Consider the following 72,089-nt stretch of genomic DNA (forward strand, 5'->3'; position numbering starts at 1 on the left):
AAGGCTGAATGCCTGGTTTGTGTCAGATGAATGAATGCTGTGGTTTATTTCCCTTTGGAACACATTGGCAATCATCTCGTTTCTCCCCCCCTTAACCCTCCCTACCCCTTTGACCCCTCCTCCTCCCAAGCTGAAACACTCTCATTAAGAAGGCCTTCTGGACAAAAACAGCAGAGGGAATGATTAATTAGGATGTGGCTTGTTAAAATCTCATCGCTCCAGCTCTGTTTTGATGCTGAAAATGTTTGCAAGCCCTGGAGGTGCGGTTCTTCCATTGTGCCTGTGGAGAGATTCAAAGAAAGAAAAGGAGAAAGAGACAGATTGAGAGGGAGAGACAGAGAGGGAGGGAGAGAAATAGAGACAGAGAGAGAAGGAGATAAACAGAGACAGAGATACAGAGAGAGGGAGAGAGGGAGAGAAACAGAGAGCGAAAGAGACAGAGAAAGCGTGAGAGGGGCGTCGCACGTGTCTATTCTCTGCCCTGTCTCATTGTGCCATATGAGGGAAGAGAAGAGGAAGTCCTTATAAAGCTACTTACAGTTAAGTGTTTAGGGCTAAAAATTGCAGAGCAAAGTCTGTAAAGCTGTGAAACACGACTGTTATTGTCACCATTGGCTGATTCACCGGAGCTCTGATGGGAAAATTTTAATAATATTGTGCATTCTTGTGCAGAGAAAGATGTCCCATGTTAAATCATTCCACACGGAAGGCTAGTGGACTCATGCCAGTAAAGAAAATATTCATGGAATAAGAGAGGGCGAATGCGAAAAAGAGAGCGCTGTAGTAATTATAAGCAGTTTGTTGTGCTACTCCCAATCCTGGAGATTGTGATATTCTATTTTAAGATATTGTAATTATTTCAACGTTGCACCTAAACAAAGAGAGAAACACCATATGTTTGATCAGATTCTATAATCCATTGTGAATCCATAGTGTCAAAGGTCAGAAGGGAAAACAACAAGTCAGTTTGTTGCCAAGTGAGGCTTACAAAGCTACGTCATGGATTTGTTATATGACAAAAAAACTGAACTCTGTTGTTTCCAATCTATTATGGCGACACTTTTGTATCTACTGACATGTATACGCATGGTTTGCAGATGCATTATAGAGCTATAGTGCAATAGAATGACAAATAGTCCATAAAATGTACACAGAGGTGACTCACATTTCAAGTCTTTATGAGTCAACTAGTCATACACTAGTGCTTTATTGTGAGAGATCGAAGACTAAATCCAGGAACCTACTTGATTTAGACAAATGGGAGCGTGTAACAATCCTGACAGTATACTCATCCCAGCTGGCAAAGCTGGTTGAAATGACATCATTACAACCTGTTGGTTATTATTTAAGAGAGAATGCCCGAGATGCCGGTGTTAGGAGAATATATTGGCATGGTGTTGTTAGGCCCGAGACAATGTCGAAGGCCGGCAAACCGTGTCAATATATCCTCCAAACACTGGCTTCAAGGGCATTATCACTTTTATACAACAGATTACCAACATATTCAAATAATGATTGACATATTTTCATTAAAAACGTTATTTTCATTAATTTATTTATACAATTTCATCCTTCCACAAGATATAGTCCCGACACAAATCTAGGGTTGCTACCCAAGCCGGCTGGTCGTTCGTTCTATTGGTTTGGTTGCCAGAGACACAACCCAGTCATTCGTTCTAAATGATCCATTGCCATACTGGCTGACAATATTCTTATCCCTTGCTTAGTAGCTAGTCAACTACAATAAGCTTACAGTCACGGCAAACAGTGCAGTCAGAATAACAGCAAACTAACTGCATTTGTATTTTTTCTAAGCTTTTTCTAGTGACATTTATTTGGATACATCTATAACAATGAGCTAATGAGGCATTATTTTGCCTGGCATAGAAAATGCTCACTTGTCAGGACACTGTTGTTCAGAGGATCTAGCCAACAACACAGCTAACACAATCATTTCAAACTGAAGCTGGAAAGATTGCAAACTGGCTACACTTTGTTTAGTTTGACCTTTTTTCAATTTACATGTCTTTGTATATATCCATAAAAATTATGCCAGTTGATTCATGATTTTTGACTGGCTGAGAAACGCTGCCTGTCTGTCCGTCTCGTCCCGACTCTCGACACGTTCATTACTATGTGACAGTTGGAGATCGAATTTCAGTATTGAAACAATGTTGCAAATGTCAGAGAGACAGACAGCAAGGTTTATACAAATCTCTGCTGTTGAAAATGTTAGTCTAAAAGAAATGTGAGAAATGTCAACAAGCTTTTTATGGTGGAGATCAAGTTCATAGATAGCCTGGCTGGGATGATGAGACAGTGGATTGCACAGTCAGATGGAACTGAGTAAATAGACATTTTAATGTCATCAATTTAGCCGGTGGTAAGCTGTAGACCACACTATCTACCTAGAGAGTTTTCATCTATATTCTTTGTAGCTGTCTATTTACCACCACAAACCGATGCTGGCACTAAGACCGCACTCAATGAGCTGTATTCTGCCATAAGCAAACAGGAAAACGCTCATCCAGAGGCGGCGCTCCTAGTGGCCAGGGACTTTAATGCAGGGAAACTTAAATCTGTTTTACCTAATTTCTACCAGCATGTTAAATGTGCAACTAGAGGGAAAAAAACTCTAGACCACCTTTACTCCGCATACATAGACAAATACAAAGCTCTCCCTCACCCTCGCAAATCTGACCATAATTCTATCCTCCTGATTCCTGCTTACAAGCAAAAATTAAAGCAGGACGCAACAGTGACTCGGTCAAAAAAAAAGTGGTCAGATGAAGCAGATGCTAAGCTACAGGACTGTTTTGCTAGCACAGACTGGAATATGTTCTCAGATTCTTCTGATGGCATTGAGGAGTACACCACATCAGTCACTGGTTTCATCAATAAGTGCATCGATAACGTCGTCCCCACAGTGACTGTATGTACATACCCCAACCAGAAGCCATGGATTACAGGCAATATCCGCACTGAGCTAAAGGGTAGAGCTGCAGCTTTCAAGTAGCGGGAATCTAACCCGGAAGCTTATAAGAAATCCTGCTATGCCCTCCAACGAACCATCAAACAGGCAAAGCGCCAATACAGGACGAAGATCGAATCGTACTACACTGGTTCCGACACTCGTCCGATGTGGCAGAGCTTGCAAACTATTAAAGACTACAAAGGGAAGCACAGCCAAGAGCTGCCCAATGACGCGAGCCTACCAGACAAGCTAAATTACTTCTATGCTCGCTTCGAGGCAAGTAACACTGAAACATGCATGAGAGCATCAGCTGTTCTGGACAACTGTGTGATCACGCTCTCCGCAGCCGATGTGAGTAAGACCTTTAAACGGGTCAAAATTAACAAGGCCGCAGGGCCAGACGGATTACCAGGACGTGTACTCCGAGCATGCGTTGACAAACTGGCAAGTGTCTTCACTGATATTTTCAACCTCTCCCTGTCTGAGTCTGTAATACCAACATGTTTCAAGCAGACCACCATAGTCCCTGTGCCCAAGAACACTAAGGTAACCTGCCTAAATGACTACCGACCCATAGCACTCACGTCTGTAGCCATGAAGTGCTTTGAAAGGCTGGTCATGGCTCACATCAACAACATTATCCAAGAAACCCTAGGCCCACTCCAATTTCCATACCGCCCCAACAGATCCACAGATGATGCAATCTCTATTGTACTCCACACTGCACTTTCCCACCTGGACAAAAGGAACTATTCTATGTGAGAATGCTATTCATTGACTACAGCTCAGCGTTCAACACCATAGTGCCCTTAAAGCTCATCACTAAGCTAAGGGCCCTGGAACTAAACACGTCCCTCTGCAACTGGATCCTGGACTTCCTGACGGGCCGCCCCCAGGTGATAAGGGTAGGTAACAACACATCTGCCACGCTGATCCTCAACACAGGGGCCTCTCAGGGGTGCGTGCTCAGTCCCCTCCTGTACTCCCTGTTCACTCATGACTGCACGGCCAAGGACGACTTCAACACCATAATCATCAGCGGTAGGCCTGATCACAGACAACGACGAGACAGCCTATAGGGAGGAGGTCAGAGACCTAACCGTGTGTTGCAAGGACAACAGCCTCTCCCTCAATGTGATCAAATAAAAGGAGATGATTGTGGACTACAGGAAAAGGAGGACCGAGCATGCCCCCATTCTCATCGACAGGGCTGTAGTGGAGCAGGTTGAGAGCGTCAAGTTCCTTGGCGTCCACATCATCAACAACTAACATGGTTCAAGCTCACCAAGGCAGTCGTGAAGAGGGCAAAACCTATTCCCCCTCAGGAGACTGAAAAGATTTGGCATCGGTCCTCAGATCCTTAAAAGGTTCTACAGCTGCACCATCGAGAGCCTGGTATGGTAACAGCTCGGTCTCCGACTGGAAGGCACTACAGACGGTAGTTCGTATGGCTCAGTACATCACTGGGGCCAAGCTTCCTGCCATCCAGGACTTCTATACCAGATGGTGACAGAGGAACGCCCTAAAAATGGTCAAAGACTCTAGCCACCCTAGTCATAGACTGTTCTCTCTACGAAGGCACGGCAAGCGGGACTGGAGCACCAAGTCTAGGTCCAAGAGGCTTCTAAACAGCTTCTACGCCCAAGCCATAAGACTCCTGAACATCTAATCAAATGGCTAAGCATACTATTTGCATAGTCACTTTAATAACTGTACCTACATGTACATATTACCTCAATTACCTCGACTAATCGGTGCACTCGCACATTGACTCTGTACCGGTGCCCCCTGTATATAGCCTCGCTAAAACTGCATTGTTGGTTAAGGGGTTGTATGTAGGCATTTCACTGTAAGGTCTAAACCTGTTGTATTCGGTGCATGTGACAAATAACATTTAATTTGATTTGATTTGGTAACTTGTAGAATAGACACTGGATGGAATGCAGTTTTAACCAATCAGCATTCAGGATTAGACCCACCCGTTGTATAAAAGGTTGTAATGACGTGATTTCTCTAGAGACAGCAGAGACAGCAGGAGCAGTAGAGATACTCTCAATGATCGGCTATGAAAAGCCAACTGACATTTACTCCTGAGGTGCTGACCTGTTGCACCCTCGACAACGACTGATTATTATTATTTGACCATGCTGGTCATTTATGAACATTTGAACATCTTGGCCATGTTCTGTTATAATCTCCACCCCGGCACAGCCAGAAGAGGACTGGCCACCCCTCATAGCCTGGTTCCTCTCTAGGTTTCTTCCTAGGTTTTGGCCTTTCTAGGGAGTTTTTCCTAGCCACCGTGCTTCTACACCTGCATTGCTTGCTGTTTGGGGTTTTAGGCTGTGTTTCTGTACAGCACTTTGAGATATCAGCTGATGTAAGAAGGGCTATATAATTACATTTGATTTGATTTCAACTAGTTATCATTCCATCTACCACCAATGTGTATGACATGGGTAACCAACAACAAACTTTATTAATGTACAGTCTCTATTTTGTATACAGCAGTTTTGTGTGTCTTAGACAATTTTCCCCTCTAGGACATTAAAGTTCATCCTATTTGTCCTATCCTATGTCACTGCCCGCAGAATTAGTTCAGCATCATTGTACCGTTTGTCCAGGTTAGAATATCTGGGTTTTGTGTGGAAGAAATTATAAACCCATTTTGGAATTGTACTAAAACATGTAAATCCCGCTCTACTGGTACATGACATTGCAGGCTTAGAGCTCCATGCATCTGGCATCAGATTGATTCAACTCTCCTGAAGTGAAGTCCTTAGGTAGCGTGAGTGAGAATCATCAAACTTGCACGTCAGTTTCCATGCTACATGGATGTGAGCTTTATCTAGTAAAATGGATTTACTACTGTGACATTGACAAGTCCCCATACATCAGTAGTTATTTCCTATCAGCCTTTTTATGTTTTTGTTTAACCTTTATTTATCTAGGCAAGTCAGTTAAGAACAAATTCTGATTAGGAACAGTAGGTTAACTGCCTTGTTCAGGGGCAGAAAGACAGATTTTTACCTTGTCAGCGCGGGGATTCAATCTTGCAACCTTTCGGTTACTAGTCCAACGCTCTAACCACTAGGCTACCTGCCGCGCCTTGATACATTCATCTGAATTAATGTGCCAGTGAAATAAGTAGGCCTACTATAGTATCATGTTACTACTATATGTCTGCAATTTTCCTATCTTGGTATGGATAATTCCATATGGATTCTGTCAGTGTTTCCCTAAATGGAGGTCCCGCCAGTGAAAGCCTACAATAGCATCTGAAAACATTCACTTGGTTTAACTGGTAGGTCAGAGGAACATTTGACAAGCTATGGGAACGCAAAAATATTTCAGGACTAATGGATGAGGTTAGACTGAACCTTAGAGAGGGTTTCTCAGGTACACTACAAGTCTGTGGACACCTGCGCATCGAACATCTCATTCCAAAACCATGGGCATTAATATGGAGTTGGTCCCTCCCCTTTGCTCTATAACAGCCTCTATAACAAACTGTTGCCACAAAGTTGGAAGCACAGAATCATCTAGAATGTCATTGTATGGTGTAGCATTAAGATTTCCCTTCGCTGGAACTAAGGGGCCAAGCCAGAACCATGAAAAACAGCCCCAGACCATTAATCATTATCCACCAAACTTTACAGTTGGCACTATGCATTAGGGCAGGTAGCATTCTCCTAGCATCTGCCAAACCCATATTCGTCTGTCGGACTACCAGATGGTGAAGCGTGATTCATCACTCCAGAGAACGTGTTTCCACTGCTCCAGACTCCAATGGCGGCGAGCTTTACAACACTCCAGCTGACACTTGGCATTGTCCATGGTGATATTAAGCTTGTGTCTGGTTGCTCACTTCAGCACTCTGCGGTCCCCTTGTGTGGCCTACCACTTTGTGACTGAGTCGTTGTTGCTCCTAAACATTTTCCACTTCTCAATAACAGCACTTACAGTTGACCGGGGCAGCTCTAGCAGAGCAGAAAATTGACAAACTGACTTGTTTGAAAAGTAGCATCCTATGACGGTGGCACGTTGAAAGTCACTGAGCTCTTTAGTAAGGCTATTCTACTGCCAATGTTTGTCTATGGAGATTGCATGGCTGTGTGCTCGATTTTATACACCTGTTAGCAACGGGTGTGGCTGAAATCGCCAAATCCATTCATTTGAAGGGGTGTCCACATACGTTTGTATATATAGTGCATGGTAGGGCTAGCCTGAGAATATGTCTGTCTGTGATGAAGAGATTACCAATACAAGACCATTGAAATATACTTATTTCATATTTTTTATTTTACACAACATAACAACACAGCAGATGTTGTTTCTATGTACAGTTTTTTTTGTGCCTTTAAACAAAGGCAATATCAATGTCATTGAAAAGAAAGCTTGAATTTGTCTTGAAAAAATATCAATTTAATAAGAGGCCAAGTAACAAGTCTTTGATAGTTTTTTTTGTATTGTCTCTATATGCAGGAAATGTTATTTCCTTGTAATAGAAAGGCTTTTTGTGAAATCGCTCTTGTTCCTCTCGATCCCACATCCTGTGTCAGGGACAGCTGAATTCCTGTTGGTGCTCCTGGCAAAAGGACAACTGTTATGCAGAGGTAAGGCACCAATGCTTTTCTCTTGCCAAAACTTTAACAATGGGACTATGTAATGTATAAGTGGACAGGTATGTTGGTTTTCTTTTTCTTTCTTTTTCGTTTCTTTGTTGTATGGGTATGAAAACACTGCATGGACTGCTGAGCTCTGGGCTCCGAGCCCTCCTGGAGATTCTCTCCATCGGAGGAAAGCAGGGATGCAATTCTGATTCCTACAAGGCAAGCATCCGTTTTATTGTTGGTCTTTGAAAAGTAAACTGAAACCCGAGGCGAAAAAAAAGAAAATGGTTCAAAAACAGATTTCCCAACTCTCTCTCTCTCTCTCTCTCACACACACACACACACACACACACACACACACACACACACACACACACACACACACACACACACACACACACACACACACACACACACACACACACACACACACACACACACACACACACACACACACACACACACACACACACACACACACACACACACACACACACGTGCATGAACAGTCACACAGTGCTTTCTAGAATCCACTCTGAACTGGAAAAGGTGGCCTTCACACTGTCTATATCTTCCTGTTGAAGTACAATCCCGTTCATGGACATACTCCGCTTAGACCACATATTCCCAAATTGTGTTGTCCCAACGTAGCAGTGGTGCTTGGATGAGTCCTCGTTTAGAGAGTACCTACGTTTGGCCCTCACCCCTTCCACCGGTAAGGTCAGGTACTTGGAGGAGGGTCTGGGGTGTGCACGTCTCAATATGGGGGTGTCCTTGACACGCGAGAAGGGTAGGGGGGAGTGGAATACTGGAGCGGACGGCTGCTGCAGAGCCGTGGAGTTGTTGCGGTTGGTATTCTGGGTCTCAGCGTTGGGGAGGGCCTCTATATTGGGCTCAGGGGTGGCAGCAGCAGTGTAGGGCTTTGGTGCAGGCTTGCGCTTTGGCTTCAGAGACCCTGAGGACCCAGGTGTGTTCCAGCTTTGGGTCACCTGGGACGTAGCAGTAGAGCAGTCTGGGAGAGAGGTCTCGGACGAGTGCGTTAGCGTGTCCGACGCGTGGCCAACAGCCTTTAGACATCCTCCACCCCCTCCGTCTGACCCTCCCATGGCCTGCTTGGACACAGAGGGTGTGACAGTGCACCCCTGAGACTGCGCCCCGTTGGTCTGTGAGTGGACATTGGTGACAAGGGTGCCTTTGCCCGAGTCACTGGTGTTGCAGACCTTGTAGCGAATCATGAGGATGATGATGAAGACGAGGACAGAGGCCACGATGATGCCGCCGATGATGATGATCATGGTGCCTCCCAGGAACTGGGACTGCATGAAGTGACAGCGCAGGTACTCAGACTCGGTGGTGAACTGGACGCAGCCCACCACACGGGTGGCGGTGAGGGAGGTGATACCGTCGTCGTAGATGGCCAGAACACACAGGTCGTACGACGTCCCAGCAGCCAGGTTGTTGACTAGGAAGTTTTTGCTTGTGGGGGGAATCATTCTGAGAGGAGAGAAGGACAAAGGAAAGATATATCAATGTGGATTTAAATTAAATGTGTTATAAAGACAATTCATGTCATTAATGCATACTCTTTTCTTACCAATTGTTAAAAATGTACTTCTTTTTCTGGCAAGCAATTTCCTATAGTCTTAAAACAATGCTAGTTGCTGCATTTTATAAATATTGTTATATAATATCTCGTTATCCCAAAACTACAAGGCTAATAAAAATGAATATATTTTTGGAGAGCAATGAAACCTAAAATGTTCAAAGACAACATAAACAACCTCAAGATGTTACAGCATTGTGTGTGCAATATTCCTGTATAACATTAGACAGCATACATTGACTAGGTGAATGCTAATATTATTTATATTCCTGAATATCGTTTGACCTCTAATGTTGTCTTTGCCATTGTGTTGTTTATTTATTTGGAAGAAAGTGGCCAAGAAAGCAGCATTTATTGGTGGCTAGCTGTGTTATTATCTCTCTTATTAAAGTTGTCCTCGCTATGTCTGCCTAGGACTGTTCACTCTAAGAACCAGCAAGGACTCATTTAATGAACAACGCTCTCAGGCCTGTCCATTCCTTCCCTCTTTTTTAAACAAATCAAATCAAATTTTCAAATCAAATTAAATCAAATCAAAAATATATCTTCTGACAAATATTTGCCGGAAAATTCTGAACAGTTAACACATTGATAAATTCTAGAAATGGCTGACAATGGAAAGACTTTAAGCCAGTCATGGTAATTTTCGAGTGAAGGGATATCCATTTTTACATTTACATTTTGGTCATTTAGCAGACGCTCTTATCCAGAATGACTTACAGTAAGTAGCGAGTGTATACATATTCATCACTATACAAAAAGGAGTTACAATGACATTACTTGGCAGAGATTGTCATTGTCATTTAAAAATGCTTAGCTATATCGATCTTTCAAACTGTGACAGTCACAGAATAACCAGTAAATACTGTATTTTTTTCCTTTCTTTGTTTATGATTTTGCGATGCTCAACACCACATGGTGTTGACTGCATTGCCAAAGAAAATCAATTAATTGAATCATTTCATGCAGAAAACTTAGCTTATGGCAGGCACGTAACATGGCTCTCTACCAGTGTAGAGTACTGTACATTGTCAAGAAAATTTATGTTCAGCTATTAAAATGTAAAAGATAAAAACAATAGCGCCCAAAAAGTAAACAACACTTCCACTGATTTATTTACGATTAACATTTGCTGAGCCTGAGGTTGTCAAACCAAGATAATGTAGGCTGACTTCACATGCAGGTTGACATCCTTGACATCAACCAACAGTCATCAGGCAATGTGGACAGCACATCTCCATCCAGCCATGTCATCGAAATCTACAGCTGTTTTTTTTCTTTTAGTTTAAACATATTTAAAATCACGTGAGACACAGACAACACATCATTTTAACAAGATTGTTATGTTAGCCTGGGTGTGTTTATTGGACAATAACATGGAAATTGGGACCATTTAATTTGAATGAAGCTGTTTCTTTATTGCCTTAAGCACATCTGAGCCAGGTATTACCTGCCTCACAGGACTTTTTGCTGGCTAAAATGGCCCAAGTTGGAGTGCTTTAAAAGAGGCTCATTCTCCTGATTTGTGTGCACATAAAAGCTTGCTGTACAATTTGCTTGATGCCCACATTTTTTAATCACCCCCCATTAAGTAATAAATATGCTTGAAAGGAAAATGACTGTGTGCAGGTGAAACAATCAGGGGTGCAACTTTGGTTTTAGAAGTGGGGGGGACATAGTATTTTTTTTCATCCAGTCGGTTAAACACTCCAAATAGCCTACCTGACCGCTCGGAGGTGTCCACATGGTCCTAAATCATACCGTTGCCTCATTTTGTATCATATTCCAATTATAAAACTGGGGGGGACAAAAATGCATTTTCAGAACGTGGGAGGGACATGTTCTCCCCGTCCCCAGTGAAAGTTGTGCCCCTGGAAACAACTATAGAGAAAACTATAGTAAAACCGAAATGGCCTGTGCTTGTGGGATATATAGACAGGAGACATGCTATTCAAAAGGTCAATGTAACCCAGAGACAATTGGTGATCCTTCATATAAACACAAGAACACAAACTCAATACTAGTGAGAGGGAATAATGTGATTTTGTAGTTGTGTGAAGCTTTAAATAAGTTATATTTAAGACTATATTAGTGGAAAATGAGTAATACTGTTCAATGTACAACCTGAAGATACGCTAATGTTAGAAACCCTTTCAAAAGAAGCCTGGTGTTCGCCACTCCCAACTCTCTGAGGATAGATGCTGCAGCCAGCCATTACACGCCCTATGCTCAAAAGATATAGGATTGGTTTCCATTCATGCCTCTACAGGCAAAGAGAGCAAAGGGATTGATCCTTCCCTATTAGATCAACATAAAAAAGTGACAGATGTATTCGTTAATGAACCGCAGACGGTTTCTTCCTGCCCATTGGAGTTCTCCAACTACGTGAATCAATGCACTGCATGTGCCCATTGCAATTCCAGTTAGTTGTAGTTGTTGAGACTGAATTAGCCATTTTACTGAGAACCTCTTCGAAATTCAATAATCTCCTATTCACATCACAGAAAACAGGCCAGTTATGTGCTGCTTCACGATGCAGAGTTCAGCTCATCTTAATCTATATGAAATTATGACTGAGAGACTGCTGTCTTTCTTTGATCCCTCTGTTACACAGCCCGCCTGCTCTGAGCCAATGTGGGGATGTGAGTTTTGCTTTGCAGGGGTTTTACTAATAAATTTAAGGATTACAGAGGATCTAAAACAGATGTAATAACATTGGGATTTTGTTTTTGTAATTCCACTCCCATGTATTTTTTGTAAATATTTGTATGTTTACTCAATTCTGTTGTGCAAATACAATCGCTCACTGTACAACAGCCTAACATGAAATGTAATAGATTACAATCCCACAAATCTAGCATGACCTACTAGCTAAACATCTTTAAATCTCAGATTGTGGCTACCGTAATTGCTAAGCAATTGGTTGTTTAGTTTAATGTGTTGCTTAATAAAGATGGCCACCATCATTGATTTTACAAACAAGTGGTTGAAAGCCTATAAAACATCATTTTGGGTTTGCATGGTGTGCGAATGTGATTGAGAAGAAAAAAAATATTATGCACAGATGAATCTCCATAAAAACATTTCTGAACCAATATAAGTGCACTTGATTGAAATTAAATCCATTAGGGCCATTACTAAATTCACCACGAATTTCATACACAAATCCAGTCAATAAAATCACCAAGAGGGGATTGAACGGAACCTACCTGTAAACGAGAGAGTCATCATAACTGCCATTGTACTGAATCTGGAACATGCGGATCCCAGGTATATTCCTCTGGAAGTTGAACTTGATCAGCGCAGTGGAGGACGTGGCCTCGGCGATGACCACCCGTTTATCTGTGCTAGTTTTGGTGTCCCCAGTGTGGTTGCTGCCGTTGGCCCCAGCCCTGGTGGATGTGGAGATGTCCGAGGAGCCAGGATCAGGCTCCTGGATGTTGTTGGTGCTGTTGGAGATGTGTGGGAGTTTGATAATCAGCAGCTCCACAGTCTGATGTGCCTCACCCGCCGGGTTGGACGAGATGCAGGTGAAGGATCCTGTGTCCTTCACTGTGCTGATCAGAATATCCAGGGTGCCGTTGGTGTACACAAGCGTTCGGGAGGAGTTTGCCACCAGCTTCCCCTCTGGGGAGATCCAGTGTATGGCAGGCTCAGGGTCCCCCCGGGCCTTGCACCTCAAGACCACCCTCTGGCCTTCCAGCACCCGCATCTCATGGGAGTGCCGGGTGATGAGAGGAGGTTCACACAGGAACTCCTCCTCAGGTATAGACCAGAAGTAGCGTCCGGAGAGATGCTGCGGTGAGGCGCATGTCTCCAGATCATCCTCTCGGCTCAGGCGCCTCAACCACAGCAGCTCACAGTTGCAGTGCAGTGGGTTCCCACCAAAGCTCAACGCGAACGAGGGAGAGTTCATGATCCCAGACGTGGCCAAAACCTGGGCCCGCTGGAACAGAGGATCAGGAGGGAGCTTCTGTAACTTATTAGAGGTCACGTCCAAGCGGTTGAGCTTTTGGAGAAGAGAGAAGGTCCCCTCAGGAATGTAGTCGATCATGTTGTGGTCCAGGCTGAGGGTGGCAAGGCTGGTCATCCTCTGGATAGCCTCCCAGGGGATGGACTCCAGGTTGTTGTAGGACAGGTCCAGCTCCTCCAGGGCCAGCAGGTCGTTGAAGGCCCCCAGGTGGATCAACGTCAGCTGGTTGTTGTTGAGGATGAGGTGGTGCAGTTTGGACATGCCGCTGAAGGTGTCATTGGCTATCCGGGTCAGACGGTTGCTGTTCAGGTGCAAGGCGCGGAGGTTCTCCAGGTCAGCGAATGCATGCGGCGTGATGAAGCTAATGGTATTCCTGGACAGTGTAAGGTCCTGCAGCCTGGTCATGTTGGCAAAGTCTTTCCTTTTGATGCTGGTGACGAAGTTGTCGGCCAGTCGCAGCTCCACAGTGTGCCTGTCAATGTTCGGGGGGGCAAAGAGGAGCCCTTTTTTGGCACAGAGGGTTGCGAGGTTGGGAGATAGTATTTGACAGACACATCGCTTCGGACAGATCTGTGCCTTCACTGCCATTCCGATAACCAACAGACAGACCAGCAGTTTTTCCATTGTAAATCAGGTTCAAACACCTGCAACATAAGACAGAGAGAGAGAGAGAGAAAAATAGATAATTTATTTATAATTTCAGAACTGGATTATTTCATTCATTTCATGACACCAGCAGTGACACTGACAGCCTGAGTCGAAGATGCTCTGATACTTAGTTATATTTCACCCCAGTCTTGAACATCCATTTGTATAATGTGTCCATTTAGTAGGACAATACCCAGGGGTCAAAACTTGTTGAAATGACACCAGTATAACTAGAAACTGATTGAGGTCAGTACAAATAAAAATGTGTTGAAATGACATCAGTACAACTAGAAACTGGTTGGAATGACATTAGTACATCTATAAACTGGTTGAAATAACGTCAATACAACAACAAAAATTGGTTAAATAACGTCAGTACAACTAGAAACTGGTTAAATAACGTCAGTACAACTAGAAACTGGTTAAATAACGTCAGTACAACTAGAAACTGGTTAAATAACGTCAGTACAACTAGAAACTGGTTAAATAACGTCAGTACAACTAGAAACTGGTTAAATAACGTCAGTACAACTAGAAACTGGTTAAATAACGTCAGTACAACTAGAAACTGGTTACATAACGTCAGTACAACTAGAAACTGGTTACATAACGTCAGTACAACTAGAAACTGGTTAAATAACGTCAGTACAACTAGAAACTGGTTAAATAACGTCAGTACAACTAGAAACTGGTTAAATAACGTCAGTACAACTAGAAACTGGTTAAATAACGTCAGTACAACTAGAAACTGGTTAAATAACGTCAGTACAACTAGAAACTGGTTAAATAACGTCAGTACAACTAGAAACTGGTTACATAACGTCAGTACAACTAGAAACTGGTTACATAACATCAGTACAACTAGAAACTGGTTAAATAACGCCAGTACAACTAGAAACTGGTTAAATAGCGTCAGTACAACTAGAAACTGGTTAAATAACGTCAGTACAACTAGAAACTGGTTAAATAACGTCAGTACAACTAGAAACTGGTTACATAACATCAGTACAACTAGAAACTGGTTAAATAACGCCAGTACAACTAGAAACTGGTTAAATAGCGTCAGTACAACTAGAAACTGGTTAAATAACGTCAGTACAACTAGAAACTGGTTAAATAGCGTCAGTACAACTAGAAACTGGTTAAATAACGTCAGTACAACTAGAAACTGGTTAAATAACGTCAGTACAACTAGAAACTGGTTAAATAACGTCAGTACAACTAGAAACTGGTTAAATAACGTCAGTACAACTAGAAACTGGTTAAATAACGTCAGTACAACTAGAAACTGGTTAAATAATGTCAGTACAACTAGAAACTGGTTAAATAACGTCAGTACAACTAGAACCTGGTTAAATAACGTCAGTACAACTAGAAACTGGTTAAACAACGTCAGTACAACTAGAAACTGGTTAAATAACGTCAGTACAACTAGAAACTGGTTAAATATTCTAACAGAAAGAATAAATGTGTGTTTACATGCATCACTAGCCTGTCCATACACTATAGTCCCGAACAGAGCTTTATACTTTCAAACACATCCCCTCCTGCTCTCCTCTCCTCTACACCCAGAGTGAGTAATGTTATCCCTGTGTTGGGGTCACTCACTCAGCATTAGAAGTGTGTGGGGGTGCCGAACAGAGGAGCTGTTTCATCTTGCTTAAGCCTGATCTGTGGACTGCAGTGGACACATCTAACACATGACCCTGACACGCGGGAAGGTATCACCGCCGTAATTAAGGAAAGTATGGAATGACAAGATAAGTGTCTCGCTACTCTCTCAGCCTGGCTGCCTGCCTGGCTACCTAGCTACCTGGCTGGCTGCCTGGCTACCTGGCAGGCTGCCTGCATGGCTGCCTGACTGGCTGCCTGGTTGCCTGCCTGTCTGGCTGCCTGTCTGCCTAGCTACAAAGGAAGGATGATGTGCAAATTAAATAAAGTCAATGTGATGAGGTGTGAAAAATTCTGACAGGAGAATTTAATTTCGTGCCATAGAGTGAATGGGATCATGTCGACATAACGGTCTATCATCCTAGTCAGCCAGACCATACTTGACACTGACACATGCCAAAACCACAGAGCTGTATGATGAATGAACGTATGATTACCTCACGTTTGGAAAAGGCCTCATTTAGCCAAAAGGATGATCTGGCATGATACAGTATGTCATTTTTATGAAGGAGAAGAGGTATTCGTCACATGACAGGCTACTAAAGGTAGGTAAAGAGACAATATCTGCATCCGAAATAGCACCCTACTGTCCCTATTCCCTAAATAGTGCAATACTTTTAACCAGGGTCCATAGTGCACTGTATAGGAAATATGGTGCTATCTGGGACACAGTGAATCACATGACATGCATGTCCAGTGAACTTGCATGGCATGGCAGCCTGTGTGATTTTGTAATTTTCTAGTCTTGTCTCCAGAGCACACAGGAAGGTCATACCACCACAGGGTAATGAAAGCAACACTGCTGCCCACTCACAGAGCAGACAGCAGGATCATGTTCATTACCACACTGTAATTCTTTACCATCGATTTTCCTTTCCAGGCTATACATACTGCTGTTTGTGTGTGCATGAGGGACTAGAAAGAACGAGGATGAGGGAGGGAAGAGGAGGAGGAGAGAAATAGGAGATCATAATGGAGAGAGTGCGCTCTCTCCCTCTCCCTCTGCAGTCTGTATTGCATATACAGATCTGCAGTGGAACATTAAATATCTGATTCATAGCTAGGTAGATCTGATTCACAAGCCTGGATAAGGGCCTTTACAACAATATACAAGACATGATGCATCATGGTTAACACGTGATGCTTAAGGAAGTGAATTGCCATGGTCAGTGGTGTAAAGTACTTAAGTAAAAATACTTTAAAGTACTACTTAAGTAGTTTTTTGGAGTATCTGTACTTTACTTTAGAATTTATACTTTTGACTACTTTTACTTTTACTTCACTACATTCCTAAAGAAAATTATGTACTTTTTACTCCATACATTTTCCCTGACACCCAAAAGAACTAGTTACAATTTGAATGCTTAGCAGTAAAGGAAAAAGTCCAATTCACATACTTATCAAGAAAATGTCCCTGGTCATCCCTACTGCCTCTGATCTGGTGGACTCACCAAACATGGCTGTCAAAAAAAGGAAATTGTGCCATCTGGTTTGCTAAGGAATTTGATGTGTAGAATGTACTGTTACTTTGTACTTTCACTCAATTATAACAATTTAGTACTTTTTCCACCACTGTACTTAAGTACATTTCAAATCTGATACGTTTAGACTTTTACTCAAGTAGTTTTTTACTGGGTTACTTTCACTTTTACTTGAGTCATTTTATATTTTGGTATCTTTACTTTTACTCAAGTATGACAATTTAATACTTATTTCACCTCTAGCCATGCTGGAATGCCAGGACAAACGGAATGTGCCAGGGAAGGTTTAGCTTGCATTCATAATTCAAAATCCATGAACAAGAACCTACAATATCAATACAATATCATCTAAATCCTCTAGCTAAATCACAAGTCTAAGAAAAACAGAGAATATGTACAGTAGGGGAATGGCCCATCAATCAACACATTTTCTACATGCTTTAGATTGAAAACAAAGAATGTCACAACTATGCAAATATACCCATGCATATAAATTAGTAGCTGTTTTTACTGAGGCTAAAACCTCAATGCAATCTCTCAGTGACAGCCACGAGTGGTGGTTTAAAAATAGCATTTATACACAGAGAGACTGCAGAGAACCTTAAAAAAAGCACTGTTTGATGATTCCTCATAAAATCAGATATGAGAATAGCAGTTAAAGTAGGCACTTTGAGACTAATGGCCTGACTCCCTGCAGAGACACAGTACATACACTCCTGTCTGCTCTGTAAGTCCCAAATAGCATCCTTTTCCCTATTTAGACACTACCTTTGACCATGGCCTGTAGGGCTCTGGCCAAAAATAGTGCACAATATAAGGAATAGAGTTCCATTTAGGACACAGCCTCGTAACTGTGTCACTGGAAACCAACCAGGACTATTTTCAAACTGAGGAGACTGTGTGGCATATAGCCAGCGATACAGCCAGGAATGATTGCTAGTATAGCAGTTGTAATGAGGTAGTTGAGCTGAGCACACTATGACTCCCTGATCAACATTGAGGAGTATGCCAAGATCATTCTTGGACACACAAACAGTATTGGAACATGTTCATGACATCTACTAGATACAGCGCCTTGCAAAAGTATTCACCCCCTTTGCCGTTTTTCCTATTTTGTTGCATTAGAACCTGCAATTTAAATAGATTTTTTGGGGGGGATTTCATGTAATGGACATGAAAATAGTCCAAATTGGTGAAATTAAATGAAAATTTCAAAAAATAAAATAAAAGATTCTATGGAAAAGTGGTGCGTGCATATGTATTCACCCCCTTTGCTATGAAGCCCCTAAATAAGATCTGGTGCAACCAATTACCTTCAGAAGTCACATAATTAGTTAAAGTCCACCTGTGTGCAATCTAAGTGTCACATGATCTGTCACATGATCTCAGTATATATACAACTGTTCTGAAAGGCCCCTGAGTCTGCAACACCACTAAGCAAGGGTCACCACCAAGCAAGAGGCACCATGAAGACCAAGGAGCTCTCCATACAGGTCAGGGACAAAGTTGTGGAGAAATACAGATCAGGGTTGCGTTATAAAAAAATATCCGAAACTTTGAACTCCCACAGAGCACCATTAAATCCATTATTAAAAAATGGAAAGAATTTGGCACCACAACAAACCTGCCAAGAGAGGGCCGCCTACCAAAACTCACGGACCAGGCAAGGAGGGCATTAATCAGAGAGGCAACAAAGAGACCAACGATAACACTGAAGGAGCTGCAAAGCTCCACTGCGTAGATTGGAGTATCTGTCCATAGGACCACTTTAAGTAGTACACTCCACGGAACTGGGCTTTACAGAAGAGTGGCCAGAAAAAAAACATTGCTTAATGAAAAAAATAAGCAAACATGTTTGGTGTTTGCCAAAAAGCATTTGGGAGACTCCCCAAACACATGGAAGAAGGTACTCTGGTCAGATGAAACAAAAATTGAGCTTTTTGGCCATCAAGGAAAAAACTATGTCTGGCACAAACCCAACACCTCTCATCACCCCGAGAACACCATCCCCAGAGTGAAGCATGGTGGTGGCAGCATCATGCTGTGGGGATGATTTTCCATCAGCAGGGACTGGGACACTGGTCAGAATTGAAGGAATGGTGGATGGCGCTAAATACAAGGATATTCTTGAGGGAAACCTGTTTCATTCTTCCAGATATTTGACTTTGAGGAGGTGAATAGTTATGCACGCTCAAGTTTTCTGTTTATTTGTCTTATTTCTTGTTTGTTTCACACAAAAAAATATTTTGCATCTTCAAAGTGGTAGGCATGTTGTGTAAATCAAATGATACAAACCCCCCAAAAATCTACTTTAATTCCAGGTTGTAAGGCAACAAAATAGGAAAAATGCCAAGGGGGTGAATACTTTCGCAAGGCACTGTATTGATGAGAGAGAGAGGGAGATATGAGAGAGAGACGGGAGTATGACATTGTAGGATTTGTCCTTGAGGCAAGTGGAGGCAGGATTATTCAACGTAGATGGGTATTCTTTATGGGTGCAAGTCACATAGTCAAATGCAATGCTCTGCTAGCAGGATGTTTGTTGTTTGTTTACGTATAAGCAAATTATAGGGTGTTACAGAATCCAGAATAGGAAATACTAGAGCATTGAAAACATAACATTATCGCCTTCCTTTCATGATGGAACATTATGTGTTTGTCCCGAATGTGCAATTAACCACAAGAGTGTCAATGCAATTACTGCATTATTATTACATTCAACCAAAGTTCAGGAAGTCCATGCTAATTTATAGTCTGAAAGGGTCCTTTATTTAACACAGATGGAGGCAAATTTGAAAGGCATGTTTTACCTACTTTCAATGACTTCCATCTCCTATTAAACTAGGGAAACATCTTAACAAAAGTAGTATTCAGAATGGTAAAGTCCCAATTTATTACACAGCCAGACAATAACCCTTCATAACTGTGTCAAATAAAAATGCTCTTCTGTTTTACAGCATGCCTGCCTTCAGCCTTCTAACTAAACTACAGTGTTCATATTAAGAGCATTATACATTGCAAGAGCACAATAACAATGGCTTATGAAATTAACTCTAGCACAGCACAGCACTCAAAGACAAGCAACAATGGCTAGTTACTAATAATCATATTCGCCAACACAGTCACACTCGATGTTAAGGACAAGGTGGAGTTGTGCAAGAGGTACCGTTCTGTTTCTGTATCCTGTTCAACAATAAAAAATGGCTGACTGACTGTGCAGTGGAGTGCAAACAAAACTTCAGGGGGAGCATTAGGGGAGCGATGTGTGGAAGACACTCCACCCGATGAATTATGCATATAGCCAAAACATGAACACTCCTCTATAATTCACACTGATCAAATTTAACACACAACGCAAACATGAATATTTTAAGTGCTCTAAAAGGGGATGTTTCCATCCCATTCAAAATCTGATCCTAAATGTTTAAGATATGTCAACACACGTGCAGGTGGTCTGGTGTACACAGAAAAGGGGGACGAGGAGAAGGATGAACGAGCCCTGTGGCTTGGCAGCTGGCCCTCAGGACAGTGAGAGCATTGACATGAATGTCAACTGGAATTAGGCTGGTATTGTGTCACGGTCCCTAAAATAACCACAGTCGAATCACATGTTGAAGTTTAACCTGGAATAACCTGGCCCCACATTGTTTTCATCACACGCCAATTGCTCAATACATTTATTTTCGAAGTGTTATGGATCATATTTACCTCTAACCTCAATATAACCGAAGCATAACCTTAAACCCCTAACTCCTTAACCACTAACCCCTAACTACTAACTGTAAACCTTATCATAATCTCTAACCACTAACCCCTAACTGTAAACCTTATCATAACCCCTAACCACTAAATGTAAACCTTATCATAACCCCGAACCACTAACCACTAACCATTAACTGTAAACCTTATCCTAACCCCTAACCCATAACCACTAACCACTAAGCCCTAATTCCTAAACACTAACTGTAAACATTATCATAACCCATAACCACTAACTGTAAACCTTATCATAACCCATAACTCCTAACCCTTAACCCCTAACTGCTAATCACTAACTGTAAACCTTATCATAACCCATAACTCCTAACCACTAACTGTAAACCTTATCATAACCCATAACCACTAACCCCTAACTGTAAACCTTATCATAACCCCTAACCACTAACCCCTAACTGTAAACCTTATCATAACCCATAACCCCTAACTGTGAATCGAATCACTAACCCTTAGCCCCTAACTGTAAACCTTATCATAACCCCTAACTGTAAACCGTATCATAACCCATAACCCATAAACCCTAACCCCTAACTTTTAACCACTAACCCCTAACCCCTAACTGTAAACCTTATAACCACTAACCCCTAACTGTAAACCTTATCATAACCCATATAACCCCTAACTGTGAACCGTATCATAACCCCTAACCCCTAACTGTAAACCGTATCATAACCCATAACCCCTAACTGTAAACCGTATCATAACCCATAACCCCTAACTGTAAAACGTATCATAACCCATAACCCAAACCCTAATATAATCCTGAGCAAAAGATTATAGAAAATTTGACAACATCGTCAATATGAAAAATACTGAAATGACAATTTGGCACAAGTGACAAAACAGGCATGAGACTGTACTGTATGTTAATAAATATAGAAGCCAATGCAAATATTAGTCACCTTTCTGATAAATGCTCTTGGAAACCTTGGAGCAGTAGAGATACCTCAAAGGGAAGCACATGGTGAAGGGGTGCTAAAGGGTTCTTACAGTATCTCAGCTTGGCAGTCCTGCTGTATACAGACTAGAGTCTCTGAGTGCAGGCCAGCATATACAGGCTCTACTCTACTCTGACATTGGCATGGTAGCTTCTGTTAAACTGCAGTCATACTATTAACCCTCAGTGAGTGCTACCCAGAAAGGAGAGCAAGAGGAAAAAGAGAGGGAGAGATAGAGAGACAGAGCAAGACAGACAGACACAAAGAGACAGAAAGAGGGGGGGGGGTGCTGGAGAGAGGTGTTTATTTTCCCAGAGAGAGAGAGTGATAGAGGAGGGTGTTACAAGGATCAGGGCAACATGGTGGCTTCATACTGTACTAACAGCCCACTTACATATTGCTGTGTCTAGTCTATGTCTGTCTGTCTGTCTGTCTGTCTATCTGTCTCTGTGTCAGTCTGTCTGTCTCTGTGTCAGTCTCTCTCTGTCTTTCTCGGTTTCCCTCTCTCTCTCTCACTCTCTCTCTTTCCCTCTATTCAGAGAGAGAGAAAGAGAGAGAGAGTGGGGTGGACAGTGTACGGATGCTTTCTTTATCGTAATAAAAGTGGTCGGCCTCAAAACAGAACATGTGCATGTGCGCATATACATATGCACACACAGTGACATACACAAAAACACACATGCACATTGAGATAGGTATATTCATATTGGAGACATGGCTACTATCAAAACAATATATTCTATGCGATTTGTATGCATGCCCTGTGGTGGTATGTTTTCTCACCAATATGCACTGTTCCTGGCTTTGGCTTTTGTTGTAGTCATAGCAAGACATAATGAAGCTGCTGAGCAAGACTAGAAAAGTCTGATTCATTCTTTCCCCGAACAAATTACATAGTCATTTCTTTCAGTTTCGTTTGGAGATACATTTGCATTTGCGATTTTTGATTGTCTCTCTGCATGGCTTTGACATCTTCTTGCATTGCAAAGTAGAATAGTATGAGGTGCTAAGAAAATATTTCCAAAGTGAACATAGCTTCAAGCTGCATCTACACTGCTAATGGCTTCTAAAGCGCTACAGTATACACTGTGTACAAAACATTAGGAACACCTGCTCTTTCCTGGACAGGTTGAAACTATGATCCCTTATTGATGTCACCTGTTAATTACATTTCAATCAGTATAGATGAAGGGGAGGAGACAGCTTACAGAGACAATTGAGACATGGATTGTGTATGTGTGCCAATCAGAGCATGAATGGGAAAGACAAAAGTAGGTGTCAGGTGAACCGGGTTTGAGTGTGACAAGAACTGCAACATTGCTGGGTTTTTCATGATCAACATTTTCCCATTTGTATTTTAAAAAGAAAATCATAATTAAATAGGCAAGCCAGTTAAGAACAATTTCTTATTTACAATGACGGCCTACACCGGCCAAACCCTGACAACGCTGGGCCAATTGTGCGCCACCCTATGGGACTCCAAATCACAGCCGGATGTGATACAGCCTGGATTTGAACCAGGGACTGTAGTGACGCTTCTTACACTGAGATGCAGTGCCTTAGACCACTGCGCCACTCGGGAGCAAAGAATGGCTCCCGAGTGTGTACACCAGTATCAAGAATGGCCCACCATCCAAGGGACATCCAGCCAACTTGACACAGCTGTGGGAAGCATTCGATTCAACATGGGCGCGCATCCCTGTGGAACACTTTGTAAAGTCCATGCCCCAACAAATTTAGGCTGTTCTGAGGGCAAAAGGGGGTGCAACTCACTATTAAGAAGGTGTTCCTAATGTTTTATACACTCAATGTATGTTTTTATCTATTTTCAAACAGCTAAAGATGTAGCTTTAATTAGGTGAGGACTTTAGGAATGAAAATACTTTTTTCCTCAGCAATAAATGGTGGCGGCAGGATTTCCACAGAATATTTCACATAAATCACCATCTTAAAGAGGAAACATGAGCTGAAACCCAGCACTGCATGCTGCAAAAGGCTGCTCCCCCAAGAGCCAGGCAGCAGCATCCGCCACTGTGCTGTATAAAGCAGGAACAGCCTCACCCTGCCCTGCTCCCTCAGAGACTTTCATCACAAGGAGACAATGGAGTGTTCTGGAAGGAAGGCGCTCTGAGTCACACAGACTCCCTTTTACCTCTCTCTCTCGCCATCTCTCTTTCCATATTTGCTAGTTTAAATTTACAAATGTTGTCTTGTCAGCTGTTTGTGATGGTAAGTTGGGGGGTAAAAAAAAAAGTTAAAAAATACATTGTAGACAGTATACCCATATCTTATTTCATTCGCACCACTTCCCTCTTTTCTGCAGCAATGCTTGGGGAGCTTCAATAACAAGAGAGGAACAACACTGTTCAGCATGAGTAACAGCATGTGTGTGTGTGTGTGTGTGTGTGTGTGTGTGTGTGTGTGTGTGTGTGTGTGTGTGTGTGTGTGTGTGTGTGTGTGTGTGTGTGTGTGTGTGTGTGTGTGTAGGCCGGCGTGCAGGCATGTGTTTATGTGCAGGCGTGAGTGTGTGTGTGTGTGCGCGTGTGTGTACAACTGTACATGCATGGGTGCATGTGTGAACCTGTTTGCCTGTTCATTCAGGCCTTTTTAATTGTAAAGGAACATAAATCCAGCGCTGCATGTAATGAGATGCATATTAATAAACAGGCTGAAGCAGCTGATGACACTGTGACGAAGCTTATCAAGCTACCGACCTGATTTCCCATGGTTCCTTAGACATGTTGTTTACATGTTGGTCACTGAATCGCAGGTTACCATCCAGGACAGTTGAACCTGTCCCCTTCCCCCTGCCTGTGTTTCACAAAGGATAATATGTGTGAGTGTGTAGGTGCATGCGTGTGTGCGTCTGTGTGTGTGGGCATGGGGTGATGTGTAGCTGTTGTGTGGTCCAAGGCCTCCAGCAATAGACGAGCGTCAATGGAGGAGCCGGAGGCCCCAGCATCCCATCAGGCTTTGCTGGGGAGAGAACCACCAGCGGGCCCATATGCTAAGCGGCCGGCGTGGTGGAGAGCCGTGGAGAGGGCAAGAGTAACAGGCTGCGTTGTGATCCGTATTTACAGTATAGCTGGCCTCCACCAGGCCCAATGAGCAGCCAGGCCTCCCTAAGCCCATCTTTCATCTCCCCAGGAGAGCACAGCCCCCCTGCTACAAACCCTCCGTCTGGTGGGTCTGATCAGAACAGACTGACACCACGCTGCAAGTGTTCTAGCCCGGGAGGAAGGAGCTCTCAGTGGGTGATAACAATGTGAAGAGGGGGGTCCAGAAAACTGCTGCCTCAAATCACTACTAGCCTCTGTGACCCCTGTGCTTTGAACAGTGTTGGGGGAACGGGGGTCAACGGCAGCTTTGATCTGAGTCGTGACCACGTCCAGAACACTCCAACTGAGAAGCAGGTAGTGCAGAGATGGGTAGCCGCGAGGGTAATGGGTTCAAAAACCTTGTCTTCCCTCTACCTGTCTCTTTTCACCTCTGCACCTTACGCTTAATTACATGCACTGTAAGCCTGTAAGATACTCTCCCTGAACTGTTCTTGGGTGAAGTTGAAATAATGGCACCAAGCTGAGCTGAGTAGCCAGCAGAAAACATCCATGGATAGGATGATCTGATGTGGGAATCTGGATGAAGACCCAGATGAGATGAGAGGAGGAGCAGATAGAGATGGAAGGCAGCCTCCAGCCTCCAGGCAGGCAGGCTGCTTAGATGGGCCGATAATGTGCTGAGTAGCTTCCCACTGGCCCCAGGCCTACTTATCGCCAATCACACAACCCTATCTCCTGAGATAGGACAATTAAACAAGACAGAATCCATGCCCAGAGCCTGGGACTAAGCTGGGACTGACTGGCTGAATAGGATGTGAGAAGCCTACAGTACAGTAAGCCCATAGTATGGTCTTTTGGCAAATTCCACTGTGGTTGCACATGCAGTATGAATGCTATTCACTGTGAGATTATGTTTAAGGCAGTTTTTTCCCCCACTGACGGACACCGTGCGTCTAACTGCAAAGGGATCCATTCATTTTGTAACAGGGTTTAAGCAGCTTTTTTATATATCCCGCTTTCAGAGAAGTGATATCAATTGCCCTGGATTTGTAATGACTAGCATGGAAAACAGCTTAGCTCGCCATTAGCATTACTAAAACAAATCCATTAGCAGTTTATATGATGACATCACACATATTAAACCACAATGGAGACATTTGTACAGTAGCTATGCCTCATTACCAAATGATAAATCAATAATTAAGTATAAATTATTTCCATTTCAATTTTGTTACAGTCTCACATCTGGTTCGAATCCAGGCTGTATCACATCCGGTCGTGATTTGGAGTCCCATAGGGCGGCGCACAATTGTCCCAGCGTCGTCCGGGTTTGGCCGGGGTAGGCCTTCATTGTAAATAAGAATTTGTTCTTAACTGACTTGCCTAGTTAAATAAAGGTTAAATAAAAAATAAAAAAATTAAAACATCAATGCCTGCTTGCCTTTTACTTTGTTTTCTACTCATGCGACTAATGCCATACCTTTTCAAACATCATATGTTCACTGTCCTCTCCTAACATAAGACAAAAGATCCAAAGTCACAATTTGTGTTCACTATCTTTGTATCTCCCCCAGCATTATGTGCCACACCATCTTCTAATAGTCTTCTAATAGTCTGTCAATGCGGTTTTCTGCTACAACTGACCAAACATTTGATGTAAGCTACAGTAACTTACATCTCTAGTGCCCTGTAAAGAAACCTGGCCTGCTGTATATATACACAGTAGAGAACAGAGCAGCATACCCTTTAGAGCTGACACAGCTGAGAGGCTAGAGTGTATATGGATCAATAGCTTCAACTTTGCAGAATGGCTCTGATATTTATAAGACAGCGGAGAAGGCAGTGGCAGCACACCACCCATCAACTGGAGCTGATTTTAGTAAATACTTTCTTAACACTTATTTTTCTTAAAACTGCATTGTTGGTTAAGGGCTTGTAAGTAAGCATTTCACTGTAAGGTCTACACCTGTTGTATTTGACGCATGTCAGAAATATAATTTGATTTGATTTGATTACCTCATACAGACAACTCTACCGAGAGCCTAGCTAAGCATGGTAGGATTATATAACAATCACTAGTGACAAATTACAACATTTGAACCCTAAAATTGAGCTTAAACAACATTACGTATCATTGTTATGTTAGGGCAGAGGTGGGACCAAGTAACTAACTATTAAGTTCCATGGTTCAAGTCTCAAGTCGAGTCCCAAGTAGGATGGGTCAAGTAAAGTCCAAGTCGTGCATTCTAAGAGCAAGTCTAGTCGAGTCACGAGTCTCAAGACAAGTAAAAAAAAAAATCCATACAGGCAATGACTTGTTCAACTACAAATCCGTGTCTATTTATTGGGGCTACTAGACAACCCTTTGCATTATTTCATTTTTTTGGAGCTGCATATTTCTTTGTGGCAATTCTCTCTCCCTAAAATGTTACGTTTGTGCTACACCTGATCTTATAGCTGTACAGCAAATCAACAATCTGTTTGCTAGCTCACTCGAACTGGGTTGATTGACAGTTTGCTGGTCCAATCAGAGGACCTAGTGTGCGTTTCACTAGCCAATGTTTTGCGATGTTGTGGCTATTGTCTCTGGCTGCATGGAGAGTAATCGACAGGAGACTCTGTGCAACAAAATGAGTGACAAAACATGACAATACTTGGCCAGATAAAATGATCAGTCTCAAGTCAAAGTCGAGTCCCGAGTCTTGTGGTCCAAGTCAAGTCTCAAGTTATTTTATATCAAGTCATCAAATTTAAGACTCGAGTCAGACTTGTGTCCAAGTCATGTGACTCGAGTCCACACTGTGCTAGGGAGGACAATGATAGAGTTGTCTATAACATACTGTGCATGTCCTGCAGCACAAACATAAAATGGCATGAGAATAATGTAACACAACATGTTATCTATACAGACTTAAACTGAATCTCCCCAAAGCTCCAAGAAATGGGAGTACTTTTTCATTATGCTCTGAAATGAGTAATGACTTTGGCATTTGAAGAAAATACAACAACTCCCGATCCGGTCAAGTGCCACTCTTCTTTACAGAGTAAAACCCATCTGAAGTTACATGATCTATGAGTAAACCTTGCCAGGTAAATGTTCCCTTACATTTTCTCTATGTGGATTCCCAGCGGAGATTAAATGCTATGTTGTGATCAATAAACTTAATCTCATCACCTGCCCATGCTAGCAGAATAATAATTTCTCCACAACGGAAATGCTGCCTATCTGTGGCTATTATTCTTTCCCTTGTCATCTCCGGCTACATTGGGGAAAACGTCCTCGTACATGAGACGGACAGGAACACCCCTGGGACGCTTCATAAGTGTGTGCGTGCGTGTCTGCCTGTGTGTAGTGTATGTGTGGAGCCTTCACACGTGAAACTGTGAAGAGCTGTGCTTTCAAATGCTGTATACATCCTCAATGTGCCTGAAACCATAGGCATGTAATACAACACACAGCTGCTACACATGTATGACTATCGCCCCTCTCTCTCTGTGTGCAGCACCTGGTTAAAAAGAGAAAACAGCCCAGCCAGTCGTACCACTGAATAATTCAAACAGTGTAGAATAGACAGCACACTAGCTATACAAGATCAGGAGCCCTGTGCAATTAAAGAGACATGAATAATGCAAAAACAAATAAGCACTTAGAAATGCATGGAAACTCTTTCATGAAGGGTGGTGGGGATCGTGAGGCAATTAAATGTGTCCATTAATTTTGGATTCGTTTTTGTTATAGATGAGGTGGGCAGGCTGATGACCCTTAACACACGCAGCAGACAGAACGTTATGCTTATGTAACGATGTGTGTGCACTCTGCCATGCATGCAGAACCGAACACCTCTGAAATTATGTTCCGTAGTGCACATTGTGTGTCTTTTTGTGTGTGTTTGTGTTCCCTCCCTCCAACCATCCCTTCAACCCTCCCTCCAACTCTCCATCCATCCCTTCCACTCTCCATCCCTTCAACTCTCCATCCCTCCCTCCATCCCTTCTCTCATCCCACTCTCCATCCCTTCAACCCTCCCTCCCTCCATCCCTTCAACCCTCCCTTCAACCCTCCATCCCTCCCTTCATCCCTCACTACAACCATCCCTCCCACCATCTCTCCCTTCGTCATTCTATTTGTTTATTTTTTCTAGTAAAATCTGTAAATCCTCTTGTCTGAGAAAAATAGGATGTGCGTTTGCTGCACGGCAAAGTCATGAGAATAACTTTGGAGCTTAACCCCAAATCTCTCAACGTAGCGGGCCATCTACTGAGGCCATCTGTCTGTTTGTGGTGCTAGTGTAGAGAGGAGGGCTTTTCCACAGACACACACACACTTCCTGTCCTGTTCTCTCTCAAAAACACCCGCTTCCTCCCAGCCTGGCCTGTCTACCATGACGCCAGGGATATGAACATAAAACGTGCTACAGATGGACGGGTCCAGAGCTCAGAGTTATTTCTACAGTTAGACTGGCAGCAGCACATACATAGTGGCTGTGGCTCTGCTGCTCTCATGAAACTTGTATGGGATCCAGAAAGAGAAAAATGACCTAATTCCTGTATCCTCATTATGAGACGAGACAAAGCAGACTGATTGTTGCATGAATATAGGATTTGTAATTATAGCTAGGTGGTAGACCATGATGTCTGTTGAATGTGCTGTTTGTTTGTTTTCCAAGACTTATTCCAAGACGGTACTGTACCAAGCAGCAAAGGCGCCTCATTCCCAACTGGGGGCAGCAGCCTCGGCCTAGGCCTAATCATTTATACTGGGTGGTTCGAGTACTAAATGCTGATTGGCTGAAAGCCATGGTATATCAGATTGTATACCATGGGTAAGACAAAACATTTATTTGTAAGAGCTGTATCCAGGCACTGCGTCATGCATAAGAACAGCCCTTATCTGTGGTATATTGGCCATATACCACACCCCCTCGGGCCTTATTGCTTCGTATAGGATTCCTGTACTATACATTTGGATAGGCCTACAGCTGTATGTATATCAGGCACACAGCTCGGACACCCATGCATAACCCACAAGACATGCCACCAAAGGTCTCTTCACAATCCCCAAGTCAAGAACAGACTATGGGAGGCACACAGTACTAAATAGAGCCATGACTACATGGAACTCTATTCCACATCAGATAACTGAGGCAAGCATTTCAGTACACTCGCAATAACATCTGCTAACCATGTGTATGTGACCAATAAAATGTGATTTGATTTTAATCATATTTTAAAAACAGATAAAAATACACCTTATGGAACAGTGGGACTGTGAAGATACACACACATTACATCTTTATGTAATACATGTACCACTAGCCACTTTAAACTATGCCACTTTATGTTTACATACCCTACAGTACTCATCTCATATGTATATACCGTACTCTATACCATCTACTGCATCTTGCCTATGCCGTTCTGTACCACCACTCATTCATATATCTTTATGTACATATTCTTTATCCCTTTACACTTGTGTGTGTATAAGGTCGTAGTTGTGGAATTGTTAGGTTAGATTACTTGTTGGTTATTACTGCATTGTCGGAACTAGAAGCACAAGCATTTCGCTACACTCGCATTAACATCTGCTAACCATGTGTATGTGACTAATAAAATTTGATTTGATTTGATTTGATATACATACACATGATAAGATACACCCTGCACACACGTACACCTTTATTTTGTATTGTAGATACTGTATGTGATGGTAGAGTAGTGGCCTGAGGGAACACACTTAATGTATTGTGTCAAGTGTTATGAAATGTAATGCCATGTAATATTTTTTATTGTACAGTATATAACTGCTTTAATGTTGCTGGACCCCAGGAAGAGAGGCTGCTGCCTTGGCAGGAACTAATGGGGATCCTGAATAAATACAAATACTGCCAGTTCCACGGGTCTGTTACCCATGAATATGGATGACAGAATGATCTACACTACAAAATACAGCAGGGGTGAAAGTAGATTTAATTTCTTACCGGTACCGAACACCAAACTGCGCACACACATTTTTATACTAGAAAAATGACATGGTAGCCTACTCTGCTGACACGGACAAACAGATAAATAAAAACGATGTTGTCTGATACATATAATAGGCCTACGAAAAGGGGAGACACAAATACAATATGACGTTGGTCTGACCTGGAGGAGGAAAGTATTGCCCAAAAACAAACAAAGGTGGTACTGACCCAATGAAAAAGATAGTGATGATGCACACTCACCGGGGATATGGGCGATGTTCTCTGCTAGTGCTAATATGATAGGCTACTGTTTGCTCAATTAAGTTAAGAATTTGTATAGCTAAAAGACGGATTAGAGTCTTTTCATTGTCATCTCTTTACAGCAATAGCCATTTGCTTTCCAAACAGTTTTTCAGCGATTGTATTATAAATATTGTGATATGCCTGCCTCTCTGCTTTTCATTGACAGTCTCAACTCAACAATCATCTATTTGGTATTTGCAGAGTGCGCTGCTGTCACGAACGTCGTAGTGAGGAGACCAAGGCGCAGCGTGATTAGAATACATTCTTCCTTTTAATAATGAAGCACAAACAATACAAACTAACAACACGACCGTGACCGCTATAACACTGAGTGCAAACATGCAACATCACATAGACAATAACCCACAAACCAAACTGGAAAATGGCAACCTAAATAGGATCCCCAATCAGAGACAACGATAAACAGCTGCCTCTAATTGGGAACCAATCTAGGCCACCATAGACCTACATATGTCTAGACTAGACACACACACCTAGACATACAAAAAAACCTAGATAAGACAAAAACACACATACCACCCTCGTCACACCCTGACCTAACCAAAATAATAAAGAAAACAAAGAATACTAAGGTCAGGGCGTGACAGCTGCCTAAATTTTGGGCCCTTCCGACATTAGGCTATGCGATTTAAAACAATTCAAAGCTTTTTGTTTTGTTGAAGCAAATGATCCACTGTGGCCAAATCATGCTTTCTGGTGTAGTAGCCTATTTTTTATGATTTTATTTATCTATGTATAGCTAATTAAGCTATATATTGTTTTGGCAATTTAATAAAATGTACTTTAGGGAAAGCTTAGCTTCCCCTAGCCTTATGGACACGCACTATACATCCTTTTAATATAGCATAAGCACAACCAGTCGTGATGTTTTCATCTGATTGTCAGACAATCACTTAACAAAGGCGCTCCTGTAGACTACCTACGGACATTCGTCCACTCACAAAATAATTTCAGCATCCAAACCCCAACAGTGCACTGTGCAACCCGCAATTTGATGAATGGAAAGAGACATCTGTTAGGAAACCTAGGTGTATTGTAATGACATTCTGTGATTGTCAATAGGCCTACACTTGTAGCCTGAATTGATGCATCCACTGTTGTCCACGCGCACCTCGGTCTAGGCCACTTATCTCCACCTTGTCCAGGAGCGTCTCAGCCACTCATCTCCACCTTGACAAAGTGTAAGTGTTCTCCTCAAACCACAACATGGGGGCATGTTGTATTAATTGTGATAGGCTCACGTTTTACCAGTATGGCTTACCCCCACTATTTATTTTGCACACATTGTATGCAGAATGCATTTACAGTATGAGGCAGCTACAAGCAATTACATGGCACTGACTGACAACACCTACTGCTTTTTGACATAGTGAGATTAGGTCAAGACATAATATTCATAGATTTGTTGTTACTAATCTATGACTTTGGCTTGCAGAAATGCATCGAACGGCTTTTCAACATCATGTTTTATAATACAATAATGATGTGCAACTGCAACCATTACGATTCTATTTGTCATTGATTTCTCTTTGATCCAATGGCAGGCATACTGTATAGCCTTTACCTGATCCCCCTGCCTTTTTATTCCACTCACATTTCACTTCCTGTATTGATTTCACATTTAGGGATTAATGCAGGGCCTAATGGGCAACCACTCCAAATCGCTCTCCTCCTCCGTCTGTGTGTCCACTGCCTAGCAGCAGGAGGCATACAAAGCAATCATATACAGATATAGAATCTTAATTTGATTACCCTGTTGCAACTTTCCTGCAATGCATGATATTTAAAACTTGTAGTTTATTTGAGGTTTAAAAAGGCTTCTGAAGTTTGTCATATCTAGTATCTTGATTTGTATCAAATGTATCAACCCCTAGAAAAATGTCCATTAATTATAATCCACATAATAATTCACGTTCTGATGCTGCAGTATTATTTTCCTGCTGTAGCAAATTTGTTCAAATTAAGATCCAACATCTGTATCACACCTAGGCATACAATCAGTCTATAGTTGACCCTGGATCTGCTGATACAAGGCGATCACACCTATAATCAGTCTATGGCTGTTCCTTGACTTGTTGATTGAATGCTATCACACCTATAATCAGTCAAATGTGTCTACAGGCTATAGCTCTCCTTTCCAGCTGATATTGTTTTGGTTAAATCTCAACCTCACTGCTTTCAGGTCAACTCAGATGTTTTTCTGTCTGAGCATCTGCTGCTAGGGCTAGACATAATAATACCATGTCATTTCCAAACAGAAGCAGCTACTTATAGAAATCCTAACGGAATGGCATGGTTTGTTCATAATGATAGAAGCAGGTTTGAATATATTATGCTAAGAATGCAGTTTTTAGTGAACAGTGATAATCAGTGTCAGGGGCTCAACACCAAACAATTCAAAATAGGCTGCTAAAATCATCCCTATTAAATCCTGATTAAAAGGAAAATGCAGTTTAGCGGTATAAGGGGCTGACTTTAGGACCATGTGGACACCTGGGACCGGAGGGAAAGCTGTTAGTATGGTTGGCTGGCTTTTTGGCGAGCGCGTCGACAGTAGCTGCAGGGAAAAGTGCAACTTTTCCTCGAAACAGTGCAGAGGTAAAGATGGCTGTAGTACATGGCTTTGGCTAGGTAACTGCTGTTTGACTTGACATGAAACTAGAGGTTTAATCCCGGTGCTGAGCTAGTGCGTAGCAGCTAATTCTTGTATGACATGTGTTTGTAGAATGTTAAGTCCCTTATTGACTGAGGTGAATAAAGCTACAGCAACAAGGTGGTAATGGCTGGAGTCCATTTTGCTGTTCTCCAAATTGCATGTAGAGTTTCTTAAATTGTGTAGAAATGCAGTAAATGAGCTCCCCTGTGTGTAGAAATGCAGTAAAGAAATCCTCCCCTGTTACTTTGGCACACCCTAGGCTTAGCTGAAATGATACTCTTGATCAGTGTATATTCAAAGCAAATGAGAATATGGAAATGTATCGGTTCACTGTTTGCCATAGTGACATCAATGACTGTCTAGCTAGCCTAACGGATACATCCATCCAGACAGACAGTCTAGCAGATGCCCTGTCCTTGAGACCAGACATGTCTGCTCTGGAAGCACCTTAAATACATCCACAAACCGTCTATCAATGGGGAAAAAACAGTCCTGAGTGTGGCCGCTGCCCCTAGGGGGGGGTAACCGCTGGCAGTGCAGATGGAAGCAGAATACACCCCTCATTTAAGTGGGCCTATCTAATCCTGCTGTTCTACTCTGCTCTCCTGGTTGGAAACTATTTTGGCCATTCAGCGATAGGCCATGTCTGACATCTCATCTCAGACATCAATCTCTCTCCTCTCTCTAGTCTCCTCAACTCTCTCCATAACAACGTTTTGCTGCCAGGTGGAAGGCTGCCAGGTGGAGGCCTCAAAAGAGTCTCTAAAGAGATGCAGGCTATTGAACAGGACACGGTGGGTCTCTTTGATCTATCTAGCTGGTGGAAGTGGTCTTTATGTTCTGAATTCTGATTCTAGAAGTCCATTCAGTGACTGTATGGCTGCTCTCTCAGCTTTCTCTTAGCTAGCTACCTCAACTCTGTACATTATTGACACACATCCCATTCTTCTGCTGAGAAGTAGGCCATCATATATTTTACCTTAGCACCCAGACAGAATGCTAGAGATGTCCCAACAAGGAGGGGAGCCAGAGTTGGAGCTCTGTTTAGCAGAGCAGAGCTGTAGGGGTTTGAGCCAAGGTCTAGATCAGTCATGGAGATCATATGATTAAACAAACCCTGGATTCAATTTTGTGGACAACATGCAGCTCTGTGTATATTTAACTCACTTAGCTATCTACAATAGTGTTTCCCCAGTCCAGCAGAGTTTTCTGTTGTAGTGTTGAGGTCAGGTCCCATATTAGCCTAGCATGCAATGCCTGACTGTTATAGCGCAGCTGTCATTGACTCACCACACAGAGTCATTGAGAGGTCATTCCACTCGCCTCTCAAAATACATGACTTTCTACCTGCCTCAAGCAAGCGCAACTGCTGATTCTACAGTCTGTGTCTGTGCTATCTCTGCCGGCCATCTTCAAAACTTCATGGGCTTAATTCAAAGTGTATAATGCCCCGTACAACAGCCTATGCTACATAGCCCTTCAAAGGACTGAGGTGGGCAGATACCATGCTCTCACAGAAAGATAAGATAGTGATAGATAACAACAGGCACAGCTACAGTATTACACGATTCTAATCAGAAATATTTGATGTTATAGCGAGGTTCTGTATACATGTGTTTTGTTTTTAATTATCAAGATGAGAAAACATCAACAACAGTGCAAAAGCCATACAGTGTCAGCTATAGCTAGCTGGTTTGTTTCAAAACAATATTCCTGGGGTTAATTGGATCTGTGTGTGATGTCACCCTATTTGACTTTGCACTACAGCTGAGGCTACTGGCTGAGCAAGGCAAGCATTGTGATCTAAGGCTGAATAATAAACACAAACTACACAGAATTCATGACCTGTATTGATTTTAATATAGAAGCACATTAATTCAAGCTCAGAGTTAAGTTCTCAACAAATATTTTACCTTCTGAGACATATTTTTGTCTGCCATGTTGGGTTCTCTGTGTGTGAAGTAGAGAGGCGTGATAATTAATAAGGACTGTCTTTAATGGCCCTCTGGTCACTTATGATGTACGATGTGCATCCTGTTCGGGTTACACAGCCTGAATATGTATGAAAGCCATAAAATGTCATGACAGATTACCCATTCCCACCGCAGTGTACTGTGCCTTGGCGTCTGTCTTCGAAAATGCAAGAAAAAATACAATCTGCAGTTGTGTAACTCCCATAAAACATATTATACTGTGTATGCTGAGATAGAACACATCCTATTATTATAAATTCAGGTGAGGTTCTGTTTAGAATATGTACACCATGCATTAAAATGCAGCTAGGTAAGTCCATTAGGAATTTCAAATACTACGATTTTTTAGCTTGATGGTGTTCATGCAATGTCTACAAGACCTACTACAATATGCTTTCTGTCATTTCCCATGCTAGAGGCAAAGCTACTGAGATATTTCTGTATTTAACTGAGAGTTGGGAGAGTTTAAAACTCGAACTCCTCAAATCTAAGAAATATTGTCCTTGCGTTTCACAGTCTTGGGCCTGAGCAGTGTTAAATGTGCTAAAAGGTTGTTCTGGCGTGTACAGGCAGCCACAGCTCTATATCTCTGCGTGCTTGGCGCATAACTACAGCACACCATGCCATGCTGACGTCCCATCCCAGCATGCAACATGTCACAAAGACTCTCCTCTCGAGCCATTACACATGCCCCCACCAACACCAACACCAACACCAATACCAACACCAACCCACCAATCAACCAACCTAGCTCATCAATCTGCCAATCTCCCCACCCATCCCACCCAGCCTCGATGTTATTAAAATGCAAACTCCCGTCTGCGCTACGAAACAATATCCCAGCAAAGCTCTCTCTCTTTCCCTCTCTTAATCAATAAAACTGGTGCATGCTAATGATTACCTTCCTCTGAAGGTCAAGCAGACAACCTGCAAATGACGGGATGGAAAGCAATAGAAAACAGTGAAGGAGGAGAATAGAGATGGATGCACTATGGGCTTATCCAATACATGCAGGGCCTCATTAAAGGGTCATTATGGGAGTATTGGCACTGTCACTAACTCTCTCTCTCTGTCCCATTATAGTTCTCTCTCCCTATCTCTCTCCCCCTCTGTCTCTCTCTCCCCCTCTGTCTCTCTGTCTCTCTCTCTGTCTCTCTCCATGTCTCTCTCTCTCTCTCTGTCTCTCTCTCTCTGCCATGAGACACACTCACTTGCTAGAGGAGAGAGGTAGGGAGGGATGATAGTTATTATTAGCTAGATAGCTAATAATTCTACTGTCTCTATAGAATGGTTATATTATCTGTCTAAGACCCCAATCAGCATGCCAGCTGTGGAAGGGTGTGTTTGTGAGTTTGTATGTTTGTCGTTGGTATATTTAATCTCTCTCTCAAGTTTGTATGTTTGTCGTTGGTATATTTAATCTCCCTCTCAAGTTTGTATGTTTGTCGTTGGTATATTTAATCTCTCTCTCAAGTTTGTATGTTTGTCGTTGGTATATTTAATCTCTCTCTCAAGTTTGTATGTTTGTCGTTGGTATATTTAATCTCTCTCTCAAGTTTGTATGTTTGTCGTTGGCATATATTTCCCTCCCCTCTCTCTCTCCCTAGCCCCTCTCTCCATGTCGCTCTCACTCTCTGTGTGTGAGTTTGTATGTTCGTCATTAATTGGCATATTTTATCCCTTCCCATATTTCAAATCTCCCTGGGAGGTAATTAGAGAGTGGATTAATATTGTTACTGTGAAAAACTAATATCAAAGCAATGCTAATTCACAATAACTAAGAATGGGCTTGAAGTCAAGATTTTCATGTATCCGCCTATACCCGAATACCCATGTATGTCAAAAATTAGGAGATGAATTAAAATGACGTATTTAAAAGGTAAAGGAGAAGGATAGGCAACAACGACCAACAGCCAACAGGTAGGCTGCTACATAATATTTTGAATGGAGTTATTGTTATTTGTAACTGTAGGATGAGAAAGCACATGCACTGCAGCCTCAATTAGCCTAGCTAGCTAACATTAGCTAAGTAGTATCTCCCAGTTTACTGCAGTCCATGACAGGTACTATGTAATCATATTTGATGATAAATTACCTAGCTATGACAGCTATTAGTCAAATATAGGGCGAGTCGGCTTGGTTGGTTGCAGTCTCTCATCTCTCCCTCCCTCTTCCCTGCTCCCCGTGCCACTCGCTCACAGTACGCCTGGATAACTAGTTGTGAAAGATAGAACTACTGTTAGTCACTAAGAACAGAAGGGAATCCCACACCAAATGAGCAGAGAATGGCCAACAGAAGTAAAAAATGGATTGCGCTTAGTCGTATTATCCCATTGTACATAGATATATATATAAAGGTATTGCAGCATGGCAGATGAAGCCATTCTAACCGAGAATATAACCAAGGACCCAGAAAGGCAACCATAATTGTGATGTGTCTAACTACTCAACTCAACTCTACCATATACTGTAGTTCAGCTTGGCTCTGACTAACATTGTCCCACATGCTTCTCTGTCTCTCCTGACCTTGGACCATGGTTGTTTCAGTGGCATAAGGGTCCTCTCTCTCCTGTCCTCTAATGAACAGATCTCCTCCCAGTCCTTTCTATACCTCTGCTTCCTCATCTCCTCCCTCCTCTCCTCTCTTCCCTCATCTCCTCCCTCCTCCCTCTACTCCCCCTCATTTCCTCCCTCCTCTCCTCTCTCTACTCCCTCTCATCTCCTCCCTCCTCTCTTCCCTCTACTCCCTCTCATCTTCTCCCTCCTCTCTTCCCTCTACTCCCCCCATCTCCCCCCATCTCCTCCCTCCTCTCCTCTCGTCCCTCTACTCCCCCTCATCTCCTCCCTCCTCTCCTCTCTTCCCTCTACTCCCCCATCTCCTCCCTCCTCTCCTCTCTTCCCTCTACTCCCCCTCATCTCCTCCCTCCCTCTTCTCCTCTCTTCCCTCTACTCCCTCTCATCTCCTCCCTCCTCTCTTCCCTCTACTCCCCCTCATCTCCTCCCTCCTCTCCTCTCTTCCCTCTACTCCCCCTCATCTCCTCCCTCCTCTCCTCTCTTCCCTCTACTCCCCCTCATCTCCTCCCTCCTCTCCTCTCTTCCCTCTACTCCCTCTCATCTCCTCCCTCCTCGCTTCCCTCTACTCCCCCTCATCTCCTCCCTCCTCTCCTCTCTTCCCTCTACTCCCCCCCATCTCCTCCCTCCTCTCCTCTCTTCCCTCTACTCCCTCCTCTTATCTCTTCCCTCTACTCCCTGTCATGTCCTCGCCTTCCTCTTTGGAAGGTGTGATGGTGAACAGCATCTGTCCACCTCTCCCAACCCCACTGCTTATGAATATAAGCTTAGAAATAAACTCATAGTGACAGTCTGGCCCTGTTTCGTCTCCCGCTGTGCAAATTACGAAGTGTTTAATTGAATCTTTACGGTTTAAACATTTATCTTTTAATGGGAGTCAAATAAGTAGCCTGCACTAGCACACCTCTGTAGAATATCGGTATAGGAAGCTCAATTCAGCAGTGGAATGATGCAAAGAAGTGTAAAGAATAATTGCAATTGTAATCTCTCTCCCTTTCCCCTCTCTCCCTTTCCCTCTCTCTCCATTTCCCTCTCTCACCCTTTCCCTCTCTCCTCTCTCTCTCTCTCTCCCTCTCCCATCTATCTCTCCCTTTCCCATCCTTCCTCTCTCTCTCCCTTTCCCTCCCTCGCTCCCTCCCTCTCCCTCCCCCTTCCCATGTATTCTTACCCAGTTTATAGCTTCACAATAGTACATTGACATTAGGTTTGACAAAAGCCCAATCTAACGTTATGTAATATATAGAGTTTCAGTCATGCACTGCATGTAACTGTCTCCAGACTCCTATTTGACAGAGCAAATACTGGGGAGTGGAGACTGTCCTATCATCCTTTCATCTGTCCTCATGGGTTTATTCAACTCAATGCCCTAACTAGCTGGGCTCCTCCAGACACTTTCCTCATCTCTAATGCAATAAATACTTGAAATATCCCCACCACCACCAAGGCATTAACGTTATCTCTATCTCTCCCGAGATATTCGGCTCCCTTAATTATTCATCTGTAATATTCTAGCGACTCTTTGTTCTTTTCCGTGTGTTTGTCTTTAAGTGCACCAGGGAAAGAATATGATACATTACAAAGTATTATATCAAACTGTAACTTAGGGTCACAGAAGATATGAAATGAACCTGGTTGAGTGCATGCTCAGAGGATGCTCAGAGGATTAAAAAAATTGTTGGTGTTTGATCAATCGTTTTTTTAATTAAATGAGAGAGATGCAGGAACCTACATTTGTATTCAGCACAACTGTCTGCAGGCGTATAACTGGTATGAGCCTATCCTCAATGAAGCAAGAGACACCATTATAGTATCACACTGTGGCCTCTATGCTGAATACAGATGTGCACAAAGCTATTCCAATTCATTACTGTGTGTGGAGCAATATAAGAGGTGGCTCTCAGAGAACACTCAGATCAGATGCACCATAAAACCTGAAACCCAACCTCCGTTATCACAACGCGTCAGGAATATCTAAATATTCTTGGAATCTAGATTTAGATTCCTATTCAATCCGTAGCAGAGAAAATACACTTTATAGCGCGGTTGACAATGTTCCCACAGTCGCAGACTGCATTTATGGTAAACGTCTGAAATGACCTTTACATCGGCGAAACGGATTGAATACAGTCCAAAACTCTTATTTTGCCTTGATGTTGTTATTCGATCTCATCTCTGATAAATACACTGCATGTCTGCATTATGGCAATTCCCAATAATAGGCCAAGTATGTTATAGGCTACATCGCCACAGAATTAGCCATTCTGTCAATCCACAGCAGGCATCAACCTTTTATTGCAGTGGGCTAAATCAGGGTCACATAGAGAATTTACTTTGAAACAAAAGTATACACCTCACACACATGGTCGTACCATGTCAGATAGAGTTGAAATGTATTACATTTTGAGTTTGCATCCCAGTGTTACACTTTATATACATCACAGAAGACTGAAATATAACAAAACTGTTTGACATGGAAACACCAGATTTTCGTCAGTAAAATATATACGTATATATACATAAACTATGAAATTATGAAAAATATGAATAACATTCCACCCATGAGGCCAATAGGTCATTTGACTACAGGATAGGGTTTTTAATAATAGAACACAAGCCAGCCAGGACAGATGGCTGCCACCTCATAAGAGTTGGGGATTAGGGTTCCATGCTCCATCTCACTAAACGTGATGCATGACATACACTGTACACTGTACCAGACTGGCTACCTCAACGTGCATCATTAGCAGTATCCTGAGTATGGTGCCAAAGGAACATCACTATTCATGCATGTATTCATATCCACCAGGCAAGCTCAATCAAGCCCTGCTGAAGTGTTAGAAAGAAACCCATTTGAAGGTCTGGCAGTATCCTGAGTATGGTGCCAAATGATAATCCCTAATCACAAATCAAATTACATTCTATTCATCACATGCGCCGAATACAATTTGTGCAGACTTTACAGTGAAATGTTTGCTTACGAACCTGTACAACAATGCAGAGTAAAAAAATAAATATATATATAAAATAGTAACTAACACTAGAGGAATAAAATAAAATACACAAGAATGACGCTAAATACAGGGAGTACCAGTACCAGATCAATGTGCAAAGGAACATGACGTAGATACTGTATGTACATGAAGGCAGGGTAAAGTGATTAGGCATCCGGAAAGATAATAATAACAGTAAAATAAAGATCAGAATAGCAGCAGCAAATGATAAGTGTAAAAGTGTGTGCGTGTGTGTAAGTATGTTTGTTGGTTTGTGTTGTGTCGGTATGCGTGTGTGTTATGTGTGTGTGTGTGTGCGTGAGCGTGTGCGCATGTAGTGTTTGAAGAGAATGTGTTAGGGATTTGTGTGGGAGTGACAGTGTAGTGTGTGTGAGTGAGTGTGTATATGGTGTGTATATAAAGTCTAGTCAGTGTGTATATGGTGTGTATATAAAGTCTAGTCAGTGTGTATATGGTGTGTATATAAAGTATAGTGAGAGTGTATATGGTGTGTATATAAAGTCTAGTCAGTGTGTATATGGTGTGTATATAAAGTCTAGTCAGTGTGTATATGGTGTGTATATAAAGTCTAGTCAGTGTGTATATGGTGTGTATATAAAGTCTAGTCAGTGTGTATATGGTGTGTATATAAAGTCTAGTCAGTGTGTATATGGTGTGTATATAAAGTCTAGTCAGTGTGTATATGGTGTGTATATAAAGTATAGTGAGAGTGTATATGGTGTGTATATAAAGTATAGTGAGAGTGTATATGGTGTGTATATAAAGTATAGTCAGTGTGTATATGGTGTGTATATAAAGTATAGTGAGAGTGTATATGGTGTGTATATAAAGTATAGTGAGAGTGCGTAGGGTCAGTGCAAGATAGAGTCAGTGCAGATAGAGTCAGTGCAGATAGTTTGGGTATCATTAATTGACTATTTAGTAGTCTGGCTATCACACTGATATACACACACACACACACACAACTGTATATAGCTATAGCTAGGTTGGTTGCTTGGAAAATGCAATACATAAAACAGCTATTAAAATCAAATGTGTGGTTTGGCTAATTGCATTTAAACTGAAATCACAAGAAGGTAATTTTTTTTAAATAATCTGCTCTTTAGAGTAATATGATTAAGAAGGGGAGGTGGGGCTGCTGGGAACACTGTGTGGCGGTGCTGTAGTGAGCCAAAATGGCTCTGTAGTTTCCTGAGGCTCTACCTCTATCACAGCCAAAGCATCATTCCTAATTGGCATTTATCACTCCTCACCTCTCCACCTGAAAGCTGATGTGTGGTGAGCGTTCTGGCACAAAAATGGTCGCCATGCTTCACCCAGGTGGGTGCTACACATTGGCGGTGGATGAGGTGAGTTTCCCCATTACTATGAAAAGCGCTTTGAGTACCTCAGTTGGTAGAAAAGCACTATATAAATCCAATAAATGAATTATTGTTACTGTACAGAATAGCTCTGCAGCTTGTGTCTGTAGTTCTGCCTCTGTCTGTCACAGCCAAAGCCTCGTTAAGGGCTTTTCCCATCAGTGGTGTGTGTAATCTTGTCAAATGTGCCATATGTACAGCAGGGTACGGCAGGGTCCGTGTGTTGCTGGGCAGATTAAGGCCAGGCAGAGAAGAGGATATACCCACCTATTCAAACTAATCTCATCACACTACAGGACGTCGGCCCAGAACCTTACACACTACAATTTACTGACAGTCGCAAAAAGCTGATAGCTGCCCACAAAGCATTAAGATTATAAAGATAGATAGTATTATGATATGTTTGTATTTACAAACACCTAACAGGCTAAGAGAATATTGTGAATATTAATGTTTTAACTGAAAGTGGCTAGACTACACATCATGAAAGAGGATAATACATTAGCTTGAAATAGTACATTAGCTTGAAATAGTACATTAGCTTGCCAAGAGTGTGCAAAGCTGTGATCAAGGCAAAGGGTGGCTACTTTGAAGAATCTAAAAAATTTAATATATTTTGATTTGTTTCACACTTTTTTGGTTACTACATGATTCCATATGTGTTATTTCATTGTTTTGATGTATTATATTTTCCCAAATGCAAATTGACCAGTAATGTACCACCAGGACAGCTCTGCTGATTCTTTGTTATCAAATTAAAGCTATAACCCCCCAAAAATGTGATATTGGAAACTATAAATGGAAAAATAGAATGAAAACAGAAAATTGCATTAACTGTGTGAATAACAAGCCTGGTTCTGGACCCTTCTTGGTAAATACTGTATTTACAAAGTCCTGGGATAGTACTAAACAATTTTTTTCCTCAGTGTTGATTTAGACAGATGAACTCTCCTGCCCTATCAACAGAATACATATGTTTCTTAGTGGGTTTAAATTTTAATTTCTATGCTTATCCCATGCTATAGAACAGGGGTATTCAAATCCGAGCTGGAGGTCCGGAGTACTGCCAGTTTTCTATTCTACCTGATAATTAACTGTACCCACTTGGTGTCCCAGGTCTCGACCAGTCCTTGATTAGAGTGGAAGAATACAAATCAGCAGTGGAACTCGCTAACTTAACCTTTCCTATACATAGCCCATGCTATCGAACATCCAAACATCCCCCTGCTCTTGTGGTTGGCAGGTCTTCTGAGATGAATTGCCTTTTGGGTCTCAATACATAACTATTTCATGGGTCTTGTTCCCATAGACTCACTTACTGTGGTTTTACATGTTGTCTGAAAGTAAACTGAGAAATAATTTATATCCAAATACGTATGCGCTCATCCCTGGTGTCTCTGCTGTAAAAATAACAGAACATGAAGTTCTACTGTCATTTAATTTGGGATTTACCCCAGTGCATATCAATATTTTAGTAATTAGGGATCAGTGCCTCATCAGTCAAATGCATAACCGCATCACAGACTCACTGTCCTTCACCACAGAAACTATTACCATTCCTGACTGCCACTTTTCTCCTGTTTAAACCAGCAGGTGGTTGCAAGATCAAAACAACCCACCGCTGTCACCTTGACAGCTCATTATCACAGACAAACACCCTTCAAAGTCCATCCCACTCACAGACAGACAGAGGAGCCCATTCTAGTCACCACATTACAATGACACACTGACACAAAGCTCACCCTGCATAAACAACTTGAGGAACACCAAATTAAGGAAATGAACTACTAATCAAACTAATGGTGGTTTTGATTAGTCGTTCCCAGCTGAAGTTTTCTCCTACGCTAATGAACTGTAACTCCTGATTTGGTTTGGGATCCTCCAGAAGCATTAGGACTCCACAGCTTCCTTGGCAACGATCTATGCCGGTCTGATTCTATGCTCTCTTAAATAAGGTACATTGGATACCAGTGTTTAGTCTATACTATAAGTAAAAACTCCTAAAAACTTGCTTCCATTAAATATCACAAACCAATATTTATTTTTAATTTGAAATCCAAAACAACAAAGGTTAATTTACCTATCACTAAGGTAAAAGTATTATGTAATCTTTCAAGGTAATCCTGGATCATGGATTTAGGACCAGTAAAGGGATCTATTGCCATACTAGGTGTCTAGCCAGTCTGTAATGTGTTAAACGGACCACCAGTGTTTATCTAAACTATAAGATGTTATTTACATCCCATCTGGATCTGCAGCTTATACAGAGCCTAGCAGACCTGATCCTCTGATTGGTATTTCATTCAATTATTCTTAATTAAATGTACATATTCAGCAATCCACTTTGGCCCAATCTCTATTAACCTCGTGCTTAAATGCAATGCTGCCTGGTGACTTTTAAAATTGACTCAACAGTTAACTCCTTGTTTAGCAATTAACAAATCATATAAAAACTAAGACATCCTTAAACACTACAAACACAGTAGGTAATTAAATGCTAAGAATAATGATTACCACAAAATCCAATGAGAACATCACATAAAGGTCAGATAGATTATAAATACATCTCTCTCATAAGCCTCATATCAAAGCTGTTTTGGGAGCAGAAAAACCTACAGTACAGTATATTTAAGCAAACGGAGAATGTGGTTTCTGTCCATGATTCCCAGTTAATGAATGAGCTTGAAACATTTACATTTTAGCAGAATATCCAGAGCAACCTACTGTAGTGAGTGCACACTAGAGGTCGACCGATTATGATTTTTCATCGCCGATACTGATACCGATTATTGGAGGACCAAAAAAAGCCGATACCGATTAATCGGGCAATTTTTTAAATGTATTTATTTATTTGTAATAATGACAATTACAACAATACTGAATGAACACTTTTAGTTTAACTTAATATAATACATCAATAAAATGTTCAATTTGGTTTAAATAATGCAAAAACAAAGTGCTGGAGAAGAAAGTAAAAGTGCAATATGTGCTATGTAAGAAAGCTAACGTTTAAGTTCCTTGCTCAGAACATGAGACCATATGAAAGCTGCTGGTTCCTTTTAACATGAGTCTTCAATATTCCCAGGTAAGACGTTTTAGGTTGTAGTTATTATAGGACTGTTTCTCTCTATACCATTTGACTATTCATATACCTTTGACTATTGGATGTTCTTATAGGCACTTTAGTATTGCCAGTGAAACAGTATAGCTTCCGTCCCTCTCCTCGCCCCTACCTGGGCTCGAACCAGGAACACATCGACAACAGCTACCCTCGAAGCATCGTTACCCATCGCTCCACAAAAGCCGCGGCCCTTGCAGAGCAAGGGGAACAACTACTTCAAGGTCTCAGAGCGAGTGACGTCACCAATTGAAACGCTATTAGCGCACACACCGCTAACTAGCTCCGGAGTTGATAGGCTTGAAGTCATAAACAGCTCAATGCTTGAAGCACAACGAAGAGCTGCTGGCAAACGCACGAAAGTGCTATTTGAATGAATGCTTACGAGCCTGCTGCTGCCTACCACCACTCAGTCAGACTGCTCTATCAAATATCAAATCATATACTTAATTATAACATAATAACACACAGAAATACGAGCCTTAGGTCATTAATATGGTCAAATCCGGAAACTATATTTTCGAAAACAAAACGTTTATTCTTTCAGTGAAATACGGAACCGTTACGTATTTTATCTAACGGGTGGCATCCATAAGTCTAAATATTCCTGTTACGTTGCACAACCTTGAATGTTATGTCATAATTATGTAAATTTCTGGCAAATTAGTTCGCAACGAGCCAGGCGGCCCAAACTGTTGCATATACCCTGACTCTGCGTGCAATGAACGCAAGAGAAGTGACACAATTTCCCTAGTTTAATATTGCCTGCTAACCTGGATTTCTTTTAACTAAATATGCAGGTTTAATAAAATATACTTCTGTGTATTGATTTTAAGAAAGTTGTTGATGTTTATGGTTAGGTACACATTGGTGCAACGACAGTGCTTTTTTCGCGAATGCGCTTGTTAAATCACCCGTTTGGCGAAGTAGGCTATGATTCAATGATAAATTAACAGGCACGGCATCGATTATATGCAACGCAGGACAAGCTAGATAAACTAGTAATATCATCAACCATGTGTAGTTAACTAGTGATTATGTTAAGATTGATTGTTTTTTATAAGATACGTTTAATGCTAGCTAGCACCTTACCTTGGCTCCTTGCTGCATTCGCATAACAGGTAGTCAGCCTGCCACGCAGTCTCCTCGTGGAGTGCAATGTAATCGGCCATGATCGGTGTCCAAAAATGACGATTACCGATTGTTATGAAAACTTGAAATCGTCCCTAATTAATCGGGAATTCCGATTAATCGGCCGACCTCTAGTGCATACATTCTCTTACTTTTTCGTACTGGTCCCCCGTAAGAATCGAACCCATAACCTTGACGTCACAAACGACATGCTCTACCAGCTGACCTACCCTGTTGTGTGCACTCTACCACGCAGAACCCAGATCAAGAGCGAGGAGCTGTCCATGGTTCTGACACAATAACACTTCTAGCCTCCCAAACTTCTGACACAATCTCACTTGTAACTGTCCATGGTGCTGAACTCTTGACCAAACTATAACAGTCCCCACATCACCAGTTTCATTGACAGCATATGATGCAAAAAAGACAAGTGGATATGCAACATTTGGTAAACACAGCATAGAGCATATACCACATCATGGTAAAACATAACATCTCTAGAAAGGAAACAGGCATCTTGGGTTACACTAACTCAGCATACACGGGTCACCTGATTTTTAGCTGAGTGCTATGTCTAGTTTAATGTTCGACTCTATCCAGGTTTCATCCCACCAGAGCTGTCAAGTCACACATCTGCTAACACTTATCTGTCTGAGACATACATGTCTCATGTATCAGGTATCAATAAATGTGTTCAAACCTGTCATGGTATGTCTTCACACACACACAGAGGGGAAAAGAACACGCATATCAAAGGCATAAAGATGGTGTAGTAGAGGACCGTAAGTACTTGCTGATCGTATGCTCTCTGTAAGAACAAGTAATATTGGCCGTAAATGTGTTCAAATAGTGTATGTCATGGTAACTTCTCACACATGCACCCAGAGGGCATATCAAAGGCAATATGCTGTAGTAGACTAAAGGATACAGTATGTACTTGTTGAGCACCCAGGTAGAGTGTGGTGCTAATCCTGCCTGGGGGAGGATGTTGTTTTGCAGCATTTGATTCCCTCAGTTACCCTATCACAGTAACAGCAGGATCATCACACCGTGCCCTTCCTTGGCTCGGGCTCGCGGACATCACGGGGTCTTAAGCACTGCTAGTGTAATTAAAACAGGTCTCAGAGCTACAGGGACCGCTGCCACTACTTCTCACACGGCCCATATCAGATCTAAAAAAGACACATCTTTCAAATTATATCACAACAATTGAAGAAGTCCACGGGTCTAAAATGAATACATAATGCACTATACAATATTTTCTTTTGAATACAGGCTTATTTGTTTATCAAAAATACATTCCACTCTCCACTCCACCCTTAGGCCTATAGGTTGTAGGATAAAGCTGTAGTCCGTCTTCAGTGCTGCCCAGCCCCTCAGAGCTGAAGCAGGCAGCAGTATGGACTTGGAGGTACAGTAGCATAAATTGAATTATAGCACCACCAGCCACTAGCAGGGGAGCTGCAGCTCAGTTTACCTATAGACTTGGACAGAAGATATGGAGTACAGAATACCCTTACATACAGTACATAGAACTGTACATTACATAACTACTGTTTATTAAGTGAAATTAATTATATAGCATATCACAATGTGCATTCAAAAACAAGTGACTATTTCAACCATTTCTAAGAGCGGTTTAGGAATTGACAGGGGCTGCTGAACTACCTACCTATTTGTTTTCTATTCCCCTGCCGTCTAGAAGTAAATGTGTATATCAACTTCATATATGGTAATAATAGTGCTTTGCCCATATGCTTCCATGTGACAGGTGTGAGATACATGTCAATGGATAAACATGCGCAGGTAAGCCTCATCAGAACACAGAGACGTGTCATTGTCTCCTCATAATGACGCCCTAAAATAGCACACGTTTGACTATAAAGCACAACAAACACATTGTTGAAACCAATACCATGACAGCTACCCTGCCCCGTTAAGGGTGACATGTCGTGGGGTCTGAAGTATTGAAATATGTCGTGTTAATCAGATTCGATTTATAGAAGCGCACGTGCGTAAAGATAGCCTACCCGACAACCAGCGTTGCTGAAATAAAATAAACGCCTTGTGATGTGGAATTCAAATGGGCATTGACGTATTCTATTGTACTCACTAGATGACATAGTTTTGATGCACAAATGGTACCACAAGTACAGAAAGCTAACTCAAACGCAAATACGCGCGCAAGAATACTGCGTAAGTTGTGAATTTCCTAGGACACATTGTTGCCATTCTAAATAACATCCATGCATTGCCTTTACCTATACATAGCAAATATGAACTCCATATGTCTCACCAAAGGATTATTATAGAATAATGTTGCTCATTTACGTATCATCTCGATACATGTAATTCCCGTGCATCAAGCATATGTGGGTGGTTATGTGGGCTGCATCAAGCAGCCAGACAGTGGTGCCATGGTAGTGAGCATGATATATCGCCTAGGATAGGGCAAGAAGATGACGACGCCTGGATCCTCTATCATCATTTGAACCTATGCCAAGGTTGAAGACTATTGTAACATGCATGGATAGCCTACATTTAGTACACACATTTCATAGCGGACATTTAGCGGAGTTATCTATCAAGTTGAATTGGCATGGGAACTCAGCTTGCATATACATGGAGGTGATTTCAATCTAGCTCCTCGTGACAGGATGAGGCAGTAAAAGAGGGTGCCTGCGTTAACACACCCACACACACACCATCATTGCCACCACATTTTGGACACCAGGAAGAGTGGTGATCCAAATAAATAACGGGGATCCTAGTAAAATACCAATATACCACATTCACCCAAATCAAGATAAAGATAGAACAGGCCTAACGATAGATAGGATCAGTTGTGATGCTGTGTAGGCTATGTATAACATTTCAACCAGCGACCTGGCCAAACAAATGATACCACTGCGTAATGTTGATCTACACCCATACCATCAAATTAATAATATTGCAGTCAGACAGACTGAATTCCTGAATTTTTGAATTCCTGAATTTTTGACCTTGCGATGTACCTGAATACCTGGTTATACTGCTCACACCTAGTTTTCAACAACGTCCTGCAGGTTATCTTGCTTTGGAACCCAATGGGTTCAGCCTTGACAATCGTAGCCCACATCTTAACACTGTTTTGTTCTTTATGTCGACAAACGACGAACCAAAGAACACAAAAAGGACTGATGAAAATGTACAAACATTCTTAACATCTAAACTGTAAAAGTTTACCTTGAAGAAGGAACGCCAGTCCTGATCTGAGCACCGAGGGTCAGGGGAATCGAATTTTCTCACATTTCATATTTTCCCATGTTCCTTTTTGTTTTGCTCCATTGGATTTTGGCTAAATTATATCGATACAAGGTGCGCTGGATTTCATAGCGCACAATTCCGCACAGCCCACCTATTCAGAGTGCCCGAGTAATATGCCATTGGTTTGTACCCCTCAGAATCCAATCCACTTGTGCTCATTTTCTTCCGAGTTTAAAATAAAGATCCAAATAAACCAACACAGAGAAAGTCAAATTCCAACGCGGTTCGACAGAATCCTTTGCTGAAAAACGGGCGTTTGCTTTTCCCTCAGACTCGCTAAAGCCCTTGCCATTCTCCTGCCGCTCGTCGACACACCTCTCAACAGTAGAGGCTTTCCTCCGCAGTAACACCGGCTTGCTCTATTTAGCCGATCGCACGTCTCTGCAGCCGAGTGCGATAAAGTGGCTGCTATGGGGAACTCGGATCAACTCTCAGCAGGGAGACCTTTGCACCTCCAGCGCACTTCCCCCCGCTGTGCCTCTACGCCGAGTTAATCCACAGTGACTGAGTGCTGCTTGCCCTCCATCCAAGTTATCAAAAGGCTTGCTCCTTCAGTCCTTCTTCAGTGTATTCTCAGCTATTCAGCCCCGCAACAGCGCTTTATTATCCAAATATATGCTGCTCAATGGATTTTCGATTTGAAACCTCGACCAAAAAGAAGGGACGCACATTACACTGCACAAATGAGTGGTTCTCCCCCTATTGCCATCGTTGTGCTTCCATCCCCCCAAAATAGTTAGTTCTACCAGTCGAGAAGATTTAACAAACTAAGACCTTTAGCAGCAGTTACTGGGACATGTGATGTTAGCTATTTTCCCTCTCCTTTCGATTGGAAAAACATGGAGGAAGTCATCACGGATTGGCTCAGACTCACGTTCGTTCGTACTCCTTGATTCAGCCTTTCACTCTGTGGGACCTGCTAAAGAAGTGCTGGTGGTAGAGCTTTTGCAGGGAAGACGGGATAGTATTGCATTGAACAAAAGAGGTAGGCCTAAAGAACGACGCTACATGGGCAATAGAACCGCTCTGATGTCAAACCATAGGATCCCGTGCATAATCTTGGAGGAAACCGACTGCACGCACCCGACTCTTTTGTTGCATAACTTTTACAATTGACAATGATTAATACACCTGTTGTATTTTTGCACTAACAATTAAGAGGGATACTGACTATAATATAGTTTATAGTCTTCGCAGACGTTATGCCTTTACGCTGTTCATAAAACATTTGCTAAATTTAGCAACGGCAACTGAAGTCTATTGGGTAACTGCACGGAATATCGCAAGAGTAGGATATTGGCTCCTCTAACACAAGGTTTCACATTACTTCCAAACGGTGTGTTGTGTTACTGCAGTTGTAATAGCGCAAGTCAATGCTTCTCAGTATACATTTTAGCTCTTACAATAAATACATTTCATTGGATGCGACTCAGTGCCTTCAAGACAAGGCCTCTCCACTCAGAAGGAACATGCAGACGGTATCTACATCTACAGTGGAGTTATTATGACAATAGAGTCTAGACATGTTCTACTAACCTGTTTTAACCTATGTTCACATGTTGAAATTTACTCCGTTTACAAGGACTTCATCAACGCATGTTTACTGTAACGGACTTCATCAATGCAAGTTTACTGTAATACGTTAGCTACTACCTTGAGGGATTTAGCACTACGGACAGCGCGAACATACAGTATATACACTGCTTCAGCGAGCGATTCAGTACCATGGACAGAACTAATCTCTACACAATTATTTTTCAATACTGGAGTATCACGAGCGATTCAGCCCCAGGGACCGCGCCAACTTCTTCAATGGCATCAAGGGACTCGAGTACAGAACTTTAATATATAATTTTAACATCTTAAAGGTTTCTGCATTTTCGAAGCAAATTCTTGTCGCATTTGTATTACAATTATGCTGGAATGATGTAGGGCTATAGTTCCCAGCGGCCATGCCTCATGAACAGCCAGTGTAAACCAATGTTCGATGACGTATTAAGATTCTGCAATCTCCTAACTTTGTCAAACACTGCTGCAGGGTTTCCCAAACTCGGCCCTCGGGACGCCAAGGGGTGCACGTTTGGGTTTTTGCCTGAACACTACACAGCTGGTTCATATGATCAAAGCTTGATGATTATTTGATTATTTGAATCAGCTGTGTAGTGCTATGGCAAAAACAAAAACCTGCACCCCTTGGGGTCCCCAGGACCGATTTTGGGAAACCCTGCACTAGTGGATACCCCTATTCCCTGTTCTCTCATTGGTGCTTATTATACAACACATTTTACATCACATACTTGTACATTCTATGTCAATGAGCTTCCAGGGCCTCTATTTGTATTGATTACATGGTCTCTACTGGGAATTCTCAAGTCATTAAACCGTCAAAAGATTACCCATTGATGGTTATTCTAATGAGTTACCCTGCGGACTGTCTCAGTGTCGGTCTGCGGTGCCTGCCGCGGACAGATGTGGTGAGATGGGGGAGCTGTTGTAATATGGAACAATGGCTCACAAAGAACACATCTGGAAGAAAACAAATGTATTTGACCGACATACTATACCTGTTATCAAACTACTGTGAAACTTTAGTATTTTTTGTCTGGAAACAGTACACCAGTGGAGGCTGGTGGAAAGAGCTATAGGAAGACATGCTCATTGTAATGGCTGGAATGGAATTAAAGCAACAGAGTCAAACGTGGTTCCCATATGTTTGATGTGTTTGATACCGTTCCATTTATTCCACTCCAGCCGTTACAACGAGCCCATCCTCCTATAGCCCCTCCCACCAGCCTCCTCTGCAGTACACCAGAACGCACATTACTTCTGTCACAAATACTCAATCATCTCCAGAAAATACAGACTCACTGAAATGATATTATAATTCCTAGACAATCATTAGAGGAAAGGGGGGTTTACACCTCAAGGATATATTCATATATTACAGACCACCACCTCTCAGAGTTGTGTAGTTTCCATACAACATTCTCTCAAGACGGCTCCACACAGATGGAACGATAGCACCCAATAACGACATCTGAAGTACAGTTATTATGGCCATGGCTATGTCACAGTGCATTCGGAAAGTATTCAGACCCCTTGACTTTTCCACATTTTGTTACTTTACAGCCTAATTCTAAAATGGATTGAATGTTTTTCCCCCTCATCAATTTACACACAATACCCCAATAATGACAAAACAAAAACTGTTTTTTAGAAATTCTTGCAAATGTATACCAAATAGAAAACGTAAATATCACATTTACATAAGTATTCAGACACTTTATTCAGTACTTTGTTGAAGGTCCTGAGGACTCTGGAGCAGGTTTTCATCAAGGATCTCTCTGTACTTTGCTCTGTTCATCTTTCCCTCGATCCTGACTAGTCTCCCAGTCCCTGCTGCTGAAAAACATCCCCACAGCATGATGCTGCCACCACCATGCTTCACCGTAGGGATGGTGCCAGGTTTCCTCCAGACGTGACGCTTGGCATTCAGACCAAGAGTTCAATCTTGGTTTCATCAGACCAGAGAATCTTATTTCTCATGGTCTGAGAGTTCTTTAGTTGCCTTCTGGCAAACTCCTAACAGGCTGTCATGTGCCTTTTGCTAAGGAGTGGCTTCTATCTGGCCACTTCCATAAAGGCCTGATTGGTGGAGAGCTCAATCAAGTTGTAGAAATATCTCAAGGATAATCAATGGAAACAGGATGCACCTGAGCTCAATTTTGAGTTTCATAGCAAAGGGTCTGAATACTTATGTAAATAAGGCATTTCTGTTTTTTTTTTTTAATTAACCTGTTTTTGCTTTGTCATTAAGGTGTATTGTGTGTAGATTGATGAGGAACATTTTTTATTAAATCCATTTTAGAATAAGGCTGTAATGTAACAAAATGTGGAAAAAGGGAAGGGGTCTGAATACTTTCCGAATGCCCTGTATATCACCTATACTACCAGTCAAAAGTTTTAGAACACCTACTCATTCAAGGGTTTTTCTTTATTTTGACTATTTTCTACATTATGGAATAATAGTGAAGACATCAACACTATGATATAACACATATGGAATCATGTAGTAACCAAAAAGTGTTTAACAAATCTAAATATATTTGAGATTTGAGATTCTTCAAATATCAAAAGTCGTGAAGAGGGCACGACAAAGCCTGTTCCCCCTCAGGAAACTGAAGAGATTTGGCATGGGTCCTCAGATCCTCAAAAGGTTCTACAGCTGCACCATCGAGAGCATCCTGACTGGTTGCATCACTGCCTGGTATGGCAACTGCTCGGCCTCTGACTGCAAGGTACAAGAGAGGGTAGTGCGTACGGCCCAGTACATCACTGGGGCTAAGCTGCCTGCCATCCAGGACCTCTACACCAGGCGGTGTCAGAGGAAGGCCCTAAAAATTGTAAAAGACTCCAGCCACCCTAGTCATGGACTTTTCTCTCTGCTCCCACACGGCAAGCGGTACCGGAGCGCCAAGTCTAGGTCCAAAAGGCTTCTTTACAGCTTCTACCCCTAAGCCCTAAGACTCCTGAACAGCTAATCAAAGGGCTACCCAGACCCCTCTTTTACACTGCTGCTACTCTCTGTTTATCTATGCATAGTCACTTTAACTCTACCTACAGTACATTTACATATTACCTCAATCACCTTGACTAACTGGTGCCTTCGCACATTGACTCTGTACCGGTTCCCTCTGTATATAGCCTCGCTATTGTTGTTTTACTGCTGCTGTTTAATTATTTGCAACTTTTATTTTCTATTTTTTACTTACCTTTTTTGTATCGTACCCTTTTTCTTATTTTTTTTGCCTAAAATGACATACCCAAATCTAAGCAAGGATATGCATATTCTTGATACCATTTGAAAGGAAACACTTTGAAGTTTGGGGAAATGTGAAATTAATGTAGGAGAATATAACACATTACATGTCATAAAAGATAATAAAAAATAAAAAACATGTTTTTTTCTCGTTTTTTTGTTCCATCATCTTTGAAATGCAAGAGAAAGACCACAATGTGTTATTGCAGTTTAGGCACAATTTAGATTTTGGCCTCTAGATGGCATCAGTGTATGTGCAAAGTCCTAGACTGATCCAATGAACCATTGCATTACTGTTCAAAATATGGCATCAAGTCTGCCCAAATGTGCCTAATTGGTTTATTGATACATTTTCAAGTACATAGCTGTGCACTCTCCTCAAACAATAGAATGGAATTCTTTCACTGTAATAGCTACTGTAAATTGGACGGTGCAGTTAGATTAACACAAATTTAAGCTTTCTGCCCATATAAGACATGTCTATGTCCTGGGAAATGTTCTTGTTACTTACAACGTCGTGCTAATCACATTAACACACGTTAGCTCAACTGTTCCGTGGGGGGGGGGGGGGGACACCGATCCCGTAGAGGTTAATGATGTTATGCTATGTTGAAAAGGTGCACATACATCTGGCATATCAATTAAAGTGCTACTGTTAAGAATAATGTGAAAGTCTCCTCATTATTATTTTACAGACACATTTTACAGGTCCTTTTCCTGATGGTTTGATGTATAAAAATCGTCACTCTCAGTGTTCCTTGGTTCTATGCCATCAACATGATCTCATGAAGCTGACAGCACACAGGCTTTCCTTACAGCACAGGTTAAGGCAATCTATTATGGTATTTCATATGTTGTGTTATGCGTACAATGAAAGAGATACAGTGAAACTTGAAAGTCTCCTCATTATGATTACACATTGGAACTGAACTATACACGAAAACCCAATCAATCATTCTCTGACACCAGGGGATTTACAGTAAAGGCAAAGCATTATAAGAGGTACAATTTATCATATTTTAGAAAAAAAAAAAAAATCACATAACAAGCATTGTGATACTACTGTGTATCAGTATAAATGACATATATTGTAGTCACTCATCCTGAGCGAGAAGCAGATCATCGGTAGTTTCACAGTAGTTAATTGACTGTATATCATTGTGTTTTATTCTCTCCCATTCTATACATTGGAGATACAGTGTAAACAATAACCCATCAGATTTTCTCAAAACAATTGACACAAGATTATGGTGAATTACATTGTAGAGACTAATTGTATAGACAATGCTGTAGAGACAAAGTGCATGGCTATTTTAGAGTAAACTATATCAATTAGATAACTAACCACATCACTACATCACGTGGTTAGAGAGTCAGTGAGATAACCGATTGCTGACTCTTGAAACTTGTTCGCATCACGACTTCCACTAAGTACAGGCTGACTGGTTATGATTAAAGACATTTTGATACACCTATACATACTTGGAAACAGGCCATTTTATGCAGTATATGCTGTGGAAATACCTTCACATAATGATATAAAAGCCATATTAGAAGAATTTACACTAACATGTATGTGTGCTCCTCATGGAAAGACATATCACAACGAGGGAGGGAGATTGGGAATAAGAATCCACTAACACTGTAAATCACCTACCTGTCCTATTAATCATGGTGCCTTCACTCACACACCTGTGGTCTTCAAACTCATCTCATATGATTTCCTTAATGGTCCAATGCAGCCATATTTTTTATCTCAATATAAATTCATTTCTGGGTAACAATTATGTACCTTACTGTGATAATTTTTTAAAACAATTTTAATCAAAAACAAACAAAAATAGCTTCTTAGCAAAGAGCATTTTCTCAAGCAAGAATTTTGCTAGGACGGTCTGAGAGTGGTCTGAGCAGGGAGGGGAAAACTACTGCAGCCTTTATTAGCAGAGAGGTTTTCAACTCTCTTTCTTATTGGTCTATTAACACATTTACCACCTGGTAAACAGCTCAAATAGCTCTTACACTAAAAGGACATTATCATAATTTTCACAAGTTCAAAGTATTATTCCAACCTCATAGTGTGGAAATATATATATAAAACACAGGACAATCACGTCTTTGACTGCACTGGGCTTTTAAACGTGACGTTTTAAATGTGTGTACTGTTCAAGTCAGAAGTTTACATACACTTAGGTTGGAGTCATTAAAACTCATTTTTCAACCACTCCACAAATTTCTTGTTAACAAACTATAGTTTTGGCAAGTCGGTTAGGACATCTATTTTTTGCATGACACAAGTCATTTTTCCAACAATTGTTTACAGACAGATTATTTCACTTATAATACACTGTATCACAATTCCAGTGGGTCAGAAGTTACATACACTAAGTTGACTGTGCCTTTAAACATCTTGGAAAACTCTAGAAAATGATGTCATGGCTTTGGAACTTCTGATAGGCTAATTGACATCATTTGAGTCAATTGGAGGTGTACCTGTGGATGTATTTCAACGCCTAGCTTCAAACTCAGTGCCTCTTTGCTTGACATCATGGGAAAATCAAAAGAAATCAGCCAAGACCTCAGAAAAAAAATTGTAGTCCACAAGTCTGGCTCATCCTTGGGAGCAATTTCCAAATGCCTGAAGGTACCACGTTCATCTGTACAAACAATAGTACGCAAGTATAAACACCATGGAACCACACAGCCGTCATACCGCTCAGGAAGTAGACGCATTCTGTCTCCTAGAGATGAACGTACTTTGGTGCGAAAAGTGCAAATCAATCACAGAACAACAGCAAAGGACCTTGTGAAGATGCTTGAGGAAACAGGTACAAAAGTATCTATATCCACAGTAAAACGAGTCCTATATCGGCATAACCTGAAAGGCCGCTCAGCAAGGAAGAGGCCACTGCTCCAAAACCGCCATAAAAAAGCCAGACTACGGTTTGCAACTGCACATGGGGACAAATATTGTACTTTTTGGAGAAATGTCCTCCGGTCTGATGAAACAAAAATAGAACTGTTTGGCCATAATGAACATCGTTATGTTTGGAGGAAAAAGGGGGAGGCTTGCAAGCCGAAGAACACCATTCCAACCGTGAAGCACGGGGGTGGCAGCATCATGCTGTGGGGGTACTTTGCTGCTGGAGGGACTGGTGCACTTCACAAAATAGATGGCATTGAAGGCAGGAAAATTATGTGGATATATTGAAGCCACATTTCAAAACATCAGTCAGGAAGTAAAAGCTTGGTCGCAAATGGGTCTTTCAAATGGACAATGACATCATTTACATTACATTTAATTCATTTAGCAGACGCTCTTATCCAGAGCGACTTACAAGTTGGTGCATTCACCTTATGATGTCCAGTGGAACAACCACTTTACAATAGTGCATCTAACTCTAAGGGGGGGGGGGGGGGGTTAGAAGGATTACTTTATCCTATCCTAGGTATTCCTTAAAGAGGTGGGGTTTCAGGTGTCTCCGGAAGGTGGTGATTGATTCCGCTGTCCTGGCGTCGTGGGGGAGTTTGTTCCACCATTGGGGTGCCAGAGCAGCGAACAGTTTTGACTGGGCTGAGCGGGAGCTGTACTTCCTCAGAGGTAGGGAGGCGAGCAGGCCAGAGGTGGATGAACGCAGTGCCCTTGTTTGGGTGTAGGGCCTGATCAGAGCCTGAAGGTACGGAGGTGCCGTTCCCCTCACAGCTCCGTAGGCAAGCACCATGGTCTTGTAGCGGATGCGAGCTTCAACTGGAAGCCAGTGGAGAGAGCGGAGGAGCGGGGTGACGTGAGAGAACTTGGGAAGGTTGAACACCAGACGGGCTGCGGCGTTCTGGATGAGTTGTAGGGGTTTAATCGCACAGGCAGGGAGCCCAGCCAACAGCGAGTTGCAGTAATCCAGACGGGAGATGACAAGTGCCTGGATTAGGACCTGCGCCGCTTCCTGTGTGAGGCAGGGTCGTACTCTGCGAATGTTGTAGAGCATGAACCTACAGGAACGGGTCACCGCCTTGATGTTGGTTGAGAACGACAGGGTGTTGTCCAGGATCACGCCAAGGTTCTTAGCGCTCTGGGAGGAGGACACAATGGAGTTGTCAACCGTGATGGCAAGATCATGGAACGGGCAGTCCTTCCCCGGGAGGAAGAGCAGCTCCGTCTTGCCGAGGTTCAGCTTGAGGTGGTGATCCGTCATCCACACTGATATGTCTGCCAGACATGCAGAGATGCGATTCGCCACCTGGTTATCAGAAGGGGGAAAGGAGAAGATTAATTGTGTGTCGTCTGCATAGCAATGATAGGAGAGACCATGTGAGGATATGACAGAGCCAAGTGACTTGGTGTATAGCGAGAATAGGAGAGGGCCTAGAACAGAGCCCTGGGGGACACCAGTGGTGAGAGCACGTGGTGCGGAGACAGATTCTCGCCACGCCACCTGGTAGGAGCGACCTGTCAGGTAGGACGCAATCCAAGCGTGGGCCGCGCCGGAGATGCCCAACTCGGAGAGGGTGGAGAGGAGGATCTGATGGTTCACAGTATCAAAGGCAGCCGATAGGTCTAGAAGGATGAGAGCAGAGGAGAGAGAGTTAGCTTTAGCAGTGCGGAGCGCCTCCGTGACACAGAGAAGAGCAGTCTCAGTTGAATGACTAGTCTTGAAACCTGACTGATTTGGATCAAGAAGGTCATTCTGAGAGAGATAGCAGGAGAGCTGGCCAAGGACGGCACGTTCAAGAGTTTTGGAGAGAAAAGAAAGAAGGGATACTGGTCTGTAGTTGTTGACATCAGAGGGATCGAGTGTAGGTTCTTTCAGAAGGGATGCAACTCTCGCTCTCTTGAAGGCGGAAGGGACGTAGCCAGCGGTCAAGGATGAGTTGATGAGCGAGGTGAGGTCTCCGGAAATGGTCTGGAGAAGAGAGGAGGGGATAGGGTCAAGCGGGCAGGTTGTTGGGCGGCCGGCCGTCACAAGACGCGAGATTTCATCTGGAGAGAGAGGGGAGAAAGAGGTCAAAGCACAGGGTAGGGCAGTGTGAGCAGAACCAGCGGTGTCGTTTGACTTAGCAAACGATGATCGGATGTCGTCAACCTTCTTTTCAAAATGGTTGACGAAGTCATCCGCAGAGAGGGAGGAGGGGGGGGGAGGGGGAGGAGGATTCAGGAGGGAGGAGAAGGTGGCAAAGAGCTTCCTAGGGTTAGAGGCAGATGCTTGGAATTTAGAGTGGTAGAAAGTGGCTTTAGCAGCAGAGACAGAAGAGGAGAATGTAGAGAGGAGGGAGTGAAAGGATGCCAGGTCCGCAGGGAGGCGAGTTTTCCTCCATTTCCGTTCGGCTGCCCGGAGCCCTGTTCTGTGAGCTCGCAATGAGTCGTCGAGCCACGGAGCAGGAGGGGAGGACCGAGCCGGCCTGGAGGATAGGGGACATAGAGAGTCAAAGGATGTAGAAAGGGAGGAGAGGAGGGTTGAGGAGGCAGAATCAGGAGATAGGTTGGAGAAGGTTTGAGCAGAGGGAAGAGATGATAGGATGGAAGAGGAGAGAGTAGCGGGGGAGAGAGAGAGAAGGTTGGGACGGCGCGATACCATCCGAGTAGGGGCAGTGTGGGAAGTGTTAGATGAGAGCGAGAGGGAAAAGGATACAAGGTAGTGGTCAGAGACTTGGAGGGGAGTTGCATTGAGATTAGAGGAAGAACAGCATCTAGTAAAGATGAGGTCAAGCGTATTGCCTGCCTTGTGAGTAGGGGGGGAAGGTGAGAGGGTGAGGTCAAAAGAGGAGAGGAGTGGAAAGAAGGAGGCAGAGAGGAATGAGTCAAAGGTAGACGTGGGGAGGTTAAAGTCACCCAGAACTGTGAGAGGTGAGCCATCCTCAGGAAAGGAGCTTATCAAGGCGTCAAGCTCATTGATGAACTCTCCAAGGGAACCTGGGGGGCGATAAATGATAAGGATGTTAAGCTTGAAAGGGCTGGTAACTGTGACAGCATGGAATTCAAAGGAGGCGATAGACAGATGGGTCAGGGGAGAAAGAGAGAATGTCCACTTGGGGGAGATGAGGATCCCAGTGCCACCACCCCGCTGACCAGAAGCTCTCGGGGTGTGCGAGAACACGTGGGCAGACGAGGAGAGAGCGGTAGGAGTAGCAGTGTTATCTGTGGTAATCCATGTTTCCGTCAGTGCCAAGAAGTCGAGGGACTGGAGGGAAGCATAGGCTGAGATGAACTCTGCCTTGTTGGCCGCAGATCGGCAGTTCCAGAGGCTGCCGGAGACCTGGAACTCCACGTGGGTCGTGCGCGCTGGGACCACCAGGCAGCGGCCACGCGGTGTGAAGCGTTTGTGTGGTCTGTGCAGAGAGGAGAGAAGAGGGATAGACAGACACATAGTTGACAGGCTACAGAAGAGGCTACGCTAATGCAAAGGAGATTGGAATGACAAGTGGACTACACGTCTCGAATGTTCAGAAAGTTAAACTTACGTTGCAAGAAATCTTATTGACTAAAATGATACAGTGCTGCTGAAGTAGGCTAGCTAGCAGTGGCTGCGTTGTTGACTTAGTTTGAATGTGTAGCTGGCTAGGTAGCCTCGGTAACTGGCTAGGTAACCTAGACAATTACTCAAAACTACACAATTATCTTGGCCCCAGGCATACTTCCAAAGTTGTGGCAAAATGGCTTACGGACAACAAAGTCAAGGTATTGGAGTGGCCATCACAAAGCCCTGACTTCAATCCTATAGAAAAAAATTGTGGGCAGAACTGAAAAAGCGTGTGCGAGCAAGGAGGCCTACAAACCTGATTCAGTTACACCAGCTGTGTCAGGAGGAATGGGACAAAATTCACCCAACTTATTGTTGAAGCTTGTGGAAGGCTACCCAAAACGTTTGACCCAAGTTAAACAATTTAAAGGCAATGCTACCAAATACTAATTGAGTGTATATAAACTCCTGACCCACTGGGAATGTGATTGAAAGAAATAGAAGCTGAAAAAATAATTTTCTCTTCTATTATTCTGACATTTCACATTCTTAAAATAAAGTGGTGATCCTATCTGACCTAAGACAAGGACTTTTTACTAGGATTAAATGTCAGGAATTGTGAAAAACTGAGTTTAAATGTATTTGACTAAGGTGTATGTAAACTTCCGACTTCAACTGTAGTTCTGTCCTTGAGCTGTTCTTGTCTGTTAATGTTCTGTATTATGTCATGTTTCATGTTTTGTGTGGACCCCAGGAAGAGTAGCTGCTGCTATCGCAACAGCTAATGGGAATCTTAATTAAATACCAAATACCAGATAGTGGTAATAGAGAATGTATATTCCCCAAGGGACTTATTTCATGGTGAGTATTTGGATAGGCTCCATGTAACGTTGGTTTATTTTTGCATTGGTTGTTTTTCCTCTATTGTGTGGTCTAAATTTAGTAGAGAACATTGAAAAATAGGGCTAATTACCCTGATGGAGATTAACCATCTTAAATGTTATGCAACATCCGAACAGGAATACATTAGTGACAGGTAGGATATATGAGATATGCTTTCTCCCTTTGGTGTGTTTCCTAGTTAATGAAGCTACTGATTTGAAAATAGTTTTTACTTTGCCCTTGAGCTGGTGCCTGCATGAGCTGTTCTTCCATACGACTCATTTATATGCAGGTGAGCAGCTTCTTTATATGTGCCAGGGATGCAGCTGGAGTTTGGTATATCCATTGTATCCAACTATCTAACTAGGACCATCGAGACATAGCCATGTAGTCCATAGGTCCCCATATCAAAACACTCTGTCTGGCAGGCACGTGCACAGATAGGGCTCAACCAGTGCCCAAGCACCTGCCCTTTTGCCCTCCTATGAAAAAGTGCCCTCGCAGCTCAGTGGATTTTATTTTATTTTATGAATTACCTTTAAATGTTATTTTGAGTTATATTCTTTTTTTTTTCTTAAATATATAACGAATTCCACATCAAAATAGCTAATTTCATAAGCTCTTGAATTTCCAAAAAACCCTCCCCGCTCTCTGACCCAAAAGTGCACTGGTCTGACTTATATGCAGTTGCCACTGGCGCTGGGCAGGGAGACATGAATACTGGTAGGAGGCTACTTTTGAGTTGGATCTATCATGTGTCTCTCTCACTGTTAGGGGAAAGGAATAGGGCAATTCGACTGCTTGCTAGTAAGAGGCAGATGTCAGCAGTAGAACATACTCAAATCAAGTGAAAACTATTTTGTTTCAACAGCATAGCTAACTAGTTAGCTAGCTAGCATATTTAGCCTATATCATCGTTCGCGCTGATCAGTTTATAGCCACTCTTTTCCTGATGTCAATCATCTCTCATTGTCTCTAGGCCTAGGACTCACTGGCACTAGCTGGCTTACAATGTGTGATGAATGAGTGGGTTGTATCAGAAAATAAATAGGCCTATAAATGTTGATATGCTGCAGAGGCAGTTGGCATGTTATGACGTTATGATTTTCGAGTAATGAATTATGAATGTCGATTTTATTTTTTTCTCCTTTTTGGTGGTGGGGGGTGGGGCAGCACTATTTTATTTTGAGCATCTTCCCCCCCAAAGGTCTGTGCATGGCCCTGCTGTCTGGGTTTTAAGTCTAACTGTATTTGAATAGGAAGATGAGATTACCTTTACACTGTACTCATTTGCATTTTGCCCTCCTGCTGTGCAGTCTCTGTGGTCTTTCATTGTAGCTGACCAGCAGACTATACAGTACCAATCCAGCATCATTAAAGTATGTGTGTATACTTCAGCGTGTGTACATTGGCTGAGCAACTGAATATGAAGTGTTTGAGACAGCTGGTCATGTGTGGTCTGATCTCTGATTGGGGAAGCGCGGGGGTGGGGGGTGGGGGGGGTGTTTAGCTCAATGTGACACAGACGCCATTTTGTTCTGTTTTTCTAGTCTGCAGTACATTATGCTCCCTGCATACACACACATGCAGGCATGCAAGCACAGACAGACGCATACACACACACCTGCTGGTAATCAATCAGTCTTCTGATCCGAGAGAGAGAGAGAGAGAGAGAGAGAGAGAGAGAGAGAGAGAGAGAGAGAGAGAGAGAGAGAGAGAGAGAGAGAGAGAGAGACCCGGCATAAACCTCCTTCAAGTGATATAGTCACACGCTTATCTGTGACACAGACAGCTGCCAGGAACACAGGCTCACTCATAGAGACAATGGAAACAGAATCCCCAAGTGGATTCGAAAGACAAGAATCCTCTGCATAACATTATCCCCATCCACTCCTGTCACCAAGCCAAATTCCTACGTTCATGGAAATGAAAACATGTTATAAACATTATCCACACATATTGAGAGCTGGAAGCTGCCTTGTACATATTCAAATATATCTGGAATCAAAAACGTGTAATAAGGTGCAATAATTAGCAGCACTGCCAGCACATTGATTATTTCACAATGTTCCACCACACTCCAACCGTGTACATTTGGGGATGTTTTCACTCTCTACATTTGTTTTGGGAAACCCTAATTAAAAGTTTTGCCAGTTAGGATGAGTACATCATTAAAACCTTGTAGTGCCCAAAGCTCCATTGAATGCAACAAATGAGATACTGATCATAGCAATGTGTTTTTTTATGCAATGTTCCCTAACACTCTTTTCCCCAGACATACAACACAGAAGGCTGAACTCCTCACCAGACTTGCAGGTTCTACTGTTAGGTGAGGTATGTGGTCTGGATGAAATCCTCCATTTTTACATTTTAGTCATTTAGCAGACTAAGGAATCGAATACACAACCCTGGTGTTGCAAGTAGCATGCTCTACCAACTGAGCTACACAGGATACATGTGTTGTGTCTGCCTGTGGGACAAGTCATTGGATATGTCCGTCATCATTACAGGGCAGATGAGGAGTCCGGGGCCTGGACTAACACAAGCACGCACGCCCGCACACGAGCACTCGTGCACGCACGTACGCACGCACACACACACACAGACACACTGGAGAGAGGCTGGAGAGGGGCTACCATCACATCAGACCATTAAAGAGCAGAGAGGAGAGTGGCTGACAGCGAGGCTATACTCACATCACAAGTACTGTGTGCTCTACTATCAAACCAACTGCACAACACTTTCCAGGAACATTGTTATTGCAGCTAACAATGAGAAACACAGCTGATCATCATGCCCACACGACCTTGTTCTCCTTTAAACTTCTTTATGATAGGGGGCAGCATTTTCACTTTTGGATGAATGCCGTGCCCATAGTGAACTGCCTCATACTCTGTCCCAGATGCTAATATATGCATATTATTATTACTATTGGATATAAAACACTGAAGTTTCTAAAACTGTTTGAATGATGTCTGTGAGTATAACAGAACTCATATGGCAGGCAAAAACCTGAGAAATATTCCAAACAAGAAGTGAGAATTCTGAGGCTGGTCGATGTTCAACTCATCGCCTTTTCAATTCCCTGTAAGATATGGATCTGTTTGCACTTCCTACGCCTTCCACTAGATGTCAACAGTCTGTAGAACGTGGAATGAAGCCTCTGCTGTGATGTTGAGCCGGATAGGAGGTGTTTCAGTCAGTAGTCTGGCAATATGCCAGTTCCTGGTCATGCGCATTACACATGATATCGCCTTGCGTTCCATTTCTTCTAGAGACACGAAGGAATTCTCCGGTTGGAACATTATTGGATAGTTATGATAACAACATCCTGAAGATTGATTTTCTACTTAGTTTGACCAGTTTATTTGACCTGTTATATAACTTTTTGAAGTTTTTGTCCGAGTTCGCCTGCATCTGCGTGAGCATTTGGACATGTGCACTAAACATGCTAGCAAAAGTAGCTACTTAGACATAAGTAATGGACATTATCGAACAAAACAAAAATTTATTGTGGAACTAGGATTCCTGGGAGTGCTTTCTGATGAAGATCATAAAAGGTAAGGGAATATTTATGATGTAATTTTGTATTTCTGTTGACTCCAACATGGCGGAGAAATGTTGTTTTTATCTGAGCGCCGTCTCAGATTATTGCATGGTGTGCTTTTTACGTAAAGTTTTTTTGAAATCTGACACAGCGGTTGCATTAAGAACAAGTGTATCTTTAATTCTATGTAAAATATGTGTCTTTCATCAAAGTTTATGATGAATATTTATGTTATTTGACGTGGCTCTCTGCAATTTCTCCGGATATTTTGGAGGCATTTCTGAACATGGCGCCAATGTAAACCGGGATTTGTGGATATAAATATGCACATTATCGAACAAAACATAAATGTATTGTGTAACATTGTCACGTTCTGACCTTAGTTCTTTTGTTATTTCTTTGTTTTAGTATGGTCAGGGCGTGAGTTGGGTGGGTTGTCTATGTTCGTTTTTCTATGTTGTGTTTTGCGTTTGGCCTGGTATGGTTCTCAATCAGAGGTAGGTGTCGTTAGTTGTCTCTAATTGAGAATCATACTTAGGTAGCCTTTTTCCACCTGTGTTTCGTGGGTGATTATTTTCTGTTCTGTGTTTGTATTTTCACCGTTCAGGACTGTTTCGTTTCGTTCTCGTGTTTTGTTGTTTTTGTTCGAGTATTCATTTTCATTAAAAGAGATAATGAATACTTACCACGCTGCACCTTGGTCCTCCTCTCTTTCTCCCAACGACGAACATTACAAACATGATGTCCTATGAGTGTCATCTGATGAAGATCATCAAAGGTTAGTGATTCATTTTATCTCTATTTCTGCTTTTTGTGACTACTATCTTTTGCTGGGAAAATGGCTGTGTTTTTCTGTGGCTATGTACTGAGCTAACATAATTGTTTGGTGTGCTTTCCCCGTAAATCCTTTTTGAAATCAGACATGTTGGCTGGATTCACAACATGTGTAGCTTTAATTTGGTGTCTTTCATGTGTGATTTCATGAAAGATGGATTTTTATAGTAATATATTTGAATTTGGCGCGCTACATTTTTTCTGGCTTTTGGCCAAGTGCGACGCTACCATCCCACATATCCCAGAGATGTTAAAAGAAAAGCACCTAGACCATTTTTACATATTTCAGAGCATGGTGCCATAATAACTATCCCATTTGTACTTGTTTATACAATCTCAAGCCTCTTACCCTGAGCTTGTGTTCCTCAGTGATAGGTCATTTCAAGCAGACAGATAAGATTTGGTCAATTTAGTGATGCCATTGAAATCTGCAGTAATCTGTATGATGTAGTCCTGTAGTGAAACACAAGGGGACATGGCTTTGCTATGCTCAGATTAGCTAGACAAAAACGTCTTTACCAGACAAACAGTGTTCAATTTAATGCCAATTAAAGCTGGGTAATGGTGTGAAATAAAGGGAACAAAGAGAAAGCAGGCAGAGAGAAGACTACTCATCTGTGTGACTTCTGACTGTTTTGTTGTTTCAAAAAGTATGTGACCAGTTTACCTGTTAGACAAGAGATCAATGTGACACAACAGAGCACTGTATAAACCAACACCAAGTCTAGAACGCCAGGCCTTCGAACTAAATGACTTCCTAGGTATCTGTGGTAACACAAAAACAGATGATGATACTCGCAGAAAACGGTTAATTGTTTTTCACTGTCTCTCTGCATAATACCTAATGTCCACATCCACATTCAAAGTGGTATGAGTGCTGTTCAGACATGTTCGATGGCCTATGCATTTAGGGAAGGGGAGGCAGCTGAGTCTCAGAGGAAAAGGCAAGCTGTTCCACCTCCATCAAAGACAGGAACTGCGTCTGAAATCGCACCCTATTCCCTTTACAGTGCTCTACTTTTGACCAGGACCCATAGCTCTTATCAAGAGTAGTCCACTATATAGGGAATAGGGTGCCATTTTGGACAAAGCAAGGCCTTGGTACTTGCTTTTGTTCCTCTTGCTTTGTTTGAGCAGAGTGTGGCTCTGTACCAAGGTTCCAACAAAGTCCACTAGCATACTACTTGGAATGATGTAAGGTACAGTATTTGGGAATGCATTCTGAGTTGGGTGCTAGTAAGGATATTGTAAAATGATAATCAGAGAGTGACATGCTAGGAAGACTAACACATTTAGAGGGAAAAGTTGATATCTTGGTTGGATTTGGTTAATCTCTCCACTATTTTGTTTTATGCATTGATAAAAACAGGAGAGCGTTTCTGTTCTGAAATCCACCGGATCGCTGCTTATATACCAGACCATTTTATTCCTCAAAGAGAACTGTGCATACACCCCATACTGTGCATCTCCTGTACCGGAATGCCAAGTCTAGGACAAAAAGGCTTCTCAACAGTTTTTACCTCCAAGCCATAAGATTCCTGAACAGGTAATCAAATGTCTACCCGGACTATTTGCATTGTGTGCCCCCCCAACCCCTCTGTTTTACTCTGCTGCTACTCTCTGTTTATCATATATGCATAGTCACTTTAACTTTACATTCATGTACATACTACCTCAATTGGGCTGTCCAACCAGTGCTCCAGCACATTGGCTAACCGGGCTATCTGCATTGTGTCCCACCCACCACCTGCCAACCCCCTCTTTTACGCTACTGCTACTCTCTGTTCATAATATATGTTTAGTCACTTTAACCATATCTACATGTACATACTACCTCAATCAGCCTGACTAACCGGTGTCTGTATGTAGCCTCGCTACTTTTGTAGCCTCGCTACTTTTATAGCCTCGCTACTGTATATAGCCTGTCTTTTTACTGTTTTATTTCTTCACCTACCTATTGTTCACCTAATACCTTTTTTGCACTATTGGTTAGAGCCTGTAAGTAAGCATTTCACTATAAGGTCTACACCTGTTGTATTCAGCGCACGTGACAAATAAAGTTTGATTTGATCTGCTTGACCATTGTTGTTTACTGGCTGTGTAGACCGTTTTAATGTCAATGCCAATTCACTTTAGTCTCACTCGCCAACAGTACAGACTATACTGTACGAATCCTATGTTGCATTTTGAACAAGAGAATAAATGCAGAGGAATGTGCAGCAAAAAAAGCTAAGCCACATCTTCAACAACATGCAGCCAGATAACGAAGGCAAGAAGAATGTGAACTGAGCTCAATGGGAATGATAAGGAGAGTTTGTTCTAACTATTCATCAAGCAGTGTTAAAATACACACTATCACAAGTCACATTTAAATAAGATGTCAATAGATATAGTCACCTGTCACTCATTTCAGATCACTTATTTCTCTATGAAGCTTTATCATTCTTTCTTAGGACTAAACCAGTACGGCTGGTAATTTATTCTTGAAACTTAAACTCCTGATTTTGAAACATTTCAGATTATCCACCCTTGATGGAACAGGGATATATTTGTTACGGGCGTCTTGGCCAACCAGTACAGTTATAACAGCAATGGAAATAAGAGTGGGGTGGAAAATAATTTTGTTTTCCCATTTAGAAATGTTTTTATTATCATAGTATTGGTGCAGCCTGGTCGATCACAGGAGCTCAGTGCCGGACTGTTAACCAGCCCTGTCCCTCTGAATGAATCAGAATCACCTTTATTCACCAAGTACATTTACACAAACCCAGAAATGTTTTCTATTGCTGATAGCAATAGACACCAAATAGAGATACAGAAACAAACAGAGGAATTTCCATAATGTTTACTTACTAGATATGCAATAAAGAGAAACTGTAGGAATGTATAATCTACAGGATAAATAATACATCTAAATCAAAGGAGGTTGGTGGCACCTTAATTGGGGAGGACAGGCTCGTGGTAATGGCTGGAGTGGAACAGGTGGAATGGTATCAAATACAACAAATACATGGTTTGATGCCATTCCATTTACTCCATTACAGACATTATTATTAGCTGTTCAAACGGTTTTGGTCATGATTGACCTGAACCGTTTGCCAGAGGAGAGTTTTTGGAAAAGGGGGTGTACCCGGTCAGCAATTATCTTTCCTGCACGCTTCCTTGACCTGGAGTCGTGCATGTCCTCAGTGGAGGGAAGGTGGCAGCCGATGACCTTCTCTGCAGACCAGACAATGCATTGCAGTTTGCCCTTGAAGACTAACAATGTGCATTAAATGTTTTTTTTGCTACAAAGACGCTTGCTAATTCAATAGGGATCTAGGGTGATGAAAGTGAGTTGATTTGGGGATATTGTCTCAATACAGCCATGGGTGAAATGGTGATTGTAAGGGAGAATGGATGAACAGACATGAAGATTTGGAGCCGATATTGAGTTTATGTTTGCTAATGTAATCACTGGTAGGAAGGCCACTTTATTCAGCTAGTGCTCTGCTATGCACTTAATGTATCTGGTTGAAGCAGCATTTGGATACTCAACAAAGCATGCACCAAGAAAAATACATGGCCAGTGAATGAGACTCATTCAAAAGGAGCAAACCCATTCAGACGCCTTGGGCAGCTGTCCTGAGCCACATGGAGAGCTGAAAAAAACATGAGACAAAGAGACAAAGAGAGAGAGAGAGAGAGAAAGACAGACAGACAGAGACAGAGGGAGACAAGATAGTGAGAGACAGACAGAAAGACAGAGACAGAGGGAGACAAGATAGTGAGAGACAGACAGAGAGAGAAAGAGAGAGAGAAAGACAGACAGACAGATGGAGAAAGAGACACAAAGAGACGAAGAGAGAGAGAGACAGACAGAGAGGGAGATAGATAGTGAGAGAGAGACAGACAGAAAGACAGATAGAGAGAGAGAGAAAAAACTTTGATAAACCTTGACAAAGTACAGACTCAGTGATCACAGCCTTGCCATTGAGAAGGGTAGACACAGGATAACCTGGCTCCCCGTAGAGGAAAGGCTGTGCAACCCCTGCACAACAGCAGAACCTGAGACGGAGCTGCATTTCCTGACAAAATTTCAAAAATATTAAACAATTACAGAGTGTAATTTCCCCAAATTTGAAGCCCTTATTCAAGGTTTCAAAGACCTCTCTGATGACAGTAGGCTACCCGTCCTGTTGGGGGAGGACACAGAGAGCTGTGGGTTGGCAGCACACTACATTGCTGCCTGCCATAAGATGAGGGACAGTGTCTGACCGACCAATCAACCTGCACATGTCCTCTACTGTATGCTTATTGTTATTGTTCAACGTATGGTTATTTTGACACTCGGTTATTGTTGTTACTGTTGTCCCGTTGACAATTTTGATTCTTATTATTTTCATATTGTAAATATCCAAAGTAAGCTTTGGCAATATGTACATTGTTACATCATGCCAATAAAGGAGAGAGAGAGAGAGAAGTTGGTGTTTGCATTCCAGGCAGCTCAGCTCTGACACACATGGTCAGCTTGGCTGGGGACAAAGGGAGGGTTGGGGGGGGGGGAGAAAGAAAGAGAGAGACTGTGAAAAGAGAAAGAAAGTGAGGACAGAAAAATAGACACACTGATGGATAGCTCCACACACTCATCCCAATATGTCAAGCAGCTAGGGTCTGAACACCACAACACAGCATGGGTCAGAGTCAGACCAGGCCTTTGTAAGCTACGCAGGTTGGCATATATTGTCATAAATCTTTCCCTGTAGGCAGCTATACTGAGTGGTCACTAGCTGGCACAGCCACAAAGTAATAATCTAACTGTAAATTAAGACCAAAAGCAATGGTATAGCCAATTTTGACTTTACAGCTGGCCCATCTAGCAGAAATCGCTCAGTTCTGCCTCCAGGGCAAGACCATGATAGTAAACGTCAACCTGCATCAGCTACCCACCTGGTATGTTGACACAACATATCCCTCTACCCCTCCCCTCCCCCTTTCTAACCCCTAGAATAAATCTTCATGAAATAGAGTGACCCGCTCTGCCTTACTGGGACCACACTGCAGGACAATCAAATGACCATCACCCTCACTCAACAGTCAGACAGCATGACAGGCAAATTACCATCACAAGGGAGTCAGAATGACATGCAGTCAAATGACCATCACAAGGAAGTCAGCATGCCATCACACTTAGACAATAATCCACCCGACATAGAGTCAAATGATCCCTGTCATCAACCAACCCACAGCCTCCTCTACTTTAAGCTTGTTCCAATTTCTGTAGTCCTTTGTTGAGCAATGTTAAATAATTTACCTTTTGAGAAAATAGTTCCCTTACTTGAAATATTTCACCCCAAAAATGATTTGTTGGAATGTTAGAGTTTGTGTTGGAATTCCAAAGTGGCCTACTATAATCAAGTTTTGT

At 42.3% G+C, this 72,089-nt stretch overlaps 1 protein-coding gene across 1 annotated transcript; it reads right to left on the reverse strand.

Moving 5' to 3' along the window:
- Nucleotides 1–7,253: 7,253 nt before the first annotated feature.
- On the reverse strand, nucleotides 7,254–51,386 carry lrfn5a (leucine rich repeat and fibronectin type III domain containing 5a). Its single transcript, XM_071382551.1, has 3 exons — nucleotides 50,074–51,386; nucleotides 12,400–13,807; nucleotides 7,254–9,081 (listed from the first exon to the last, which is right to left on the reverse strand). Exons 2-3 carry the CDS (start codon nucleotides 13,785–13,787, stop codon nucleotides 8,097–8,099), a joined length of 2,373 nt encoding a protein of 790 aa, XP_071238652.1. The 5' UTR covers nucleotides 13,788–13,807; nucleotides 50,074–51,386; the 3' UTR covers nucleotides 7,254–8,096.
- Nucleotides 51,387–72,089: the final 20,703 nt, after the last annotated feature.

This window comes from Salvelinus alpinus, chromosome 34 (assembly GCF_045679555.1).
Source record: "Salvelinus alpinus chromosome 34, SLU_Salpinus.1, whole genome shotgun sequence".
Taxonomy (NCBI): domain Eukaryota; kingdom Metazoa; phylum Chordata; class Actinopteri; order Salmoniformes; family Salmonidae; genus Salvelinus; species Salvelinus alpinus.

Bases quoted from the DNA above. Each gene is read 5' to 3' on its own strand.
- lrfn5a (XM_071382551.1), bottom strand. From the start codon at position 13,787: ATGGAAAAACTGCTGGTCTGTCTGTTGGTTATCGGAATGGCAGTGAAG. The intron at 9,082-12,399 runs GTAGGTTCCGTT...CTCTCCTCTCAG, and splicing joins GATGACTCTCTCGTTTACAG to AATGATTCCCCCCACAAGCA.